This window comes from Artibeus jamaicensis, unplaced genomic scaffold, assembly GCF_021234435.1.
Source record: "Artibeus jamaicensis isolate MK-2021 breed Jamaican fruit bat unplaced genomic scaffold, CSHL_Jam_final scaffold_369, whole genome shotgun sequence".
Taxonomy (NCBI): Eukaryota; Metazoa; Chordata; class Mammalia; order Chiroptera; family Phyllostomidae; genus Artibeus; species Artibeus jamaicensis.
In genome coordinates this window covers 15,665,589-15,722,309 of record NW_026522042.1, presented here as the reverse complement: position 1 = coordinate 15,722,309, position 56,721 = coordinate 15,665,589, and the positions used below count along the sequence as shown (strand labels likewise).

Here is a 56,721-nt window from a genome sequence, read left to right as displayed (position 1 = left end):
CCACTGGAGTTCAGCCGGTTTAGAGAAGCCACATCCAGCCAAGACATAGGTGATAAGCAAGTCCAGCTTAAAGTCCAGCCTGTAGTTTATTTTACAGGTAAACTACTTAAATTTCACATAAATTATGTATCATGTCAAAAGTCACAGTGTTGACAACTCTGGATTCAATAATTGATTACATTTTTATTCAATCTTGATTATATTTTGTCATTACTAATTGGTCCCCTAAACCCACCTCTCTGTCAGCAATCATCACACTGTTGTCCATGTCCCTGAGTCTTTTTTCCCCTATTTTTCAATCCCTTCCACCCTCCCTGGCACTCGCTGTCATCTGCTTTCCACCTACGAGTCTGTCTCTGTTTTATGTGTTAGATCAGTTTGCCATTAGATTCCACATATGAGTGAAATCATATGGTATTTGTCTTTCTCTGACTGGCTTATTTCACTTAGTGCACTGCGTTCCAGGTCTATCCGCACTGCTGCAAATGGTAAAGGTTTATTCTTCTTTATCCAAGTAGAATTCCATTGTATGAATGTCCTTCACATGTTTTATCTACTCATCTATTGATGGACACTTGGACTGTTTCCATACTTTGGTGATTGTAAATAATGCTACAATGAACATAAGAGTGATTATGTTCTTTCAAACTAGTGTTTTGAGTTCCTTTAGATATTTTCCCTGAAGTAAGATCACTGGGTCAAAAGGCAGATCCATTTTTTTTTATTTTTCGAGGTATCTTCATACTGGTTTCCATAGTGGGTACACAGGTCTGCATTCCCACCAGCTGTGCAAAAGAGCCCCCCTTTCTCCACATCCTCTCCAACACTTGTAGTTTGTTGATTTATTAATGACAGCCATTCTGGCAAATGTGAAATGGTATCTCATTTTGCTTTTAATTTGCATTTCCTTGATGATTAGTCATGCTGAGCATCTTTTCATATGCCTATTGGCTACCTGTATGTTCTCTTTGGAGAAGTATTTATTCAAACCCTTTGCACATTTTTTAAATTGGGCCGTTTGTTTTTACTTTTGAGTTTTATAAGTACTTTATCTTTTTAGTGTACTAAACCCTTATCAGATGCATCAGTGAATATGTTGTCCCAGTCTGTGGGTTGTCTTTTTATTTTGTTGATGATTTCCTTTACTATGAAAAAAGTTTTTAGTTTGATGACTACATTTTTGATCTAAACTCAGTTTATTTATAATCTTAACTCATAATCCTTATGTTTAGTGACTCTAGCCACAAAATACAACATACTGAAATTAATACCATATTAATAATTATAAGAATTATTATTGAGATTTTATAATGTTAAGCAGTTGCATAAAGTGATTTAAACAGTTTCTGCAAATTATATATCTACTCTGAAATTATATTTTCACAGATAAAAGAACCAAGGATGAACATTCTTCAGAACACCAACAGTTGGTAAGAAGTAGAATTTGTTGAACTCTAAAATAAGAAGTTTTTGTTCTACTTCACATTAATTTTTATTTTCTAGTGACTATCATAGTATTTTCTGCAGAAAAGGAAACAATTTTTTTCAGTTCTACTGAAATAATCAAAATGAGTTTCTATTAACACTGTTGTTTTTTATGTTACTATTTATAATTCAGTTCACATTCTCCCTATAAGTTTGATATCTAGTATAGAAGATTGTCTTGTAGGTTTGTGCATTTCTAGTTTCCTTACTCTTTCCAATTGCTTTGTCTTTCCAATTTCTTTTCTGCCCTTTCTATCTCTCTCAGCATAATATTCACTGCCCTTTCCCCCATCCTTGCTCTCACCTTTGGTCTCCCCTTTATTCTGTCTGTTTTGCTTGGACTTATAGGTTTAACATTTATACTTTTACATGAGTATTTTCTTTCTAATGTGGGCAACTTAATTTACTATGGTACATTACAACAAGCAGTCGTGACACATAGAAACTCGGCGTGATCTAGACATTGTGGTCTTATGTCTCAGGCTCACATCTGAACATACATCTAGCAAAGAGTGTTTTTATAATTAGTAGTAATGGCAGCATGGTCGGTCTCTCACCCTCCAGTCTGAAATTCAGAAAACTTTCAGGGACTATAAGGCCTGAATGTGAACTAAAATGCAGAAGTCAACAATCAGGAGCAGGGATGAGGAGTTAGAGGTCTGGTCAAGAAGGAAAAAGACTTTATTCTGCAAGAACTCTGAGTACTAGTGAATTACTGGACAGTGCAGAGAAAAATCTGCTGCGGGGCCACTAATGTCTGGATCATTTCTATTCTGTAGCTAAATTCCTCAAGGTTTCTTAACACATGACAGCCCACTCTGAATGCTGGACAAAGTACTTATTGCCATTGATCAAAGCTGACTTTGAGGGTGTCCGTCCTTCAAGTGCCTGGGAGACCGATTTGAAACAAGTGCCACTTCCTGGTTCTCTTATGCTTCTTATGGCTGCTAGTGAACGTCGATAACATGAATTCCATTTTATTTTTTTTTGGAAGGGATCTTATTTATAGGGCAATTTCCAGTGCTGTGTCTTGTCTTTATGAAATGATTGCCAACTCGGGCAGCCATTAAAGTTTACTGCTTGGGCCTTTCTTCAAGGTACAATATGGATATTACTTTCACAAGTGATTTGGAATACAGAGCGAGAAGAGCATGTTAACTCCTTGCAAACATCCAAACCGAGACAAGAAAATTCTTGCCTTTTGAACTGATGCCGTGCTCTTCTAAGAGAATATAAAAGGCAGCATTAAAACTTACTGTTTTATAGCCTTTATTTATGTTAAAGATGTCTCCCTTTCAAGAGAGCATTACCTCACTGAATTTTAGTTAATTGAAGGAAATGATCGTTTTATTTCATTTTAGCTTTTGCGCCGGCACTATAACCCTCCTCACACACTGAGATAAAATACAAAAGCTGTCACATTTTTATGTGTTTTCTCTTCCTGAGGAAAAGTGTATTTCCACTCCGCAGCCTGTCTCCACTCCTACACACAATTAAATAATGACCTTTTCCAGCCACTAGCTAGTTAGGAAAGGGTTCTATTCGGAATGTAATCTCATCTTTCAAAGTTCATATCTTTTCATCTCAAGCTTCAGGGAACACATTGCTGTATTGAGATATTTCCTAAACATGATTTTACACTGTAAGTTATATTACTGTCTACTTATGCCTCTTTTTTTAATTCTACTGCAAATATGTGCCAGATGGAAATACAATCTTAGGGTGACCTAAGAATTCTGGTGTGGCTCAGTTCTAGGTGCAGAAAGGACTTCTCTGACCACTTGGCCTCAGAAGGGATGAAACCCCACTGGGAGGCCAGTTTCGCTGTTGGACAATACCGCGCTCCAGTCTTTGTTTTATTGGGCTGAATCCTCCTTTCTGCCAGCTTCACATACTCTGGTGCTTGTTCTGACCTCCTGAATTACAGACATATATGAAATTTTCATTTTATACCATAGTTCTTAAAAAGACGCCTAGAATATCACATCAGCTCCTTTCAATTATCTCTGGACCAGGTGAGTCATTTGTTCAAGCATTTCTTGTGTGCATTAAGATTCCTCCCAGTGTGTTTGTCCTCCTCTAGATAGTTTATTTAGTCAAACATTTATTCTAAAATTCAGTGTCCTTGTTGTGGAAAGTCATCCTCAGTGTGGTAAGTCCGTAGTTATGTCTGATGTTATTGTCAGTATCCTACACAAAAACTCGTATTAATGTAAAGACTCCATTTCAACTTTCAAATATGTTTCCTCAATAGTATATATTCAGGTTTGGCTTGTGATTCCCTTAATCTCCAAGTTTTGCATTTTTTTTAAAACTCATCTTTGTTAAATTGAATCTTGCCAGACTCAAAATAATCTTCTAATTGTGTGCCTACTTGATTATTTTTATAATTTGTTATATTTAAATGTATTCTAATTAGCTGCCATCTGGATGTTTTGTAACTAAATATTTGTATATGTTTTCAAAAAATGGAAAGTGATTTAGCATCTGACAAAAATGATCTTTACAAACTTGCTCAGCGTCACCCAGGATGCTAAGAAAACAAGTACCCAACTAGCACCTTTGTTATCCTGGTCTCATGTTCCCACCTAAAATAAAAGGCTAATATACTGCATTTAATCCTGATCATTAGTAGAAGATGTGGAATCAACACAAATGACCTGAGAAACAAGAAAGGGTAGGATCGTGGGGAAGCACAAGGTTGATATTAAATCAGGGCAGAGAACATGGCAGGGAGCAGATCATACAGGAATTTGTACAACAGACACGGTAAGAAGTTAGAAAGTTTTTTTTTGTTGGTGATGGGGAGTTTTAAATAGGGTGACAACCTGATGTTTTTGAGCCTATGAAACATCACTCTGGCTACCGTGCAGGAGTTTATTTGAAGAGTAAGAAGAGATGAGGAGACCTGACAGGAGATGGTGTCCAGAGCCTGAATGTCGGTGACTTGAAGAAGGTTGGTAGTGGTGGAAGTTATCAGGTTAAGATATCTTTCGAAATAGATTTAGAAGACCTTCTTTTGAACTGGTGTATAGTGTAAGGGCAACTTGTATCACAGATACATCTAACATTTTTCATCTAAGTAAGTATATTATGAGCTATTTACTGATAAGTATTTTTAGGAAGGGGTGGAATCTTCAATAACTATATAATACTATCAATATTATTTGGGCTATAGGGCATCAACAACCTTCTCATATTTGGGTCTTAAACAATGCAATGCATGGTACCCATTATAGCATACAAAAATGACAATAACAGTTTCCCTGGATAACTTGCACCAATTGCGTGGGCACATAACTAACATTGTGCAACCAGGAACACTCGCCCTTAATTTTAGTTTAAGAGATTATGGTCAAAAGAATCAGCAGCAATAGCAGATTATCCTCTCTGGCAGCAGCGCAGCTGTGCTGACTTTGAGTTTCCTAAGCAACAATAGAAGCAGGGCTAGCAGCAACTTTCACAGTCAAGGGCCGACAGCGCTAACAGTGCCATGACCGTGCAGTAGGCAGACTGCTATTGATATTGCAGACTGCTGACCGGGGGGCCGCGGTCGGCCTGCGAAACCAGCTTTGTGAAGGGATTTGGGGAATAATCCCAGGTTGTTCATCTTCTAAAAGTGATTCTTTAGGTATCCCCCAAACTTTGTGACTTACCCAGTACCTTTTTTTAATTATTATTATGCTTCAGTTCAAGAGACAGAATTTCAGGGCTCAAAATAAAATAAAAATAAAATAAAATAATTTACTAATACAAAAATTGGAATCAGGAATAGAACATCTTAAGGCAAGTGAAAGGAATCTTCAATTCGTCGTCTGCTCGTGGTGGCACTGAAGGCAAGGACAGCCAGCGAATACAATGAGGAACAGCTCCGCGTAGTTCAACACTATTGATCTAAACAGACTCTTCGTGGGCTTGTAAACTGCACTGATGTTGCGATTAATACATTTGCAGAATAAACGTGTTTAGGTCCTTCTTAACTTTGTGGAATCAACAGATAGTTGACATTCTAGTGAACTCGTGGGAAGCCACCTGCATATGTATATATGTAGCACATATACACCTATGTATTACATATGGCATAGATACTTATGTTCAGAATGGAAGCACCCAATATCATTAACAGCCCAGTTTTTTTATTTTTTTAAATTAACTACCTATCTTTATTATGTAAGTAACTATCTCCTCTCCAAATTATGTTTCACTGGGCATTTTAACATGAGTTTTGAAAGAACACAATTCAGCCTATAGTGGTATCCTAAAATTGCCTATAGACGTTGAATACAGTTTCTGTAAATTAAGATAAAAAACAAAACTTTTTTAGATGCAGGCTTTTAAGACTCTGAATTCCATTGTGTTCTGTCTTTAAAATGTATAGTTCTGATGTGAGTTTTCTTCATGGAGTTTCTGCTAGAAATAAGAACATGTTCTATAATTGTTTCAAAATACATTTGCAGTTCTACTAAGAAACTTTTCTGATATCCATATCAGCTTATAGGCTTATATTATATTGGTATTTTGAATAGAAGCAATGAAGGACAAACCATCTAAAACTACATCTTCTATAAAATGACAAACCCAATGCAATACTGGACCTAAGGTGAATAATACATTTTAATGCCAAGAACTTCAAATATGCTGAACAGAATTCCTTTATTTCCCCTTTTAGTGTACTTCCTTGGCTGAAGTAGAAGACAATCAAATCTTAGATCATGGTAAACTATGGCCTGTAGCCAAATCCAGTCATCCAGTTTTTTATTTCTTTTAATAAATTTCTTTTTGAATGTAACAACTGCATTTACTTTACATATTGCCTGTGGCTATTTTCGGACTACAATGGCAAAGTCATGTAATTGTGATACACTCTCTATGGCTTGCAAAGCCTAATATATTTACTATCTGGCCTTATGTAGAAAAAGTTCACCAACCTTTGCCTATGAGTAATCAACTGAAGATTTTAATTTCTGAGATAGAAAGTAACAATTCCTATTAGCATCAATTGGTGGATTGTTAGGGTTATCAGGGCTTACAAGAAATAATTTTGGGTAATTAAGACAAAAAGGACTTTGGGAAAGTGATGTGGCAACTATCCCCTAGAGTGGGTCAGAAGCCTGAGTCTCAGGAGATACAAGTCTCATGGGATGAAAGTTCAGTGGAGGATCCCAGTCCATCACGTAGACCTGGTCGTGATTGGATAAGCTCATTTCTATGGTTGTCCATTGGTTGTTTCTTTGATATGGAACATAATAGGATCTTTTCCTTATCAAAGCTGATATAAAGTCAGTATGATCTAACTTTCCAGAAGTAGACTTCTGTTTGGATTCCATTAAAACACACACACACACACACACACACACACACACACACTCCTATGGCCATGTATTGGCTATTTTAAATACACGATATTGGGCTTTTAATATGGTTTTGACAACACACTTGTTTTTTACAGTTTGTATTTGTTTTCTCTGTAGCCACTGCATCTTTCAGAACCTTCTTTGATTATGAAATTATTCAATCACCAACATTTTATAAAGCACAATATTGTGTCAGACCAGAGAATTCCCTGTACAACAAAAGCAGAAGGCAATGAGCTAAACTTCATGGATGTACTTGCATTGCCCAGCTAGAATTCTTGAAAGTTGAACTTAGTTGTGGCAAGAGGAAATAACCTTTTGAGTTTGGAGCTTCATCCCTATCACTCACTGTCTTTTATCTCTGGTGGAATATATGGTGTGAGAACTGGAGTATGAAAAAGGGAAGGTGCGTGCTGGACATCACACAGAAAGATTTCATTGTATTTTTCCTGGGAATCACACTTCCTGGGGGAAAAAAGCTCCCATCTGCAGACTCAGTGTGGGGCCTAACAAAGTGCAAGCCGGGGCTACCACTTTCAATTTCATCTGTTTTCTTTGTGAATTATTGAGCATGGTCATTGGCTAAAAAAGAAGAGAAAATAGAAGGTATCAAATAGATTAGGAGAGAAATGCTGAAAAACATTTTAACTAATAGAAAATTAATTTACTAGGAAGTAAAGCAGGGCTGTTTTCCATATTTTTTTGTGTTAGTCTAAATGTTTTGGTTTGTGTTTTTTTTTTTCCAAGTGAAGCACCCACTATTCATGAAAGCATGTTCAATTATCTTGAGGGAACTGCCCTGGAATAGAGATATCCTTTCTTTTTGACTTAAAAAATGAGCTATTTTATTACCATATGAGTGTTGTTGTATCATTGCCCACTTAATGAAATATTTGTTGAACTAATAAGCCCTACTATACAAGGCAACATCCAAGATAATAAAATTTAAAGTATATATATACACACACACACACACACATATATATTAGGTGTGCTAAAGAGAACATTCAGAAATATCATGAGTTTACCTGTGTGTTTCTAAAATTTGAATGTTTGAAATAAGAGTATTTTTGAATAAGAGAAGCTTGGGATAAAAGGAGTTGTAAATGGTTTTAGATCTTGGATACTGTATCTTCTCCATCTTTTCCCACTGCACCTTTTTTGTCAGGTTTTAATACATTTTCACTACCCTCATGACAATAATAAGTTACTTAAACAATTTAACAGGATTTATATAGATAGCTCTTAACTGTAAGTAATAATAAACATATTTATTGATATAGGAAATCAGGAGCTCTTTATGAATAAATATCATAACTATTTCACCCCCTCATGCCAATTACCATATTTAGTATAAAATTTAACTTTCCCCAAGTTTATAATGCAGAAATAAAAGTATCCAACAGGTTCCTGTTAACTTTCTTGGTTTAATGAATAAACTGTTCTTTGGTATTGCATTTCATGTAGCAATCGTTTCCTGGTTAGAGTACATCAGAGAACCTTGTCTCTGGTCCCCTAAGGGTGGGTGATATAAAGAAGGAGAGAATCCCCTCATATACCAGCACACCAGGACTATTTGGAATAGCTTCTGAAAGTTTTTCACTGGTCAGGGTAAAACACTTTTACCTTGTTCAAAATCATGCTGCGCCTTTTTTGAGAAGCAAAATAACATAAAATTGGTTAGTATATTCACAACCTACAACTGAGAAGGCACTTGGCTCTTCAGAAGATCTTGTTATCTGCAAATGATTTCTAACAGGGCTCTCCAGATTTTCTTTCAATGGCTGAGTACAACAAATTTGGGTACTTTCTCTTGCAAATACATACAATTTTCTCAGAATCAAAATAGAAAAAAAAAGGATATGAGCCAAAGCAAATTGCAAAAGAAACTTGGTTTAGAGATATTGCAAAAATTTTTGTTGCATTTATTTTTATTAAATATTGAGCAAGATGTAGTACCATATAGTAAATATTATGAAGCAAAATAAATCCATACTTAAATAATTGAAGAGGATTTGGGCTACTCGCAAAGTCTGAATAATATTGCAAATGCATTTTGAAAAAAAGAAAAATAAGATGGTAAACCCAGTGCATTTTGGATTAGGGCAAACAATCTCAAAAGTAAGCGATATAGCTGGCTACATTAGACTGGCATCTATAAAAACGTATGCACTATTCCAAATCAGTCAACTTTTAAACCTCATGTTACATCTACATGACAAAACTATAAAATCTATTAAGTAATAGGTGAAATTAAAGTTAAATTAGTAATTTTATTTATATATATTATATATTCATATTATATATGAATATATCTTTGTATATATGTATGTGTATATATAATGTTTAATTCAATAATGTATTTTAAAATGCCTGTGCCATTATTCAATTTCTTCAAAATTAAATATGTGGCAGGCATTCTTAATTTAATCTGTTGATAATCTCTGACACACTTTTAAATTTTGGAATTAAAAACAAAATTCTTTCCATTTCTCAGTGATTTGTTACTCCTTGCAGTCACAGGCAAGCCATTTTGTCTTATCTGACATCCTGAAAAAAATAAAAATAAAAACAAAAAGCCATCTTCAACCCACTTTCTTTCCTGTAGTATTCCATTCTTTGGCATCCACTACAATCCACACCAAATTGTTCCTATCTGCCACCTCTAAATCACTCCTCCTATTTTTCTTTGAAAGCCGTTTGAACTGCATCATCCTATCACAGGGCTGTATCGCTGTCATCCTCTGTGCCGACCAGGGCACCCAGTGCGTCTTACCTCCTCTCCTGAAACCCCGGTTCCCCAGGCCTCCACATTTCCCTGCTGCCCTGGATTTCATGTCCCTCAGTGACTGCTTCACATCCGGCCTCACTACTGGATGTTACCTAAAAACATGGTGCTTATTATTTTATATTTTTTCATAGTTTGAATATTAAGTAACTTTTTTCCCTTTTTTATTGTTGTACAGTTAAAGTTGTCCCCATTTCCCGCCCATCACTGTCTCCTGCACTACCCACCCCCACCTCCAACATTCAGTCCCTGACTCACCCACCAGTGTCTTTGTCCTTGGGTTCTTTGTATATGGTCCTTGACCATCCTTCCTTTCTATATGTTTTACCAAGTTTTCTTCTTTCTTTTGTTTCCAAGATACTTCAATTATTTACTTACCTAAAAAATGTTTTATTTTGACCTGGCTGGCATAGCTCAGTGGATTGAGTGCAGTCCTACAAACCAAAAGGCTGCTGGTTTGATTCCCAGTCTAGGGCACATGCCTGGGTTGCAGGCCAGGTCCCCAGGGTGGGGCATGTGAGAAGCAACCACACATTGATGTTTCTCTCCATCTCTTTCTCCCTCCCTTCCCCTCTCTAAAATCAAATAAATAAAATCTTGAAAAATGTTTTATTTGAAACATTTACCTACACCACCCCAGTTCGAAGCTGTTATATCTTCATGTACACATTTAAAAATATATTTATTGATGAATTTTGCAATCTACTTAAATGATATTATGTTGTTAATATTCTTGTATCTCAGTTTTTGCTGAACCTTTTTGGGATTTATATATACTTTCAAACAAATATTAAAACAGTTTAATATTTTAAAATAATTTAATAATATGCATACCTCAGAGTAATAAGAACTCATATTTCCCCATACATATTATGTGGGCAAAGAAAATATAGCTAAACTCACTACTCACCACTGATATTAGAACTGGCACAAGTTTACAGTCTTGAACCTATTTTTAATTACCAAATGTTTAATATATTTTGTCATGTTTTTCTTAAATTATTGCTTTTAAACTATTATATAGCTTCCTTTTTATACAATGTAATCATAGTTTTGAAGAATTTATTTTATTTTATTTTTAGTCTATAATAATATGTAAAATGGATAGATATTTTCACCAACATTCATGTGCAAGAAAATCCACATCAACATATTTTCAGAATTACATTTAATCAAATACATCTTTAGCGCTTCTCAGAGATAGCACACAATCAAGGTTAATTCAATTTTGTTTATGAAAACCACTTCTTTTACTCAAGCCTTTAAAAAAACTTGGTGCCAGGTAGTTAAAAATGACCATATTAATAGGACATCTTTATTGTATTTTTTTCTGTTCAAAACAAAGCAAAGCAACACAACAGTAATAAAACTATTTTTGAGACATTTCTATTATTTACAGTCTAAATTAAGCAATCCACCCCAATGTCTTAAGGCCATGGTCATACTAACCAAAAAAGGTTTTGGCCTTCACACTCTGACTGCTCCAAGCTCAGGGAAACTATTTTTAGACCTGCTATATATATATTCTATTCTAAGTAAGTTAAGTTTCCAAGCAGGACCCTGGAATGAGTCAAACATCCCGGTATTTACTCCCTCATGTAATCAAATTCAAGTGAGTCTCTTTTCAGTGTGTGTGCCATAAAAATGGTATATGGGGTCATAAAAGTCTTGCTGCATCAGCCTAAATCTTTTGTTTTGGGCTGCTTTGTTTTTTTAATACTACCTACTAGTAAATAGCTACTATGTTTTGATAAAACAAAAATAAATGCATAAGTCAAAGTAAATTATTTGGTAAATAGATAGCCCAAATGAGTTTGCAGCCAAAAGTCAGCCCCTGCCATCCATGTGACTTAACCACCTTGATCCAGCCGGGTGGAGCTCAGGGTGAGTACAGTCCAGCTGCCATCTGAACAAACATGTGAAAAACCTCAGGTAAGAACCATTTAGCTGTGTCTGGTCAAGAAATAATACTCGTTTACTTCCACATTATAGCTTCTTCTGAATTGTTACAATATATGCCATGATTCATGCTTCTATTTTTTTCACCTTGTGTAAATGATCCTTTATTAAAATTTGTACAGCATAAATATTCATATAATTATTATGAGACAGAAAACACAGATAATGTATATGATTTATGAATAAGGTGTATAATTTAAAAAATAACAAGATGTAATGTGAGTACAAATGGTTATATAAAACAAATGCAGAAATTAACCATTTGCAGAAGGACATTAATAGTACAGATGAGATCATCAGAAGGTGCAGTTATTATCTTTTTATTGTATTCAAGCTGATATATTATAAAAATTCACATAGATTGCTTTTGGTTTAAAATGCTTTGCATATATACATTGCAAAGTGAAACATAAAATTGATTATATTAGTACATGATTCTGAATAATGCCCTTAAGATCATCAAGGTGAAAAAATATATAAGCAACACAGTAAATAACTGCTAAGGAATGTAGTTAAACAATTTAAGATGAAATGGTTTAATTATAACATGTTAATTTCACTCATTTTAATTTGAAGAAAATATAATTGTGTTTTAGATTAGTTCATTTATTTATTTGTTTTTTACTCAGAAGGGACTTATCTGATAGTTTAGGACCTTGATTTCTCTTCTTTATCATGGGTTGGTAATAACCATTTTGTAAGCACGAAGTACTACAGTTGTAATTTACCTGAAAAAGGAACGCTCCATAATTACAGTTTTTTAAGCATGGAGAGGAAATAGCAGAAATAATGTCCCAGTATCTTCCAATGTTTGCTAATAGCCTTTACTTCTCTTTCTAAAGTTTTTCCCTCTATACTGTGTTGATTTTATTTAAGACCTTTTATTTTTATTTTGCTAATGTATGTAGCCAATTTTAATTTAATTAAAAATAAGAAGGACTAGCAAAAAACTGACTTTAAAATCTTTGACTTCCTGGAAAGGATATATATCAGGTAGCTTTGATGCATAATATAAGAATGATCTTTGTTCTGTGATTATGAATAGTGTTTCTATTAGCAATTTCATTCAACATTTTCATTTAACAATAACTGTGCCCTCTTAACCTTGAAAAGTGGATTAAATTAAGATGAATATTTCTTACTAGTTTTACATGTTACTAAAACTAGATAGGCTCTAATCAAACTCAATAAAGTTTAGATATAAATCTTAAATATTTGGTTAATTTTGGGTTGGTAAATAACTACATAAATGTTAAATATAAAATATACTTATAACTATCAACATAAATATAAGAATGATTTTTTAAAAACAGTATTCATCTATGCAATATCTTCATTTGTTACTGTAAGAATATTTAAGTAGGCTTTTACGACTTGTATTTGTTAAAACAAATGATGTTAGTTATATGATAAAGGCATAAACTTTGAAATAAGAATACTGCAATGAAAAATATTCATAATATGTAAGTTATTATAACAAGGCCTATGTAATTGTGATATATCTAGAGATTAAAACATAAATTTTAATGTTTAAAATGATTATTTGTAGATTATAATAGTCTTAATAGGAGTACATAAAATTGTATCAGGTAGGAAATATCAAATATCATTGTGAGTTATAATTTAAAGGATAGAAATGAAAGGCCTCGATATTAATACTTTATCCACATTCAGCATTAGTTTTGTATGAATTATATTTCTTATGGTCAAACTGCCAAGCATCTTGTTAAAACATGGTCCAAGTTACTTATCATCACAAAGGATGAGAAGAATTTTATTTGGGTATAAAAATGGAATAGAGCCCTGACTGGTGTAGCTCAGTGGATTGAGCATGGGCCTGGGAACTAAAGAATTGCGGTTCGATTCCCATTCAGGGCACATGCCTGGGTTGCAGGCCAGTTCCCAGCAGGGGACGCATGAGAGGCAACCATACATTGATGTTTCTCTCCTTCTCTCCTTCCCTTCCCCTCTAAAGATAAATAAATAAAATCTTTTAAAAAATTGGAATAGAATACCACCCAATAGTAGGAACAAAATTGAGTTTCTCATAAGCAAGGATATTTAGCAAAAAATATGTGAAGAATAAGTTAAACTTTTTAAGACAGAAAGACATTCAAAGGATAAGAAATGTACTGTAAGAAGATATTGGTAATTCCTATTCCAAAAATGGTCTTAAGTCAATTTAGAAAGTTTATTTCTGGATACTCTTCTTTCACTAGCCAAAGTAGAACTTGTTTAATTTTGTCCTGTGCTACATTAGTGCCTATTTCAAAGTTTTTAATATGTACTGCTGATAATTCTTCATCCATAAGCAATTGCTTTAAATTAATACTTTATTATATTTAATATCAAAGAATGAATTGAGAAATAATTACATAAACATAAAAATAAATATTTTCTCCCTGGATGGTATGGCGCAGTAGATTGAGCACCTGCTTGCAAACCAAAGGTTGGTGGTTTGATTCCCAGTGAGAGCATATGCCTGGGTTGCGCCCCATGTACCCAGTAAAAGGCACATAGGAGGTAATCACCACTGATGTTTCTCTCCCCTTTTTTCTCCTTCCACATCTAAAAATAAATACATGAAGTATTTAAAAAAGCAGATTTTTTCTAATATTGAATTTTTATTTACATACTGGTTCAATTTTTTTAACCTTATGAGAATAAAAGAATATTTTTCAAACTATTTTAATCACTGTAATTCTTAGAATTACATGATTTTTAAATATTTTCATGAAGTTTTAACAAAATATATTAAAATATTTAAGTTATGTAAATATTTTATTATTTTGAGGTTTATTTATGTATTTATTTTTAGAGAGAGGGGAAGGGAGAGAGAAAGAGAGGGAGAGAAACATCAATGTGTGGTTGCCTCCTGAGCACCCCTTATTGGGGACCTGGTCCGAAGTCCAAATATGTGCCCTGAAAAATTGAACCAGCAACTCTTTGGTTTGTAGGCCAATACTCAATCCACTGAGCCACAGCAGCCAAGGCTGAGGTATATGAACATCTTAATATCATCAAGCTTCAAGAGAGTTTTCAAATTCATGATGTAACATTTAGGATTGAGGATTATTCCTTTATGTAAGTACATTTAGAACATACCCTTCCAGAATCATTTCTACTGCTTCCTAACATATGCAAATTCTAAGTAAGGGGAATGGCTCATGCACCTTGTATTGTACGATACAAAACATCATGTAATGAAAAGTAATCTTTGTGTGGCAGAAGAATGTAAATGTCAATAAAGATATTTTTACATCCTTTAAAATTTCAAATGTAAGTGGCATATAGTTGGAAATATTGTGTTAGTGTAAGAGGATGGATTTGTTTTGCTGAGTTTTGATTTGCTGAATCAATCTTAGTTGGCTTCTAAGAAATCATAATTAGCTCTTAATCTTATGAGTCATAAATCCAGTTACTTTTTTTTAAGAGCTGTACATTCAGTTTCTATAGCTCTTGACATTTTGCTAATGCATAAGCACTTAGAAAATCAAGTTAGGTCAGTTGTAAAAATTTACTCTTCCATATTGCCACAGTTACCTTTAACATATTTTTAAACTTTATAAATGAGATAATATATTTATATTACCATTAGTGTAAGTATTAAACTCAAGGTCAACTCCCTAAATTGATTTTTCAAAGTCCAACATCTATGTAAGCTCTAAGCCAAAACACATTTTATGAGAAAATTTGACATAAACATAAATGAAACTGTAATTTTTGTACTAATTATGTATTAATATTTACATATTTCCCTAAGGAAATTATTTTTATAGAGTGTGCTTCCACAGGTTCCTAGTAAAGGTTACTCATTATAAAGTACTCATGACCTTCCAAAACCTAAACCATTCCAAAACCCAAAGCATATTCGTCTGTAAAAATCACATAAGACATTGTACACCTATATTAAAATAAAATAGCAAACTTATAGTGAATAGACTTTACACATTGTATTAGTTAACATGATGTATACTTCTATAACAAATAATTATTTAAATTCACTAGTTTAAAAACAAGAACATTATTGCTATGCACATAGCATTGAAAGGCTGCTGTACCTAAGCAAACACCTTTCTGTCAGAGCAAGCTTCTTGAGTCAAGCTTGCTTGTGATGGATTGGTCAGCCCCCCAGGTCTCTTTATTATCAGCTAGTGCAATGGAGTACAGTGTGTAAAATAAGGACACTGATCTCTAAAGGTTTAATCCTGGACATAATGCTCATCATTTTTTGTCTTCTATGGCTGAAAAACAACTGCCTGACCACCATAAAGAAATGGGGATACATACTATGATTGGACAGCCTCTTTTGAGAAACATCTCTCTATGAAATATTGAACAAAAACCAAACAAATCTATAAAGAGAGAAATTAAGTTAATGTTTTTCAGGGTCTTGAGAAGCAGGGGAGGGAAATATAGAGAGTAACATATAATGCATAAGACCTTACAATTTTTATATCAATTTATTGTGGTCAGGTAAATATGGAATTACACTAAAAATGACTAAGTAGTTTACTTTAAAATGATGGACTTTATGAAATATAAATTACATTTTAATAAACTGGTACTCTTTATAAAAGTACCCTGCAAGTTTCTTGAAAGAAATTTATCATATTCATTTCCTATATTATCAATTAGTACATAAAATTTTATTTTGCATTTAAAAATGATAAACACTTAAAAATGAGTGAATAAAATATTTCCAAAAATTGTTTACCTTTTTACATGACTTGTAAATATTTTTCAGTATACATTAGAATTCTTATGCCTGTGTACATCCCTGAATATTTCTTTTTACTTGTCCTGTATCAATATCATCACTGTGACGATCTTACAATCATAGCTCCAAAGTTTTGAATTTTACAGGGTTTCATAAGTTTACTACACTCTCCTTATGAATTACCCAATTCATGCTTGAGAAATCTTTTGGATGTAGATTGCCTTATTATATAAACATTTTAGGTCAGAAAACAGTAGCTTTGAGTTTTTAAACAAGTGACCCAAGTCAGCCAGAGAGTAAGTTAAGGAACCAGTACTCAAAGGTGTATTTGATACCAGACCATGTGTTCTGAAAACTCTTCCTCTATTGCCTACATTGTATGTATATTAACATAGAACATGTGAAACATATAGACACATGCAGATGTCTGTGTAGTCTATGTCTGTTTTGCAACACATAATTATTTAAATTTCATTTATTTATTTGTTTATTTACAAAACATTGCTTTATTAATTTCTGATTTATTGTTGCAAATTTTTAATTGTTCAGTTACAGTTGTCCCACTTTTTTCCCCATTGTTCACCCCTCCCCCCATCCTGTCCACTCCCACAGTCAATTTCTCCATTTTCCACTCCCATGAGTCTTCTATTCGTTTTCCTTTGTTTACCTCTTTCCCTTCTTTTGCCTGTTACAACACTTCCCTCATCCCTTCTGGTCACCATCAGTTTGTTCTTTATTTCCAAGTTTCTCATTCTGTTTTGCTCTCTTGCTTGTATTGTTGATTAGGTTCTACTTATGGTGCGATCATATGGTATTTGTCTTTTACCATCTGACTTATTTCACTTAACATAATGCTTTTCAGTTTCATCCATGCTATCATGAAGGGTAGAAGTTCCTTCTTTCTTTCTGCTGTGTAGTATTCCATTGTGTAAATGATCACAATTTTTTAATAAGATTTTATTTATTTATTTTTAGAAAGAAGGGAAGGGAGAGAGAAGAGGGAGAGAAATATCACTGTGTGGTTGCCTTTCATGCACCCCCTACTGGGAACCTGGCCTGCAAACCAGGCATATGCCCTGACTGGGAATCGAACCAGCAACCTTTTGGTTTGCAGGCTCACACTCAATCCACTGAGCTATACCAGCCAGGGCTGTATCACAGTTTTTGATCCACTCATATACTCATGGGCACTTAGGTTGTTTCCAGAACTTGGCTATTGTAATAATGCTGCTATGAACATTGAGGTGCATAGGTTCTTTTGAATTGGTGTCTCAAGATTCTTAGCCTGTAATCCCAGCAGTGGAATCTCTGGATCGAAAGGCAGTTCCACCAAGCTTATCTTTAAGTATAAATGCAGTTTTTTTCTTCAGAAACATAATATTAGTTTTCTTGCTAGGTTATATTTTGTCCATTCATTAAATATATTTTTAGAAACTGTTATTACTAAAAAATATACTGTTAGTTATTTTTACAAATGCTGGATTGCTTAACAGTATGTCTCCAATATTTCAAACAATTTCCAACTACCAGTCTAATATAGGTTAAAGGCATAGACAAGTGTCTCTGAGTTACTGAAATAAATAATGGGTATTCTTTCTGGATTCAATCAACAGTGTCTGTGACAATATTAAAAGTACAGCTTCTAATTAGGTCAAAAGTTATCATTAGATACCTTTCAGGGAGCAAAAAGGAGAAAAAGCAATTAAAGATTGCTAAAAACAGTTTTCAGAAGATTTCTCTAATTCATTTCCATAAGCTAAGGGATGAGATTTACAATGGTTTTGTCTTAATTTAGAAACAATGTATTATAGAAAGCATAGTTTTAAGAGAAAAGTCAAGAAGTAAGTGATCTCCCATGAATAACCAACTTTTCTAAGTTCTTTTGTTTTTAATTTTATTTCTATTGTTTATGTTGCTACAACCGTTCCCACTTTTTCTCCTTTAACCCACCTCCACCCAGCCCCTAAGTTCTTTCGGAATGTGAAATAATTTTCTCCTCCAATTTAACATACAGTAAAGAGTTATTTCTAAAATATGAAATCCATACATGTGATTCCCAGAAATAGTAAATTCTGGTGAATTTCTTGGCAGCCAAAAAAAAAAAAAAAAGGCAGTGTACCTCCTCAATTAAAAAAAAAACAAATGTTGCTCAAATATCGTCACATCACCACAGATCAGGCAACTTGCAAAGCTGCTGTGACTCATTTAAAGCATAAAACTGGATTTACTGCCTGTGGGATCCAGTTGCCACAATATCAACAGTTTGAGCATTTTTGTCTTCACTTTAGATGTTCAATCCTGTTTTTATGTTGTTGCAATGCAGTTATTGGCATATCTACGCAAACTTGGTTAGATACCTTTCTGATTATTTTATAAATCAAACTCTTCAAACAAAGTATAGGATTGTTAGATCAAATAACACAAAATACTTTAAGGCCATTAAGAAAAATTAAGTTGTTCTAAAAATGTAATGCTATTTTTTATTTTGTTCTTCAGAGTATGAGAATTTCTGTCTTCTCACAATATTGCTAAAATTTGTTGTTAATGTTAGCCACTTTGATAAGTGCCAGATATCTTTTATTATTCTTTTCATAGTTATTCATTTTAATTTACAGAACTGCAACCTTTGCTTGTATTTATTAAACATCAATATTTTCTTTTGTGTGTTTTTGATTTACTTCTACAATTTCATTAATAGGTTCATATTTAAATGTTTCTTTTTTGTTTGTTTATTTGGTGTCAGAGAGCTTTGGTGTCAGAGAAATATCAGTTCAAGTCTCAACTCAGTTAACTAATAAGTGTCTTTGAACATGAGAACTCATGCCACTGGAACTTCAATACCATATCAGATACTAGGATTGGTAAGGGGAAAATCAGGATACTAATATAAGTAAGAAGTACAAAATATAGTTATAAAATAAATAAATAACCAGGATGAAATGTGCAGCACAGAGAAAATATTCAATAATGTTGGAATAACTTTGTGTGGTGACAAAATATTACTAGAGTTATTTTGGTGATCAACATCATAATGTATATAAATGCTCATTTTGAATTTATTCTTGTGTGTGGTATAAGAATGTGGTCTAGTTTCACTTTTCTGCATGCATCGTTCCAATTTTCACAACACTATTTATTGAATAAACTATCTTTAGCCCATCGTATATGTTTGCTTTCTCTCGAATATTGACTGTAAAGGTGTGGGTTTATTTCTGTGTTCTCCATTCTGTTCCAGTGATTATGTGTCTGTTTTTCTTCTAGTACCATGCTGCTTTGATTGCTATGACCTTATAGTATAGTTTTATACTAGGTCGTGTGATTCCTCTGACTTTGTTCTTCTTTCACAGGATCACTGATGGAGGCCTCACTATGCAAGGCCTTCTATCATTTCATATAAATTTTTAAGATATTTGTTCTAGTTCTGTGAAATATGTCATGGGGATCTTGAAAGGAATGGAGTTAAATCTATAAATTGCTTTGGGATATTTGGACATTTTAATGATGTTAATTCTTCCTGTCCATGAACACAGTATATGTTTCCACTTTTTTGTATCCTTTATTTCTTTCTTCAGTGTCTTATAATTTTTTCAGTCCAGGCCTTTTACATCCTTGGTTAGGTTTAGTCTTAGGTATTTTCCTTTTGAAGCAATTGTGAATGGGATTGTTTTCTTATTTCCCTTTATGTGAGTTTGTTATTGGCATATAAAAATGCAACTTATTTCTGGATATTAATTTTGTATCCTGCTAATTTGTTGAATTCACTTATCAGTTTTATGTCCCCAGAGAGGTGAAACAACAGAAAAAAATAAACAAATGGAACTACATTTAACTAAAAAGTTTTTGCAGAGCAAAAAAAAAAAAAAATCATCAACAAAATAAAAAGACAACTTACAGAATGGGAGTACATATTTGCCAATACATCTGATAAGGGGTTAATATTCCAAATGTATAAAAAATGTAAAACTCAATACCCCCCAAAACCCCAAACCACTCAATTTAAAAAATGGGCAAAAGACCTAAATAGACATTTTTCCAAAGGGGGCATACAGATGGCCAATAAATATATAAAAAGATGTTCAGCTTCACTAATAACCAGAAAGATGTAAATTAAAACCACAATGAGATACTATCTTATACATGTCAGAATGGCCATCATCAATAAATCAACAGAAAAACAAGTTCTGGCAAAGATGTGGAGAAAGGAGAGGTTTTTTTTGCACTGTTGATGAGAACACAGATTGGCGCAGCCACTGTGAAAAGGAGAATGGAGACACCGCAAAAGATCAGAAATGGAACTGCCATTCGACCCAGTGGTATATATCCAAAGAAACCCAAAATACTAATTCAAAAGAACATAAGCACCCTTATGTTCATTACAACTTTATTTACAATCACAGAGATATGGAAGTGGCTCAAGTGTCCATCAGTAGATGAGTGAATGAAACAACTATGGGATATTTTTACAATGGAATACTACTCTGCTATAAAAAAGAAAAAGAAAAAGAAACTTTTACCCTTTATGGCCACATGGATGAACCTAGAGAACATTGTGCTAATGAAATAAGCCAGTTGGAGAAAGCCAAATGCCATATAATTTTACTTATATGTGGAATCTAATGAAGACACTGAGCTGACAAGTAAAACAGAGACAGACTCACAAGGAGCAGGCTGACAGCTCTGGGGTGTCATTTAGGGGCTGGAGAGAATCAAGCAAAAACCAAAAAGGACTCAGGGACATGCAAAACAGGGTGGTAGTTGTGGGGGCTCTATAAGGATGACAAATGGTGATGGGAAATGTAATTTAAAAAGAATCATTTGCAAACAAACCAAAGTATAAAATGTTATGCACTTGAAACTAATGTAATACAGTATGCAAAGTATACTTTAATGAAAATAATTTAAAAATAACAAACCCATTATATCCAGGTGTTGATAAATGCCTCCTAAATTTTAGAGGCAAACAGTTCACATATGCAAATATGTTTGCCTTAATAAACAAGGACTCTTCTTTATTTCTGTATTTATATTTAGCACTGGAAGATGAGATATGCTCTGCAATATATCAAGCTAAAATGAAAATTAGAATGGAGGGTTTTAAATGATTCTTCTCACCCACAAATCCCCTTAGACTGATGTGAAGCATCTGAAGAGAGATAAATGAGAGTCAATTATGACAGTACAGTTCCAGAGATTCTTTGTGTGACTAGGCATAAGCAGAATTACTCTGAGGCATTAGTGATGTGTGTGTAGGCAAGAGTGTGAAGCAAAATCTTGTCCACACTTTTGATTGGAATGCAACACTTCTCTGGGCTCAGAGGATATTTGGGATCCATCAGAAATTCTAGCCATTGCATAAATATTAAACTCTCATAGTGAGTTGTGGCAATTAAAAATGCATTTAATATGTTGTAGAAAGTAGATAGGGATAAATAGCTATTAAATGATGGCTGTAGATTACAGCCTTGACCTATGGAGATTTTCTAAAATAATCATAGAAGAGAACAGAGACCCACTATGAGAGCCAGCAGAAATTTAGGATACAAAGATTTTTTTTAAATAAATTCTAAACTCAAAAATTACTCATCTTCTTTATATGCTGTTATATCCTCCATCTTCAAAGCTAAGAGAATTATTCAGTTATATAATTTTCATTCAATATATCTGTTGCTTTATTCATGTACGTTAAATACTTGATTCGTCTAGAATTAATTCATTATAAAAAGTAAACTACAGTTGAAAAATGTTGGGAACTGCCTTGCCTGGTTTCAGAAGCCGTAACCCCACCATGGTTAAGGCTGAGTGACCTTCAGACCATAAGCTACTGAGGAGACAAAGCTTATCTCCCTGGTAGGGGGGCCACTCTCTCCTTTTACTTCACCCTGCCTGGCCCCCAGTGCTTGGTTGGTTAGCCAATGACGGGTAAGATTCCCCAAGGAGGGATGACCTAAGACAGCCACAATCATGTGGAGGCCCCAGGGAAGGACTTGGGGAGCTACAGAAAAAGGGTGATGGACCCTCGCCCCTTGACTTTGACATAGTTTGAGTTTTCATTCTGTCTGCAAGAAGTCGCCTAATCTCTTGGATGCCTTACTGCCCCTGCCTGATTTAAGCCTGAGACAATGCCTTAAGCTTGAAACAATGCCAGTGGTGGGTGCAGCCCTGTGCTGGAAAGGGCGGGTCCCCTAGGGCAATCAGACCTAAGAAAGAATATGTAAAATCCTGTGAAACCTGCTTTGTTTAGAATGCTCTCAATTAAATGATAAGGGCTCAAGCAGAAAGTGAGTTTGTTCTCTGAAGTTTTATGGCCATTTAGCTCTCTAACCCTGACTCAAAATAGGCCCTTGGAGTTCTTTGTATGTTATCTATTGTTTGATCCTTACTGCCTGATAATGATTAATGAATTTTACCTATACCAATAAACGCTTGTTAAGGCAAGGGTCGTGGTGCCCACCTCTTGAGGGCGTGGCAGAGAGGCTTGCTCTCCCCTTAAGAGAGAAGTGGTGCCATCCCTTTTCCTCCCTAGGACTTGGTAGTCTGTGTGAATTTATTTTGTCTCATCCATAATGCTGCGGACACTGCAGGCTTGTGTCCCCATCCGAAAAAAACAGGTGGACAATGAATTCAAGAAGAACTCTCCAAAATGATCTTTACTTAGTCAGGACATCGAATGTCAGCAGGAAGTGAATTTGCACAAAGAGGGACGAAGCAGATTTGTCTGTGTCCTGGGTGGTTAGTGAGACGGGTTGGTGAGACTTGGAGAGACAGGTGAGAGTCATATCAAAAGATCGTCCACAGCAGCTTCCTGTTCCTGATCCAGCAAATGTTCATTTTGGCCAAGACAACATGCTCTATTCATCCGGTCACTGAAACTACGTCTGTAATTAGTGTATCAACCAGAAAAGTGATTAAGGAAGCAGTTAGTACAAGCTGATATTTTTCTGTCAAGCCCTTTGCTCTTGCAGTGTTTCCCATCTCACTTAATGAATATCTGTGATTCCTTTCTTTTCCCTTTTCTTTTTCTACCTTCAGTCCATCAGCAGATGTTGTTGGTTTTATCTGCCAGCTATAACAAAACTTGACTTCTTACCACTTTGGTACTACTTTCTCGGAGCTTCCGTAGTAACCTTTGATTCTGTCTCTCTCCCAGGCCTTCACCCTCTTCCATCCTACTCAGCACACACAAGGGGAGTGAGCCTTGCAGAAGGGGAACCTCATCAGTATCCTCCCTGCTCTCACACAGGCTGAAATCTAAATTGGGTTTATTTGTAGTTATCAAGTGGAAAATATTAATAACAGCTCATACTTGCATAGCTCTTATATGTTGTAAACCTTGTGTGAAGTGCTTTATACATATTAGCTCATATAAAATTAATAAATACTTTGAACCAGTGAATCAATGGATAAATATTTTATACACTTCAAGATTTAAGCAAATTGTAAGACCTTCGTATCTAAACTTACATATTATCCTTCGTGTTATAAATATAAATAAGACCTTGTTTCATAAATGTACAAACATACCATTTTGATTTTTAGTCCTGGCACAAGTATTGTGTTACAACTATATACTATGAGAATATGTTTTATTTCAGTATAAAAATTTATTTCGAAGTCAATGAAGGGAATGTGTAATATCATAACACGTTTCTCTCCACTCTGATAGCAAAGATAAACGTTACAGTTCTCATTCTTGTTGGGGGGTCCGCATGATCCTTACCAGAGGCACCTGTGAATGAAGCAGTCACTATCCGTGCCATTAATGGTCACCATGGCAGAGAGGAGAGAAAATTAGAGGATATATTCTACCTTAAAGCTTGTGGCAGAACAGGTCACAGGCCACTGTTTTTACATGTCATTGCCAAAGTAGTGTGGCCTCATCTGACCTCAGGCAGGTGGAGAAGTAGCATCTCGTTGTGTTCCCAGAGGAAGAAGGACCAGACGGTTGCGGCAAACTAATGCGCACAACAAAGTGTATTTTAAAACCAAGTTTTAAATACTTTAACTTACATATGATATCTCAATCAGGGAATTCAGACTGTGTCATTTTTACATAAACTTTACTTTCTGACTAGCATCATTTATTATGAAATAAGTTTTTATCACATACGTTGCTTACCTATTTTTTAAAGGTTTTATTTATTTATGTTTACAGAGCAGGGAAGGGAGGGAGAAAGAGGGAGAGAAACATCAGTGTGTGAGAGAAACTTGGACGGATCGCCTCTCTCACGAGACCCAGACAGGGACCACCCACAACCCAGGATGTGCTCCGAATGCGAACAGAACCGGAAACTTTTCACTTCCTGAGACCCAACGAACTGAGCCACACTCATCAAGGCTCTTTCACTACAGCTATTAAATGCATTGGTTGCTGCTAAATGAGAGTGGAGACCAAAAACCGGTCCTATTCATAGTATAACACCTTTTAAAGAGTATGCCCCATTTTTTAAAGGCAAGATGTAGCAAGTTCAAGGATTGTAAAAATTTGTTTAAAACAAAGTGTTATATGTTAGCTAGATAGATGATAGATATAAAATACTATACACATTATATTAAAATGTACACATGAAAGGTTATCCAATTTTGTCGTATTTATTTTATCTTCATACCATATTTTACAATTTAATTGACAGTGTTTATAGAGTGACCACTTTTAATAAATACCTTTCAACAAACATTTGAAAATATTATACTTGGTTTTAGGTTTTATATAATATCCAAAATAATATTTTTATAGATTAATTTCCTGAGTTACAATTCTATTACTATGAGGAATGAAACAGAAGTGACCATGCTCTTTTTTTAACAGAAAATTTCCTGATAATTGTAGTTGAAATTGTATTTGAAAAGTTCAGTTTTAGACCTACTTAGATTTAGTATGTTAGAGGTATGTTAGAGGTATGGCACTTATTTTTTCTTATTTTTCATGTATATTACAAATTCTATCATGATGATTAATAAGCAATCTGAGGAGACAATATATGGCATCTGATGAGAGCCTATTTTAATAAATCATTTGGTCTATAACTTTACATCATACACAGGGGCAATTTTTAGTCACACTTTCATTTTTTAAATGGATGGGAGAACCTCTTTAAGAAGGTTTCAAATCAATCTCTCATTCACGAAAACTAATCCAGGAAGACACGATACATGTTTGAATGTATTTACCATAATTACTTGTTTCTCTTAGATAATTGTTTAAACTTAATTTTGTTTTTTAAAAGTATGTTATATTAAGTATTGGTGAATTTCTGATCTAATAACACTTATTTGTGTACAAAAATATTACTCAATAAATGTTCATTCATTCATCTTTTTAATGTTTATTCTTGCCGGCTTTCCGTGCAAGGTATAGAAACTGAAACAAGTAGGACTTGACTCATGATCTACCAAGGGTAGTGAATAAAGAAATAAATGGCCGATAATTTACAATATAAACTGTATGCCATATTAAAAAGAGAAACACAAAGTAAGAATGGGGAGAATGTGAGGCATCTGAACAGACCCAGTATCTGACTTAGGCCAGTGGGGATGGCGAAGTGACGGTGAAGAAACTGGGGAAATGAGGACTGAAGTACTTCAGGGAAACACTGTAGGAAAAGCAAGGAATCTGTACAAATTAGTAAAGTCATGAGAAAGCATTATTGTTTTAATTTCTAATTTAAAGAGCTGAACCATTTTAGAAGAGGTGTTACTATAGATAGTTAGCTAATTATTAATAAGGAAGAAAGTAAAGGGTTTTGGACATTGTTGAGCCTAATGGGCAAGGGAACCTGTTTGCTTAGCCAGGAAGCCATAGTTTCACACACTCCAGGGGATCATAGCATTGCCCTGCTAAGGACTGACACCTTTCTGCAGTGCGGCACTGATTGCTGGGGGAGCTGAGGGAGGTAAGCCAATGTACAATAGAAGTCCAAATGGCACAGGAGGAGGTAGGTGCTTGACCATAGAGGCCTGTCAGTCTAACCCGGAAAGGAGGTCAATTGTCTGGGGCAGTGGACACATTAGAAGCCTGCAAAAGCTTAGGAAGTTGATGGGTTATTTTGAAAAAAGTCCTGATCCATCCCCAACTCAATTTAAAATAATCCCAGGAGCAAAGACGAGTTCTCTCTCTCTCTCTCTCTCTCTCTCTCTCTCTCTCTCATGCCTGACCCACACTCATCCCATGCACTCATGTCTTTTCTCTCTATATCCATGTGGCCCTAGCAGCTGAGTGGCTGATGGTTGTGCAGACTCCAAATGCAGGAGGGAAACTGGAACCCACAGAACAGCAGCAGATTGCAACCAGGACCACAAACTAAGCTACGCAGATGGTGAGAAAGGCTGGACTGAGTTAAGTTTTAATGTGGCACAGTGACTCTACACCATGACTTTTGTTTTGGCCTCTCTGAAGACATGTTTGGGCTTTTTTCCATGGCAGACAGGACAGAGATGGGGCACAGGGCTTGCCTTCCATCCAAATAAATCTTGCCACACCACAATCTTCTGTGTGTGTGCTAGTGAAATGCTTTCTCTTGATCTCATGAAAGAGCACCACTTCCAATGGCAAGAGAAGCAGAGTGGAGAATCCATCCCTGGGAAATCCTTTTGTTACTTGAATGTTGGTTAACTTTGGTGGCAACTGTTCAGCTCAGGGTGATTCCGAAGACTATACCTCTGAGAAATACATGTATTTCTCCAATAGCTGGGAGCATCTATGGTTCCTGACTTATTTGAGAAAACCAGAGAGAGGCATTTAGCGTTTCTAAACTAAAGCATTCACATTTCCCTTTCACTATAAATCTGAAGTGGGAAAATAGAGGTGAATCTCTGAGATTTTTTATTCACAAAAATTCAAAAAGAAAAGGAATTTCCATTGTGAAACAAAATATAAGGGAAAACAAAGACAGACATCTAAGAGAGGATAGTTCTGAAGACCTAGTCACCACCTTTTGCTGAGGCCCAATGCACAGTGGATCACTCTACTCGAGATGGTTCATCTAGATGTAATGAGCAAGTAGTAACAGAGGACATAAAACAGGAATGTTTCGAAGAAAAAAGAAAAAGAAAATAAAATGATGGAAAATTTTAAGACTTGTATTGCAACTATGGAAAAATCTTATTTTACCCATAAAATGTATATTCAGGTCTGGATAAAGCATTATTCATTATTTTCAGTTACATCTACAAATTAATACAGAGTTAAACACTCTGTATTCAGCCACCATGAAAGATTTATGATTTTTCCCTAGTTAATTTTATTTAATTCAAAGAACTGACCTCTCTTAATTTATTTCCTGCATTTCATATCTTGAAACATTAATTTTAAAAGTTAAATCACATTTAAACTATAGAGAGATAAAATAAATTACATATGTAAGAAAGAGTAGAGAAAAAAATGTAACAACCAAAAATGTAGATTTTTCAACAATGCCCAATATCAGAGTTTAAAAAAAGAATGCACTTGTTTTAAGAAGATGTACAGGAAAAAAAAGAGATGTATCACATTATGCATTTATATGTGTACAATATTTTTACAGTTTAACACAACACAGGTAATTATGAAATAGAGAGTAACTATATCTTGTGATGTCTATATTAAATATTTTAAAGTAAAAAAACAGCCGCCCTGGATGGTGTGGCTCAGTGGACTGAGTGCAGGACTGTAAACCAAAGGGTCGCTGGTCCAATTCCCATTCAGGCCACATGCCTGTGTTGCAAGCCAGGTCCACAGAAAGGGTGTGTGTACACATTGATGTTTCTCTCCCTCTGTTTCTCCCTTCCTTCCCCTCTGTCTAAAAACAAATAAGTAAATATTTTTTTAAAAGAGGAAGAACATTTTTCAACTCAGTTCTTTATTATTTTTGTAAATGTGTTCAAGTACAGTTATCTCCATTTCCTCTGACAATATCTCCCCCACCCCACCCATCCCCACCTTCCACCCTTGAACCTACCGCCTTTGACTTTGTCCATGATCCTTTATACATGTTCCCTGATGGCCCTTCCCCTGTTTTCCCCCATTATCCGTCTCCCATCTCCCTCTGGTTACTGTCAGTTCATTCTTAATTTCAATGTCTCCCATTATATTTTGCTTGTTTGTTCATTTTCTAGACTTTGTTCCCCTTATAGGTAAGATATTATGGTATTTGTCTTTTACTGCCTACTCTCCAGTTCTGTCCAAGCTGTCACGAAGGGTGGAGTTCCTCCTTTGTTGCTGCTGTGTAGTGTTCCATTGTGTAAATGTACCACAGTTTTTTGATCCACTAATTTACTGATGGGCACTTAGGTTGCTTCCAGCAATAAAAATAAAATTCAAGCAAGATAGAAATAAAAGTGAATATTATCAACCATATACAACAGCTATAAAAAACCTATACTTACACACTACTGATAAAAATGTAAATTGGTAAGACCACATTGGAATACAATGTGGCAGTTTCCTAAAAATTTAAGGGGATACTGGGGAGAAGGGGAGGAGGGATATCTATATCTGAAGTCATCAAACTGCACACGTAATATATATGCACTTTTTGTATGTTAATTATACTTCAGTAAATATGATATATATGTAAACACTAAAAAAGTATTTGTATTGTTGGTATGTAATATTAAAGTTTTAAATATTGATTTTAGGAAATAATATCTGATATCCAAAAATTCTACGTTTTATGATAAAATGTTATTTTGCCAGTTCGTTGTAAGAAATACTTATCTCGCCACTTTAGAGTTTTTATTTTCTATTGAAGACCAATGAACCTTCAAAAGTTAAGATCCACATTTGTAAAATGCAAATACATTTCAGAGAGATATATAAAACATATGGCTCACTTATTATTTAATAATAATAGGATTAAGAAATATCTCTTTTTTACCAAGCTGAGAAAAAAAAAGGCTTACTTCAGTTGAGTACTATGGCCAATTATGTGGAAAGAACATGGTTTAGAAAGCAATTAAACCAGATAGAACAACAGTTTAAAAGGGAAGCAGTATGAGTTGCGATTATAATACTAAAGACGGGCGGAAACTGAGAGCTGAACTCGAAACGCATACACAAGCACAATGATACACAACCTCATTAAAACAAACGAAACGCAGAGTCAGACAGACACACGATGCCACCCCAAAACACGAAAATAAGAAAATAATAGAAAGACGTTTGAGCCCTGCTTTGATGCTCATTAAGATTCTAGAGCTAAATATTTTTAAAGCTGCATTCTGTTATCACAACTGCAAGCATGTGGATTATAACTGTAATTATTTTCCCGTGAGCCACAAATATTCTCCTCTCCCTCTGCCTACATTGTTCAGCAAATGGCAAGTTTGCATTTAACTTAAATTTAAGGAGACCTAACATCTAATCACTGGACAGAAAAAAAGATTATATTTTAAACTATGAAAATTGTCTGTTTTTCCCTTGTATAGCATTGCTTTCATAGTTATTTTCAATTTTAGACAGAAGTAATTTGAAAAATCAGTGTGTAAGCAAGAAAATATGTGTAAAGTTTACTTTGTATGTTGCTTTTTTTGAAATATAACTCATAATTTACTGGAGTATAATAGAATTATAAAAATATCTAGAAAACATAACTCTCTTCTGTACTTACAGACTTTCTCGAATTCATTTTGTCTCTCCCTCACTTTCTATTTGTCAAAATTAATATACAGATTTTTTCTAGCTTATATTCATGCCACTTCGAATCAGAAATGTTTACTACTTTATATATTTACCAGTGTGCATTTTAAATAATGTTTTAAACAGTAAATGGAAAATTCGTGTAAATGACTTAGTTGGGACTCTTCTTAAAATACTATATTCAAAGGTTTTCTGTGGAAGCAAGAGCTTATAACATTGTTCTGGCCTGGAAGTCCTCTCCTGTTCTACTCACATAAAAAATGTCACTATTTTAAGTTCAAAGCCAGTGTCGGGATTTCCTCTATACATTATTTTTGCATCAAGCCCACATTTTTAAACAACACTATTACTTTGTGTTTTAGCCCTTATACCAACTATTCTCATATTACAAACACATGTGTCTCTGACCCACTATGTCAACAGCTCCTCCAGAGAAAGGTCTCTCAACATGGTGCTGACATTGCATGATCAAGAAAATGTTGATGAGAGAACCCGTGAATGTATAAGGAATGGGTAAATGAAGTTTTCTCAAGTCTTTTACACTACAGTGTTTTTTTCCCTAAAGGATATACCAATATTGCTCCCTTAAGTTGCATTTTACCTGAAACAGTTTTTATGAATAACTGCATCAAATGCAAAGCTTTCAGTTTTACAAACTTAACAACTGAAAGAACACTAATGTTTTGCTTAGTAATTGTTTTCCTCAATAAGGTTGAGAGGAGATAGTCCTAATTGCTTCAGATCTGAGTCTATACTGGTATGTTTATTGAAATGTGATAGTGTATAACGTTAAGATTCAGAAATTCTTACTGTGAATATCCTCAAGAAACGAATGGATAGACATTTATTTTCTTCCATATCCTGACTGAATAATGTACACATATACGCATGTATGTGTGCTCATGTTTATATACGTATGTGTATGTCTGCATACACTACTGTGTACACAAATAATCATGTTTATATTGTTATGTAACTTGTATATTGTATTCTATTCTAGGTGCATTACATTATATATAGAGAAAATAGAGCAAGGTATAAAAGAAATATATAACATGGTACTAGTTATTAGATACAATATTATATGTTACATGAAATATATAATACACTATAAAATTATATGCTATACCGTATGTTATATTACATTCAGTGGTAAGAGTGTGCACCCTTGTCTTTTTCCTGATCTTCAAAAAGAAACTGTTAAATTTTCACCATGAGTATAATGTTAGCTGTGGTCTTTTTTTTTTAAGATTTTATTTATTTATCTTTAGAGGGGAAGGGAAGGAGAGAGGGAGAGAAATATCAATGTATGGTTGCCTCTTGTGCATCCCCTGCTGAGAACTGGCCTGCAACCCAGGCATGTGCCCTGACTGGGAATTGAACTGTGATCCTTTTGTTCATAGGCCTGCACTCAATCCACTGAGCCATACCAGCCAGGGCATAGCTATGGGCTTTTTATGTAGGATGTCAATCACATTGAGGTATGTTCCTTCTCTACCCAATTTGTTGAGAGTGGTCATCATGAAAACGTTTAAATCCATCATATGTTTTTCTGCGCCTACTGAGATGACTACATAATTTTTGTCTTACATCCTATTAATGTGGTATATATCACATGTATTGATTTGTATGTATTGAACAATCCTTAGGTCACAGGGACAAATTCCACTTGATCATAGTTTATAATTCCTTGAAAGGTCCATTGAATGTGTATGCTGGTATTTTGTTGAGAATTTTTTTAAGATTTTTATTTATTTATCTTTAGAGGGGAAGGAGAAAGGGAGAGAAACATCAATGTACGGTTGTGTTCTGTGCATCCCCTGCTGGGAACTGGCCTGCAGGGAACCAGCCTGCAACCCCGGCATGTGCCCTGACTGGGAATCAAACTGTGATCCTGTGGTTTACAGGCTTGCGCTCAATCCACTGAGCTACACCGGCTGAGAATTTTTGGCATCTACATTCATTAGGGGTATTGAACTATAATTTTCTTTTCTTGTAGTATTTTATCTGACTTTGATGTCCAGGTAATTCTGGCCTCATAAAATAAGTCTAGAATTGTCCCTCTTCTTCAAGTTTTTGGAAGAGTTTATGAAGGATTGGCATTACTTCTTTAAATGTTTGGGAGCATTGATCACAGAAACCATCTGGTCTTAGGCTTTTCTTTGTTAGGAGAGTTTTAAATACTGATTCAATCTACTTACTTGTTATTGGACTATTTGGATATTCTATTTATTTTTTGATTCCTTTCCTTAGTATCTTAAAAAGACATTTCATTAGCTAAAAACTGCTATTTTTTATGGTCTGGGCTTAGTAGCTATCAGTGTATTCACTCATATATCTGAAGACATTTGAAAGTTTTATTGATGAATGGTATCTTTCATGGGTGTGCAACTTTTTGGCATCTCTGGGCCACACTAGGAGAAGAGTAGCCTTGGGCCACACATTAAATACACAAACACTGACAAAAACTGATGAGCAAAAGAAAGGTTTGAACTAAATTTACAATTTTGTATTGCGCCAAATTCGTAACCATCCTGGGCTACATACAAGGAGCCCATGGGCTGGGGTTTGGTCACCCCTGTATGTCCATGATCACTTTCATATGTTGGCCAAAGGCAAGGTTTCTACTGAAGTGATGGTGGTGACTGGGATGTTTAACAAACCACGGGGGGCTGGGTCACATAGCAATAAAACTGTGAGGCATGAAAGCAATATCTGCAAGACCTCTTGAGTTGTATGCTTTGTACTGACACTGCATCCTTTCTTTACCCTATAGTCTACTGACCAAACCAACTACCAGCCAGCCTTGATGCAGAGGGTAAGAAAATAGATATTTCTAATGGGAGGAATTGCAAAATGTCCCTTTTTGAAATCTATTACATTTTACTTTCATATTTTTACAATTCTTATTTCTCCTCATTAATGTTAATATTTGCTTTGGATCCTTTAATTGTCACAAAACATTAGACAACCCTGTGACCTATTTGGACTCCAAATCACCTCTAAGCTCAGCTCAGAACTCTATTGTGGTTTCTGCCTTTGTCACAAGACTCTCCTGCTGACTGACAGCACCGTGGTCCAACGAGCCCTGCCAGATTAGAACAGTCATTCAATGAAAGAGGAATATTTGACTTAAGTGTGATTTCTCAGGCATTTTCCCTTTCAGTGTTATGAAGGGGATGTGCAATGTTTATACCTTTTGGAATAACATGGGAACAAGCAAGCTTCATGAATTTATTCATTTTTTATTACTTTTTGTCCTCTACCAAGAACATCTTTTTTCATTGCTTTTAGAGAGGAAGAGAAAAAGAAAAAAAGGAGAGAAAATGATGTGCGAGGGAAGCACCAGTTGATCGGTTCCCGCAGGCATCCAGGCTGAGGATCCCACGCACCCACAGCAGGAATGGGACCCATAACCCAGGCTTACATCCTGACCACGGAACAAACCTGCAACCCTTTGGTTACTGGACGATGCTTCAACCATCCGAGCCACACTGGCTGACGATGAATTTGTTTATTTTTGTCTTTGCTTCTATAAGTGCAAATAGAAAACAGACACTCTCTTCCTGCTTCTAGGAAAACCAGATATTAAAATATAAGACCTGAAGCTTATATTCTTATTTAATTCATTGATAAAAGTACCTCTTTATTAAAGATTGGTAACTCTTCTGCATATACCAACCATGAAATTGCCACCAACTTTCTGTCAAATAAATGTTAATGTACTTTGTTATTGTTGGGTTTTGTTGCTGTTATTATTCTGATTTGTGAGTATCATTAATATTTTTGTGTATTCAGAAGTTAAGATAAAACTATGTTTATCTAAATCAACTGTTAACTCAGGTTATTCCCTAAAGAGTTATTGTCTCAGTTATTATGTTTCTTTAGTAAATGCAAATTAAGTACTTATATAGTTAAGTTTTGACCAGGCATTATTCATTAGAGAAATTGTAGTTTTATAATGCAAAGGAAGCATTTTTTTCCACCTTTGGCACTTTACAATAAACTCATTCTGATCTAAATTAATTGCTGTGGGATTATCCTGGAGTCATTAAAATAGTGCTGTATTGACATTCACTAATGTTTTTAATTAGCAATTTCAAATTCCAGTGTTTGGCATTAAATGTAAACAGGTATAATTTATTATATCCCCATAGCTATTCACTCAGTTTTATTTGTTTATTTATTGAGTATATTAAACATTTACTTAGCATGTTATGTGTTATACTTAAGTAGTAAATGTTTATAGTATATTCATGTTGGCCTGTCTTTTTAAATAAAGACATAGTTGAGATCCTGAACATCTCTAAACTTGGATTAAGGTAAAATACATATATTTATTTTGTATTATTACTTTTAAAATATTCAACAAATTAATGAATTTTCACAAATTTAAAACATCCACTTGCACATAAAACAAGGATGTCTCACTCTTAAGAAACTGGCAATTCTCAAAAGCCAGATAATTTTGGTGGGAGAGATGAAAATATTTGAATTTGACATCCATGTACACATTGAAACACTCCGAGCTGGCTTGGTGCTTTCTCTTTTTGGTAAATGTTCCAATCATAGTGTTGCTTCCAAAATCCTTATAGAAGAAGTCTGGAAAAAGAAGGAGCCAGTCACAAAAGTAGAAGAGCCAACAATGTGTCATCAGAAATAGACAAGAGACACCAGTGGGGACCAGGACTTGAGCATCTTCCCCCCACCATGGCCTGTCTTTTGAGGCTGTAATGTAAGTCAGAGACCACCTGCTTCAGAGTTGTGTTGAATGTGTGTCCGTGCATGATTGCTCATCCAAGCTGTTAACTTGGTCACATTCCCTCTGTAAACCATATTCCTTGATAAAAACCATAAAACAATTTTAACCACATAGTTATTGGAAGTGATGGACAAAATAAGGCCCACGCAGGGATTAGATGGACACACTTGGTGTTCATTGCATGTGGTTTCCTTATTTTCATTTTGTATATGCTTCCTGGCGAGAGCATCAAAATGTCCTGAATATCTGCAAAATATCAGAACTTCATAAAACAGAAAATGTATAAGTTGTTTTTAAAAAGGGTGTTACAGAAAGTCTACAGTATTTTAGTATAAAATTATAGGGACCTTTCATGTGTTATCATTTTATATATAATCTAGCTTTAAGTAAGTTTATTTTGAAAATTTTAAGATTTGTTTCTTACTGAATAAGTATATCCTGGAAACCATTACAATTCTAAACCGAAATGGGTAAAAAGTCACAGTGGGGAAGGTGAGGTCTTGATAATACCGGATTGGCAGTCCATTCTGAACCAGAGCCTTTTTTTGTTGTGCTCTTTCTGCTTAGAACATTCTTCCCCCGGATATTGTCACTGCTCCCTCCTTGTCAGCATTTATGGCTTCACTTTCCTGACAACACTATATCTAAAGGTGAAATCCCTCATCAGTCTCTTGTCAGCATACCAACTTATATTCTTATTTTTGGCACATGTGAAAAAAAGAAAATATCCTTTATATCTATGTGTGGTTGATTCATATTTGTCTCTCTTTTTAAGAATATATAAATCCCATAAGACAAAAACTTGAATTTTACTTTTCATCCTTATATCTTCCGTGTACAAAATAATGTTTGACAAACAACAATGACTTAATATGTATAACATATGTTAAGCAATGAACAGTTTTGTAGTCCTTAATTTTTTTACTTTGCTATATTCTCTGTGGAGTTTTACTGTCTATGAGCTATTCAGAGCTCAAGATGGATGTGTGTGCAGTTTTGGACCCTCAATAGGCAATTGACTATAACTTATCTGTGCTCAATGATAAAAATTACTCATCCTTTGGGGTTTATGGAAGGTACCTAAATGGTATTAAGAAGTTCAATTCTAAATGCAGAGTAACAGGAAACAGGATCAGATAGCAACCATGTCAATTGCAATATATATATATATATATATATTTATATTTATATATATGTGTGTGTGTGTATACCATATATACACAGGGTCTAGGAGAGGTAAGGCCTGCTTGAGTGAGGTTGGTAGGGTAATGATACGGGTCTAATAATTTCCATTTTTAATGTAAACATTTCATCTGAAATGCCATATGCTGTGCTTGAATGTGGTATTGTTGTGTTACAGAATTACACATTTATAATTTTATAATAAAAGGTGTTGTAATAACAAGGGGCGTTATTGGTGCTGGGCCTCTGTATAGCTATATGTGTGTATGTACATACACATGTATAGATACATATATCATAATTTATACAATATATATGGAACTGAGGATCATACCTTTTAGAAAGTCAACTTCAATGTGCATGATAAAGCCTCTATATTCAAATTTCATTTTATGTCTGTAGCTTTGGATATTAAATGGACTGATACTTATGAAAAGAAACTCCTATAGCTATTTTAGTTCTCTGTCCCATTACACTTCATCTTCTTACTGCTTAGTTTTGAGCTCAAAATTTGATACAGGCTTTTCCATTATGAATATCAGAGTGTCTAATAATTATAGTTTAATAAAATGAAACTCAGGAGTGAGATTCATCAACTAGAAAAATGTAGAGTTTTTTCATATAATTTAATAACATCAAATGGCTTCTATAATCATTTCCATATAAAGCATCAAAAATGGCTCAGCGGGGCTCATGCAGGTAGTTAAAAATGGGCTTAGACAGATCATATGGAAGTATGGTAATTCTATCTAAATTATATTTTATTATTCTTTTTGTATATAGTAAAAATTAGATGAGCTATTTGACACTTGGTATTTAACTTTTTATGGTTGGACATGGAAACATTGAAATAGAGAACTAAAAGGGATATTTATGTGATTTATACACACTAGAATTAGAAATGGCAATACCTAATCTTGTGAAAAATAGCTGTTAATATAATAATCAGAGACCCTCAGGATAGACGTGTTAACGACATTCCATAAAATTTCACTAAGGTTAATGTTACACTTGTACTTTGTACATACAAAGTATTATGGAGATAAGTGCTGAGCATATACAAATTTTGAGATGTGAAGAATCAAATGTGTCTGGCTACTCTAGATGTAGCCTTTAGTAGAAAAAAATTGATTTTCTATTAACCTTATTATGCAGGGAATTCTCAATCAATGTTAAAAGGAGACGGACTAAGAGCACGAGAAGAAAAAGGTAGTTCCAATTGAATTTGAAATTAGGTATCATGATACAAATAGAGAAAGGAAGCTTATCAGAAGTACAGTTACTTAATAGAGTTTCTAGTGTTGGCCCACATGCAATCTGACTTTGAGAACATGAAAGCAACTCCAGAACTTCATTTCCTGACCCATTTAATGGCTGTTGTACTACTTTCACCTAAACAGCAGGGCAAGGATTAATACTCATAAAATTATCGTTAAATGTTCTGAAGTGTCATTCAATAATTAGTTTTCAAGAATTTACTGGAAATCTTATCTAGTAAAATAAGTCATTGGACAATAAATAAAATATATAGAGATTGGAAGGAAAATTAAAACTCTCATTGTTTGCAGATAACATAGTTATATAAACAGAAAATTTACCAATCTATTAGAAACAATGAGCAAATAAGTGAATTAAGGCTGATCAATACAAAGTTAATAGACAAAAAACCTCAGGTCTTTCTGAACACTAGCAAAACCATAGAAGTGATTTTATATATAATTTAGAGGAAGAAAAAGATACCCACAATATAAATGAAGGATGTATAAAAAATCCTTCCAGTAAAATATTAAAAACATTCTTTAAAAAAATAATAAATTGAGATATATAATATTAATTGATTATAGCACTCAGTTCAGTGTTATAAAGATGTCAATTCACTCCAAATTAAATTATAGATTCAATAGAATATCTTTCAAAATACTGGCAGATTTTGTGAAAAACAATGAACTGATTTAAAAATTTCTAATAAATACAAAATATTGAAAATGGATAGCACAATTTCAAATGACAAAGTTTAAGAATTTACTCAATTGGAAATCAAGACTTACTAGAATTTATAATTAAAATGGCAGAGACCCATTATTCGAGTGATTTATATAATACTTTAATTGAAGAGATTAAAGACTCCAAAATCTGCTGACATTTTTTGAAATCATAATATAAAATACTGTACATAATAAGAAGAAAACTAGATATTCTCCTTTTTTATTATTGTTTAATTGCAGTCGTCCTACTTTTCCCCTTTTGGTAGCTCCTGCCCTATCCCCTTCTACCCCCTCCCTGCCTCCTCAGTCAGTCCCCACCCTGTTGTGGATTACCATGAATTCTTTATATGTGTTCCTTGACTAGACCCTTCCCTTTCTTTCCACTGTTATCCTTCTTCACCTTCCCCTCTGGTCACTGTCAGTTTGTTCCTTATTTTCATGTCTGTTTCATTTTGCTCATTTCTTTGTTTTGTTGGTTAGGTTCCACTTATAGGTGAGCTCATATGGTATTTGTCATTCACTGCCTGGCTTATTTCACTTAGCATAATATTCTCCAGTTCCATTCATGCTGTCACAAAGGGTAGGAGTTCTTTCTTTCTGCTACATAGTATTTCATTGTGTAAATGTACCACAGTTTTTTTGATCTACTCATTTACTGATAGGCACTCAGGCTGTTTCCAGCACTTGGCTATTGTAAATTAGGCTGTTATGAACATTGGGGTGCATAAGTTCTTCTGAATTGGTGTCTCAGGATTCTTAGGGTATAATCCCAGCAGTGGAATCACTGGATCAAAAAGCAGCTCAATGTATATTGACATATTTCACAGATACAGAACAAATATTTCAAAAATGTATGCAGAACCATAAATGACCCTGGAATAGCTTTGCAATTTTGAGAAAGAACAAGTAGGAGGAATCACAATACCTAATATCAAATAATCTTACAAGGCCACTGTAATCAAAATATTCTGGTACTGGCATAAGAACAGATACATGTATCAATGGAACTGAATAGAGAGCCCAGAAATAAACTCATATCTCTATGGTCAATTAATATTCAACAAAAGGGGCAGGATCAATAAATGATGCTTGTAGAGCTGGACAGGTATATGTAAAAGCATGAAACTAAACCACTAATGTATACCATGCACAAAAGCAAATTCGAGATGGATAAAAGACCACCTTAAATATAAATTGCAACACAGTAAAAGTCCTAGAGGAGAACATTGGCAGGAAAATCTCAGATATTCCATGCAGCACTATTTTCACTGATATGTTCTCTAGAGCAAGGTATATAAAGGAAAGAATGAACAAATGGGACTACATCAAATTTAAAAGCTTCTGCATGGCTAAAGAAAACATTAGCAAAATGAAAAAAGAATCAACCATATGGGAAAACATATTTGCCAATGATACCTTGGACAAGGGTTTGATATCCAAAATATATAAAAGAACTCATACAACTTAACACCTGGGAGACAACAATCCAATTAAAAAATGAGCAAAGGACCTGAACAGACACTTCTCCAAGGAGGACAAACGGGGGCCTGTAGACAAATCAGAGAATACTCAGCATCACTAGCCATCAGAGAGATGCACATTAAAACCACAATGAGATACCATTTTACAATGGTCACAATGGCCATCATTGACAAATCAACAAACAACAAGTGCTGGCAAGGTTGTGGAGAAAAGGGAACCCTAGTGCACTGTTGGTGGGAATGCAGACTGGTACAGCCACTGTGGAAAACAGTATGGAAAAATTAGATATTCTTACAGCATACTATCTTGACATTTTGCCAGAAGATTTTATTAAGTAATCTGAAAAATATGAAAATTCACAAAATGCATGTTGAGCTAACAATGAATTGGATTGTCAAAATTCTTGTGAATTAAGGATTTTACCTTAGTTACTAATAATTTTAAGATTATAAGATATCAAATATAACTATAAATCAGTCTTAGATATCCCAGGACCTCTCTTTTATCATTACACATGGACTCTCTTGTCTATAGTGAATTAGATCTCTAATGAAGTGCATGAGCTACCATATATAAGACAAAGCATCTATGTTATAAAATATCACTATTTAATACCCTCAGAATGTTATGTACCATACTTCACTTTCAGGAAGATGTATTCCTTATAAATCTATAAATTGAAATGTTGCTTACCATCAGCCATCATAAAGCAGGGTATGATGCTACAAGAATTTTCTAGATATGGACTATCCCCCTAGCAATTAGCAATATTCTTTTTACCAGTAGATCAACTGTCAACATGCTTGTGTGGATATTGATCAGGCTCCCAGCCTTCTTTCTTTTCCCAGGAGCCAACTCCATAATGAGTCAGAAATGGACCACAATTTTATTGTTTTCATGTCTTCATACACACATACAAATATATTGTGCATAGAATTTTTCTGGAAGGGCTTATGAAAAATAAAAATTGTGGTAGATTCCACAGAGAGAAATTTGTGAACTGGCTGTTGACAAATGAAAAAGCTCCTTTAGAGTATATATTATTTCTTACCTCATGGCTTTGGTGCCATATGCATTCATTAATGTTTAGAAACTAGCTTTGTCTTTAGATTTTGAAAAGTGATCTCCTTAAAAATAAAATTTAAAAAATAGCAGCAAAGTATACAATAACCATATGGATTGTGTATTATGGTAACCATAACAGTATGATGCTCACATCTGCCTTTAAGAAATAATTTGTTCAGTTGCAAGGAATGAAAATAGTGGTTTATCTCCAGCTGCAGCAATTTCAAGATCTGCCTCAGTTTCCAAGATAACTGTCAGCTGATGATTGACTAGTGCAAGGGTTTCAGTGCATGGCTATTTTGGTTAAATATAAGGCTCCTCAACAGCCATCTTTACTTCAGCATTCTCTGTGGGTGAACTGAGGAGTTTGTTAAATCTGTGTCATAGTCAGTGGATCTCTTGACCAATACCATGTACACCCCACTTTCTTTTAAGGTTTCAGATTTGTAGCCTAAAAACTTTTTCCTGCATAATTATTCCTCCTCTCCCTTTTATTTTTCATAATAGAATGTCAACATTCTTAATTCTCTCTCATTTTTTGCTTCCCAGAGAGCCAAACTAGTACAGCTGGTAAGAAGCTTGGTTCAAAGATGAAAATGTTTGCAGATCGTAAAATGAATATTTAGGATTGGTGCTCTCACTGACCGGGTGGCAATGAAGACCTGGTCTTATCAGGCTAGTCTTTGGTATGAGATTGCAATCCAATTTCTGAAACTTTTATTTGGGTTTATTTGATTATGTTTCTGTGGAGAGGAAGGTCCAGGCTGTGACAATGAGTCAGTCATTGGAAGAGTAAAGGGTGGAGAATAATATATACAAGAGCAACAGGATTGGTTAGTTTTTATTAATAAAAACTAACTTTCATTTATGCACTATAGAATTAGTAAAAACACTGATATAATGCACTGATGCATTATAAAATGAGTTGGGACTGTTACTTTCCTTCCTCATTGACAACTAAATGTGAATGAAAATTGTTTCCCTGGTAGCTTGCAAAAAATTCTTATCTTTTTTGGGAGCACAATTGGGAGGGGGAAAATCTAAAGACCAAACCCAGGATTTGCTAGTTGGAGTCCCTGAGTTTTTTAGACTATTGACTCTTCAGTTTATGCAGGTCGGCAATGCCAAACTCTGTGCTCCTGTTGGAAACCTGGAAGCTGCACACATGCATCAGGGACATGCTAGCAGAGAGCCATGGGGACCACAGGTATTAATACCATGATCTTTCCTCAGATGTCTCTCCCTGTTCAAAAGAAACCACACAAAGAACAGGTAATGAAATGATTCTTGGCTAAAGTCATTTTGAGACTGCATCTCCCAAGTTTTCAAAGGTATAATTTGACAATTAGAATTGTCAAATTCTAATTTGGCAGTAGAAAACTAGTATACTCTAGGGAGACTATATAATTAATAGTGTCTTATAAATGCTTATCTTAATGCTCATCCATTTACCTTTCTGGATGTGATAATGAAGATGGTTCAGTGTTTCATATTCCTGTTCACTTAACTGAGGGACAATTGGCAACTGTAGGGCTTCTCACATTTGTCCTTAGATTGTGGAATAAAAGTCATTAGAGTGGGAAAGAGAAAGTTAGAATCTCTGAATCTGACCACCTCATCACAGTCAACCAACCAATATAGCAAATTACAAATAATATCCTGGGCAGAGTAGTGAAGAAGTGTTAGTCTTAGAGATCTTAACAATTCAGGAACAGTAATACCTATTATACCTCCATGTTGTTCATCATTTGGTCAGTGGAAAAAAAGGATCCTGGAAAATGAGTTAAAGGCTACCCCAAGAACAGGTTAGTAGTATTCCTGATAGCAACTGCTGTGTATGAGATGCTATATTTTCTAGATCGGATTAACACAATTTTAAGGTATAAAAGCATTTAACTTCCCTCCACTCCTGTCTTTCAGAGTATTCCCTCTAATATACTTCTCTAATATACTACTAATATGCCCTCTAATCTAATAATATACTGCATTTCAGCATCCTCTTACTGAAGGGCTTACAAGCGCAACTGTCAAACATGACGACAGTCAGAGAATGACTAACACAGGTCTGGGGCTTGAGAGTGCTGATCTGTGTGACCTGCTGTAGCTCAAAATGATGAGAATAAGAAGAGTCCTTATCAATGTAAGTGAATATCTCCAACTAGAAAGCTTTGCAATCAAATAAGTGAGATTAGTTTTCCAGGGCACGTGTACTCAAGAATATGTTTCTCCCAAGGTTGGGTGTGAGCACCTTTGTTCCCTGTGCTTGATAATTATAGATCTTTGCCTACTGTGTCCATGATTCCTGCGACCAGAATATAAGATTCATAGGTAAAGATGCTGCGAATCACTGTCAGGTGGTGACCTGAGGTTGTTTCAAGCTGCTGCATTTGTGCTAATTTGTTAGGAAACAGTAGAAAACTAGTATACTCCAGGGAGACTATATAATTAATAGTGTCTTATAAATGCTTATCTTAATGCTCATCCATTTACCTTTCTGGATGTGTTAATGAAGATGGTTCAGTGTTTCATATTCCTGTTCACTTAACTGAGGGTAGGTATCTAGCTCTACTGAAAAATATATTTTTGCACATTGGTTAATATGCTGTTTACTTAATTTTTTCCTTACTAATACTACTTTTCTTTATTGCAAATCTAATTATATAAGCCATTTTAATGTGGTTTTTGTTTATTTATTTTTACCCATTGGCCTCTTCTATTTGATATAGCCTAACAATATTCTAGAAGCTTCTTTAGTTATAAAAATTCAGAGCATTCAATATTTCAGCAGAGGACATTTAATGCCATTAAATGTGCTATTATCCTGTATCCTCATTATTTCCTCTGAAGATACATTTTTCTGGAGGAAACATTATTTAAAATTTTTTAAGTAATTTTTTCCCACAGATTGTACAAAATTTTGCCAGAATTGTGAGTCTGTTAGAATTCTCTAGAGAAATAATAGCTTTATTTTTTAAGTATTCCTAAAGTAATACTGTCAAGATTAAGTATAACCTGTTTTCTTAATTAACATTTTAGTTAGCTATTAAATGCAAATTCAGGAACAGTTAAAGTATGCAGAAAAGACTGTTTGGCCTATTCCACATCCGCTGTAGGAAATTTGCGGATGACTAGAAAGCGGGTATGGAAGTAAAACAGGGATGTTTACAAACACAAGAAAGGCTCTCTGAGAATTAGAGGCACCAACTACAAAGAAGAGTTACTGTGTGTAGTAAATTGCCCATCACCAGGATCTTTGATTTGAAGTAAGCTAGCTGTCTTTTAGAGAGACCTTAGAATACATTGTACCACAGTACATAGTGTGCAATTAGCATATCTTATAACTCTTATATACAATTTATAACAACTTGTAACTCCTATAACACATAACTCAGGGTTGGTCTGTCCTGAAGAATAAAACCTGATTCAGAGGATACCCAGTGGTTGGATATGAAAAGATGGTTCTGTGACTCTGCCCTTTACAACTAAGAAAACTGAGTAGTGGAAATTAGTGGTAGAGGCACTCGAATAAAACCAGTTCTACGAATCACCCCTTTATATATAGGTGTGTATAACCATTTGCATTTTTAACTCTGGAACAATAGAATATGAATGTAAACTCTCCAGGACTATTTTAACATGGGGGAAATAAAGCATTTTCTTTTTTTGCAAAGCACATTGCTAGAGTTGGCCTTAGGCACTCCAAGTAACAGATTTTTGCTTTAAAAACCAATTGAAAAAGAACTGGTAGTTTTACTTCGAGATCAAATTATCTCCTCCATAAACTGCCTTGATGACTGCCAGTGACATGTGACTTCTGCATAGTTTTCATCGGCCAGATGAGCCTGTTGGTTTTGCAAGGAACCTGGGAATGATGGAATGAGAAAATGGAATAGTGCATATGCTTTGTTATTGTGCCACAAAAAACACCACCACTTACTATATATTAGTATTTAAAGATAATATGTTAACTGAGAGGAAAATTTTTTTTAAATGTGTCCTAGAGGACATTTTTTTAATGGTAGAGTAAGTGTTACTGCTGGTATTTAACTAATTATTAATAAGAAAAAAGCAAAGGGAATGAGACATTAAATTTAATAAACTGGGGAGCATAAGCCTACTTGCTTCATCGGGAAGAAAACAGCTTCATGCTCCAGAGGATCACAGCATTGCTCTGCCAAGGCAATTAACACTCCTCCCTTTTTGCTCCAGCATTGGATGGTTGGGAGGTACAGGGGGAGGTGCTGGGCCAAAGAGGCCTGTCAGCCTACAGGGAGATGTAAATCCTTCCAAAGCTCACAAAAGCTTGGAAAGTTAATATAATCTCAAGGGAACAAAGAAGTGCTCTCCCCTCTCCTCTCCCTTCCCCTTCCCTTCCCTCCCCTCCCCTTCTCTCTCTTTCTCTGTCTCCTCCTCCTGACCTGCACTCACCCAGTGCCACCTCTCCCCACAGCCATGTGGCCTCAGGCTGTGGCGACTCCACCAGGAGGCTCTGCAGGAAGCCTGACTACTACAGCACCGCAATGGACTGCAGCTGGAACAAACACTGAGCTAGCCACATGCTGAATGAGACTGTACTTTATTTTATTTTTTAATATGTTTATTGATTTTAGAGAGAGAAAGAGTAAGGGAGAGAGAGAGAAAGAAACATCCATGAAAGAGAGTAACATGAAGTTGCCTTCCATCCATTGCCCCAACCTGAGATCAAACCTGCAAGCCAGGTGCATCCCTGACTAGGAATCAAACTCCTCTTTTTGTTGTGGGGAACACATCCAGACCTACAGAGTCACACCGGCAAAGGCTTGACTGGACTTCAGTGTGGACCAGAAACTCTGGGCAGTGGCCTTTCGCTGGCCCCACTGAAGAAAGGGTTCACCGGTTCCATGGTGAGACAGATGAAGGTGGGCATTGGGAGGCCCCCTTCACTGGACATCATCAACATCGTCAACCATATAGAGCCTTTCTCCAGTGCCAGTCTTCGGAAATTCTTTTTCTTGCCATACCCTAAGAATTCCACTTCCACTGATAACATAAGCACATTCAAAAATCCACTTCAGCATAATAACAATGAAAATGCTAGAGGGAGAAAACATCTGTCAAAGTCGATGTTGTCAAAACTCAAAAAATTAAATAAAACCTTCCAACAATCTAAACACTGTTTCTTTAGAAATAACTGTTTAATCTTGGTAAGAACAGCAAACTTCATGGCACTTTTTAACCTGCCATAAGTCCATGCTCTTGTCACCCAGATTCATAGCAGCCTTGAAAAGCAACACCCTCATAACTATAATATCGGGGGAAAAAGCACAAAAATGAAAAAAAAAACAAAACAGCAAACCTATAGCCTGCGGGGGGTCACAGCAGTTTTGGATATCCAAAAGAAAAAGCCCAGAGCTTTTGCCAGTGAATTGTCATGATTTGACTTGTCTGACAGCTCCCTGAAAGGCTTCATTCTCTGGGCTTTTCTGTATTTGATGTGACTCAGAGCTGTTCATTACAAACAGCCCGACCCTCGGGGCACTTTCCAAAACAAACAGTGGCTATTGTTCAACAATACAGATGCCTGAGGTGGTAATAGCTGTTGAGGGCAATAAAAGTCTGACCAAAAAAAAACAAAACACTTAAAAGGGAAAAATGAGGAATGAGATTGTAACAGGGAATGAATACACTGTAGTTATATAAAGCTACCCATATTAATCTTAGTAAATATTTAACCCAGCTTGTTACTGTAACTTGATTTTTTCCCCCTCAGAAGTAGAGCTTGTATGTTAAAAGTTTCTTTTCTAAGTAAAGTTTACAGCTTGAACCTAAGGAGCAGCCTGACCTGGAGGTCCTGGTGAGGCAGGAGATGGGAGGGAGGGACCACCATGGTTCCCCAGGAGTAAGACAAAGGCAACTGATACAGAACAGAAACCCTGTTCTGAGAAACTCTGTTCTAACACAAGTTAGAACAGTTTAACAGTTATCCCTGCTTTCTAGCAAAATGGTGAATCACACCTGTACCTGCACAGAAGGTGCTACATGACCTCTGCTTCATTATAATAGCATCATCACAAATTAGCATTGTGGGACACCCTTTCCTGGTGGTCATTCAAGGAAATCCATGGCATGCACAGTAGCTAAAAAGCACTGTAACTACTTGTACATGCACAATGAAATCCCACCAAAACTAGCCAGGAAATATCCACCCAGTAAGAATAGAATCCCTCCAGCTACTGATGGTTAACCTCTGCTTGGAGTTGGCCCGCTCCCATATTCTGTGGAGTATGTTATTTAATAAATCTGCTATTTTTTCTCTTTGTGCTATAAACTCTGTGTCTTATACAGTTCTACTTGCTATTTGTGATCACTAAGAATCTGGTTACCTATGCCTACCTGTGACACCGGCTTGGAAATTCAACTGACAAAAGGCCAACTCAAGGACGCTGACCATGAGTGTCTGCATCAGGACCAAGAAGACACTTCCTGCCTGTCCACGGCCCCTCCCCTTACTCACACTTTCTTCTCTCACCAGCGCCTGCATGTCCACACTCTCCCTGGTGAGTTTCCCACTCCTGAATTCCCACCAACTTCCTGTAAGAATTGCTGGCCAGACCAGAGATCGAAAGATGGGCTTTGGGACAAGAGTGCCCCATCTTCCAGATCGCCAGCATCTGAAATAAACTACTTTTCTTTTCATGAGCACCTGTCTCAAAAGTTTGACTTTCATTGCAGCAAGCAGCCAGAACTGTGTTTAGTTGCAAGATATTCATGGCGAACTTTGAAAACTTCTGACTTACCATGGATTCTGGAAGACCATACACACACACACATACACATACACATACACACATTCATATATGTGTACATATCAAAGACATTGTGCATGTCTAGGAAAAACCTAAGAAAGCTCTGAACTTTGGCTGACCTTAAGACTATATGTGAACAGAAAGTGAAACCTAAAGTAGACATGAAACCTGCCTGGCAGAGCATTAAAAACATGCACACAATCAAACAGACTCCAGTGGCAAAAGCTAGAAGACTTATTGGTTGAAAGAATGTAAGAAAATTCCTCAAGTGACCATTAAATGAATGGAGCAGAGACTTCAGTGTCTTTAGATCACAGACTTCACACGACAACTAATAGACTATACATGATCAGTCCAGAAAAGGCACTAAATGAACAAATGCCAATAAAGATAATAAATAACAGCATGAAACCCTGATGATGTAGGTGAGGGAGAGGTGACTTCAAAATTACCACCTTTAAAATGTCGTCAGTGTAAGAATTTTCAAACCAGTAGGTAATGTTTAAAAAATCTATTTGAGCCAAACAGAGGATATACCTGGAAGCAAGATCTCAATAGACTGATAAGAATGCTTCCCAGAAAGGCAGTTTTCGTTTTAAGCATTTGGAATTAGGAAAGGAACGTGAGGAATATTACTCAAAGGTGGGAAGTGAGGTGGGCACTGGATTACAGGAGAGGTAACAAGATGGTGTACTTTCTTGAGAGTAATTATGTTTATTTCAAAGGTGTGTTTACCTAGGAGCAAAAAAAATCCCTAGCAGACAAACCAACAACAACAACAACAAAAATAATGAGCAAGAAGTAAAAAGGCAAAGATAAACCTTGTATATGCCTGGAGTGAAGTAACCCAGCAGTGTCTGCCCGGGTAGTAATTTATGATCAAGTCACCCCGAGAGGTTACTTTCTCTAGAATGCCTCTTCCCCCAGTGTTAACTAGATATGTAAAGAGACAAAACAAAAAAAGCCTGAGGAGAGTGAGAAAAAAAATAATCTCATTTCCAGAGCGGCAATGTTTTATTACATTCTTTGAATATTTAGTAGAATTCACCCAGGAAGCCATCTAATCTCGGGCTTTTCTTTTGGGAAGGTTTTTGATTACTGATTCAATCTCATTATTTTTTATTGGCATGTTCAGCTTTTCCATTACTTCTTGATTCAGTTTTGGTAAGTTGTATATTTCCAGGACTTTATTTATTTCTTTTAGTTTGTTCAATTCGTTGGCATATAATTATACAAGTTCTTTATGGTCCTTTTTATTTCTAAAGCATTGGTTTTAATGTGTCCTCATTCATTTCTTATTTCAGTTGAGTCTTTTTTTCTTAGTTAATATAGTTAAGGGTTTGTTGAATTTATCTTTTCAAAATCCAACTGTTGATTTGGTTGGTTTTTTTTCCTATAGTTTTTCTTTTCTCTGCATTTATGTATGTATGTATGTATGTATGTATGTATGTATTTATTTATTTATTTACTGACTTTGGGCTTCTTTTTCTAGTTCCTTGAGTTATGAAATGAGGTTGTTTATTTGAGACCTTTGTTTTATTTTAATGTGGACATTCGTTTCTATAAACTTTGCTCTTAGTACTGCTTTTGCTACATTGTGTGAGTTTCTAGTGTACAGAGCTTTCATTTTCATTTGTCTTGTGACACTTTAAATTACCTTTTGATTTCTTTGACCTATCAGTTGTTCAGAAGTGTGTTTAATTTTTACATATCTGTGAACTTTACCATTTTCTTAATGGTATTGATCTCTCGTTTTATTTTCTTGTGATCAGAAAAGACACATAGAATAGTTTTGATCTTCTAAAATTTGCCATGCCATGTTTTGTGATCTAAAATATGATCTCTCCTAGACAATGTTTCATGTACCCTTAAGAAAAAATGTCTGTTTTGCTGTTGGTTGGATAGTTCTGAATGTGTCTGTTAGGTCGATTTGGTCTACAGTGTTTTTCATGTCAGCTGTTGATCGATCTTCTGTCTGGATGTTCAGTCCATTATTCAAAGTGTTCTATCCTGTATTGAAGTCTCCTGCTAGTGTTGTATTGCTGTCAAATTCTCCCTTCAGATCTGTCAATTTTTGTTCAATATATTTAGGTTTTCAGGTGTAAGATGAATACATATTTATAATTGGTATAGCTGCCTGTTGAATTGACCATTTTGTTGTTATATAATAACTTTCTTTGTGTCTACAAAAACCTGTGACCTGAAATCTAGTTCATGTGACATAACTATAGCCGCCCCACTTTCTCTTGGTATCAGTTGCATGGAATATTTTTTTTGAATTTTCACTTTCAGCCTTGGTATGTACTTAAATTGAAAATCAATCTTTTGTGGACAGCATATAATGGGGTCTTGGGTTATTTTTTTAAAAATTCATTCAGGTACTCCATTCATTTAACTCATATAAATTTAAGGTAATTTTTTACAGACTAGAATTTTCTATTAATATTTGGTTTATGGTTTTGTATGGTTTACAGTTGTTCCATTACTTTATGTGCCCCTTGCTGTCTTTGTTATTTGACAAATTTTTCTCTTTATATTTTGTGTATCTATTATAAATTTGTGGTTACCTCAGTTCTTGCATAAAGTTATCTTATATTTACCATATCTATAAGTTGGAAACTTAAATTGAATTACACACAAAACTTAACACTTTTACTCCTTATCTCTAGCCCTTTGTGTTCTTTTATTCAGAACTTGATTTTTAATTATGTAAATATTAACATTTTTACTTTTATACTAATATCAAATAATTTATGCATCAACATTACAGTGTTACATTGTTCTTTATTTGTCTATGTATTTACATTTATATATAAAATATATGCTTTCATGTTGTTGTTTAGTATGTTTTTATTTGATTGCGCTAAGCATTTCTTGTAAGGCAAGTTAGTTTTTGTTTTTTCCGTGACAGATTTTATTCCTCATTCATTGTGAAAGAATAGTTTTCCTGGTATCGTATTCTTGGCTGGCAATCCTTCCGCACCCCATTCCCATGTTTAATATATCATTCCACTCTCCCCTGGCCTGGGAGTTTTCTGCTGAATCCACTGTCTTCTGACTGGCGCACGGCAGTGGCTCCTGTTCCTCAGGTCGCAATGGTAACTCCAGTGTTAAGTTGGCACGGCAGTGGCTCAGGCTTCAGCAGGCTCCTCCTCATGGACTGCAGGCAGCCCAGAGCACTCGTGTCATTGTCACCAACGTCTGAGTGTGTTTTTGATGGCAAAAACTGTGGGTGTCCTTTTGCTGTTTTTTTTTCCTCGTACTGTGGAAAACCTCATACCATGGTTTCCTCAAACCATGGCCAAGTGGTTCCATCTTGGTGCCAGGCTGTTTCAGCCTGAGGGATCAGGTGACTAAGGTTATATAGTTCCTACACCTCTCTCTGCAGCCTTTCTCGTTTACTGTGCTCCACTGGGTTGCTGAGGTTCCTTAATTGAACAGCGGAGCTCGCCAAGAACTGTCTATTCTTTCATGAGCAGTTTTTAAAAATTATTATGTTTATAGGGTGGATGAGGGCTAGGATCTCTTATTCTAACACCTTGCTTCATCTTCTCCAGAAGTGTGGTACTTTAATAAGGATATTGTTATATGTAAATTGAATACAAGCCCTGGCTGGTGTAGCTCAGTAGATTGAGCATGGGCCTGTGAAGCAAAGGATGGCCGGTTCGATTCCCAGTCAGGGCGACCACACATTGATGTTTCTCTCCCACTCTTTCTCCTTCCCTTCTCCTCTCTCTAAAAATAAATAAATAAAACATTCTTAAAAATTGAATACAATTGGGAGTCCAAATATAAGCCATTATATTTGTAGTCAATTTACTTTGACAATGGCAATATGACATTTCAATGAGGAGAAGAAATGTCCTTTTAACAATGGTGCTGGTACCACTGATTTTCCATGTTCAAAAGGATGAAGATCCATAACCTCACCTTATCACAAAATTAATTCGAAGGCATTATATATTGAATACATAAATGTAAGAGTTAAATTCTGCAACCCTAGAATAAAACATAAATTTTCATGATATTGAATTAAACAGTGATTTTTAGACATAATATACGAAGCACAGATGACAGAAGAAAATATTTAGGCCTAGTCAGATTTAAAGAAAAAAATGTTTTTCTTTAAGAACACCATCAGGAAATTGAAAAGATAACTCAAAGAACTGATGTGAGTACAATGTATTTCCAAATTGTATACACAAGTTCTGTGTGGAAAATGTCTAACCATTGTTACTATAATGAGAACAGTTTATGTGACATCAACGTAAACTGGCAGCCTCAGGAGGGTGGACTGGAATGTGCTTGCTTGAACAATGACGACTTCACTGTACTAGTCAGAGATGGCAGTTGACAGTGTTGAGTGAGCATGTGTGCTGTTTAGCCATCATGATCAAAATGGCTAAGCAAGTAGAGCCATGAATCTGCATCAAATTTTGTGTCAAGCTTGATCATTCCTCTTTGGAAACTATTTGGATGATTCAGAAGGCTGCACCTACAGGCAACTGGTGATTGTCAGCTTATTCACCACAACGGCACCTGCTCACACATCACATCTCCTACAGAAATTTTTGGCAAAACATCAAATTGCCCAGGTGACTCAGCCCTCTCTACAGCCCAGATTGGGCAGTCTTTGACTTCTGGCTTTTCCCAAAACTAAAGTCACCTTTGAAAGGGAAGAGATTTCAGACTCTCCATGAAATTCAGGAAAATATGATGGGATAGCCGGTGGTGATTGGTACAACTGGGTGAGGTCCCAAGGTGCTTGCTTTGAAGAGGATTGTGGTATGATTGTCTTATGTACAATATTTCTTTTATTTTGTATCTTCAATAAATGTCTCTATTTTTCATAGTGCATGGCTGTATACTTTCTGGACTGACCTCATATGATGTGACTTGTATTGAGCATATAAAAAGAACTCTTATGATTTAAAAATAAAGAGTCCCATTTCAAGAAAAAACTGACAAAGAATGTGAACATAGGTCTTTGTAGATAAAGATTAAACACAGACATAAAACATATGAAAAGACACTCCACATTATTGTTTAGGGAAGTGCAAATGAATCCACAATAAAATATTACTTCACAATTGCCAGGATGGCTAGAACCAAAAAGGAAGAATGCATTTGGACAAGGGTGTATTCCCCTGAAATAGTTTGTAGTGGGTGTGTAAAATGTTTCAGTCGCTTTGGAAAACAATATGCCTATTCATCAAAAACATAAACATGTTTCTACAGTGTGATCCAGAAATTCTACTCCTGGTTATATACCCCTGAGAACTGAAAACATACATTCACATAAAAATTCATACAAATACCAATACCAGCATAATTAACAATAGTGCCATGTGTAAATAACCCAAATATCTATTACCAATTAAAATGGTTATAGAAATGTGCTATTATCCACGTAATAAAATACAATTCAGCGATAGCAGGTATAAAGTTCAGATGCATCCTACAGCCCAGATAAACCTTGACAACATTATGCTAAATGATAGAGCCAGAAAGGCCACATAATTTATTAATCTAATTACATGAAATGTCAAAGTAGGGAAGACAGAAGCATGTTATTGTCCTCCTGGGTCTAGTGGAGGGTCTGAAACTTTTTTACTCATGTGATGAAAATATTCTGGAATTAGATGGTGGTGGTGGGCACAGTGTACCATGAGTATAGTAGAGACCACTGATTAGCATATTTTTAAAAATATGATTTGGGAGGGTTGTCAGTTGTATCTTAATAAGCTTTTCTAAAGCTAAAATGGAACCCAGAATTGGAAACCTGTCTGGATAGACAAAAATCTGAACTGAAACTTGAAAGAGCAATTTCTAAGACAAATTCTTAGTTCACAACATTCATTGACTTTAGGGCTAGACCTAACCTGGAAGCAACTTTTCTCTCTTCATAGCACATTTTGTAAATATGGACTCTTTCAAGCTACTGTAGCAAGAGCACGGTGCATCCCTGCCTCTAACAGGAATACAATACACTTCTTCCCACGCATCACCATCTGATAATGCTATGCCTCTGTAATTATGTCTCTGTGGTAAATGATTAAACTAAAAACCCCGATTTCAATCTTCAAGATGAAATACTTACTGTCTGTTAGGCAGCATACACAAGTGTTCAGAAAGCAGAGTAGGATGATTGTTGAAATACGTCTAGCTGTTGAATTTATAAGGCTTAAAGTCAGGGAACATTTTCTCCACATCAAACATTTTCATTTGATCATGAAATGGCTGATTTTTCACTGGCTTCGACTTTTTCTTTATATAAGAAAAGTATATAAGCATCTCTAGGTTAGCAACATTGTGCAGCTTTAAATTTAGTTATTTTATATGAAGTCTTTTGTGCTTATTGCTCAGCAAATAATTGTTGTTGTATTTTCCAGAGTTATATTCTCTCCAAGTTTTACTTGTATATCCTTTGAAGGAAGGAAAGTCTAATGTCTGACTATACTGAAGGTAAAAATCACCAGCTTTCTAATGTAGCAAAATAACTGCATGTACTTGTTTAGAGCTAGAGCAGAGTCAGAAGTACTTCTCTTCAACGAAACGTTTACTAATTATGTATTTTCTACAAAATCCAGTTTATTTTGGAAAATATAGGTTTCAATTTACATCCTAATAAGTTTTAATTTACCATAATTTTTGGACTATAAGATGCACTTTTGCAGCCCAAGTTTGGGAGGAATAATGGTTGTTAATACTGCTGTTGAGTTCTGTTTATATTTACATTGGTGAAATATTATGTTATTTATATTATTAAATACTTTATCACATTTTTTGCTTCAAAATTTTTTCCTACTCTAAAACCTAGGTGCGTCTTATGGTCCAAAAATATAGTATTTCATTTAGATTAAACATATACATATGTATTTTTTGAATCATTATAAAGTCACCCCTTCAGTATAACAATTTTTATTGTTATTTTTATTCACTGCATTTTGGAAGAATGATTGCTGCCCATTCCAGTGAAAGAACCCAACCCTCTTCTCCTATGTTGCCAATAGTTACTCATATTGCTTCACCTATTTACTTACTAAGGGCTTCAGGAAGAACATTAATTTAAAAAAGAAGAGTGTGCTGTTTGTGATTGCTAAGATTTTTTTGATGATGATGATATTTGACTAAGACTATTGTCTTCTACTCATTTGTTCAGGAGGTGATTCCATTTTCCAATTTTCAGTTTTCATAAGGACAGATTATTTGTTTATATCTGCCTTCTGCCTGTAACTTTTACTTCACTCTAGTTTGGTGGATTTACTGCTTGGGGAGTGACTGCCAATGTTATCAGTTCTAAACTGGAAACTCTTGACATACCTCAGCTCCTTCAGTCCTTTCTCCTGCACTAATCCAATCAGAGCGGGTGACTTGGCTAATGTATCCTTTTAAATTCACATTTATCTCAGGCAAGCTGCTATAAGACCTGGACTTTGGGAAAGTTAGTTATGGAGTGATTAGACCTGGTCAGCTGTCATACTAGCTGAGGTGTTGCATGTAGTTTTTGTAGTAATTATGTCTGTGTGTGTGTGTGTGTGTTTCACCTTCTTACCCTGCAATTGTTTCTTAATTTGATCAGCAGACTTATCAGGGAAAACTTGTTTTAATTGGGCTCTTTCAAAACAGGCAAGTGCCTTTAATTATTTCAATTTCTTTTTATGATCATTCACATAACTGCTAACCTATACATGTGTATATATATGTAAATATAGTTGGAGAGTAGGTCTACCAAACTACAAATTCACCATGAGCTTCTGAAATACTAATACTGTCTAAGGTTTTCTGCTAACTTGCTTTGTTTAATTTGTTGCAGTAGGCAGCTAATTCTGTATTAACAGAAGAGAAGGGAGTCAGAAACCTAATTGAGCCAGATTAACTAGGAGGCAGCTTCACAGACGCCCCAGGTGACAGCTGTATCCTCTGCCAAAGGGACCTTAATCCATCCCCCACCCCCAGCAGACACGAAAGACTGACTTTCCAATCTCCCAGAGGAAAACTGGCCCTTTAGCCCAAATTACCAGGAAGCTGGGTGGAGCGCAGGGGCATTAAACTATAAGGGGAAAATTCCTTTGCTAGGCCCATGCACAGTAGAAGACAAGGTGGCACAAGGGTATGTCCTTCTACTAAGCCCATGAGCAATAGCAGCCAGAGGCCAAAGCAGATCTTTGCAGCATGCGCAGTAGGAGCCAAAATGGCCACCATAAAGGGGAGGAGTCTAACCTGGAAAAATTTGGGAAAAGGATCTGATAGGACACAGGCCCAGCCCCTTGGAAGAGCCGGAAAAAGGAATTGGTGGGGGAGGGGCCAGCACAAGTTCACGAAGAACTAGGAAGGAAACTGGTTAGTCTGAAAGTTTACCCTGTCCCAACTCTAAGGAGATATAATCACACTTAAAGGTCGCAAGCATGCTCAAAGACAAGTTCGCAGTTGGCTCATGTGGTACTAGGAGAAGAAACATGTAGCTTTAAAAGGTTTTGAAAGCTTGTAGAAACTGGGGTGTATCAGGAGATCTTTTGGAACTTTTAAGTTAAAAATCTTTGCTGCTTCTTTGTTTTTCCAAGTCATTCATTGGTGCCATCATCTCGTGCGTCTCTGCAGTGTTTGTGTGCGTAGCACATGCATGTGCGAGTGAGTGTCTATGCCCTTTTGTAGTTGGAACTATGAAATGAGACTGAGATTGCTATTATTTGGGAAGGATTCCACCCAGGCAATTCTCAGAAGGTCACTTGGGGAACTTCTATTAAGCATTTTCCTTCTTTAGTGGTGTTCTTGGACTTGCTCTTCAATGTACTTATTGTGTTTGTAAGAAGATACAGGGGAGCGAGCAAAGTCAGGATCTGACCTAGAGCATAGGGAAGGAAAGCCACTTTTCCTGCTTTTCTCTAGTCCACTTAATTTTGTATCTTGCAGATACAAGAGTTTAATGCTTGCATGTAACCCAGCCTAATTCATCGAAGCCAGGATTACACATTAGAGTACAAGAATAAGAATTTACTAATAGTAAAATACCAGCATTCTGTTAGGAAACCTAGCAGTTGTGAACTTCAAAGGAAGGACACAAGTTTACAATACTAGGGTCAAGATTTCTACACTTGGTATTTTATATAGATGTCACCGATCTGAAAATAAATCACTGTTATTAACCTCCTTAATTTTGCATGATCTTTTTTTTTTGCATAATCTTTAGTAAATTGATTTGTCTAGTAAATTTTAGCATCTCTAAGGCCTTTGAGATCATCCTCCTCAGTTCTCGTAATGCACTAGTGTGTGCACATTAATAGCAAGTTTATTTATTTATATTTATTTACTGTCCTAAATGAAGGTAATTTCCATTGCAGTAGCTCTGATGTTAGTTTTCTGCTCCAAAATACATGAGCTAGAACAACACCACATCATTAGTAACTTTGCCTCAGCAGGACAACGATCCATATAGAGAGGGGAGACAAGTGAGTGAAGGCACCCATTGTTTTCAGCAAGTATGTGCTGTTTGAAAAACACCGCAAGGGTTTAATTTCTCATCAATTCAAAATTGAATATTA

General features: G+C 35.3%; 1 long non-coding RNA gene across 2 annotated transcripts; it reads left to right on the top strand.

Moving 5' to 3' along the window:
• Window positions 1–11,195: 11,195 nt before the first annotated feature.
• Window positions 11,196–34,029, top strand: LOC128626184 (uncharacterized). Of its 2 annotated transcripts, XR_008390112.1 has the most exons (5): window positions 11,196–11,559; window positions 26,516–26,619; window positions 31,684–31,887; window positions 32,695–32,736; window positions 33,213–34,029. It is a non-coding gene; the product is annotated as an uncharacterized LOC128626184 (long non-coding RNA). The 2 variants fall into 2 exon arrangements; XR_008390111.1 differs by lacking the exon at window positions 31,684–31,887.
• The last annotated feature ends 22,692 nt before the right edge of the window (window positions 34,030–56,721 follow it).